The sequence below is a fragment of the Pelobates fuscus genome, chromosome 10, assembly GCF_036172605.1.
Source record: "Pelobates fuscus isolate aPelFus1 chromosome 10, aPelFus1.pri, whole genome shotgun sequence".
Lineage (NCBI taxonomy): Eukaryota > Metazoa > Chordata > Amphibia > Anura > Pelobatidae > Pelobates > Pelobates fuscus.
The window spans coordinates 114,726,844-114,798,932 of NC_086326.1; the positions used below are offsets into that span (position 1 = coordinate 114,726,844).

The 72,089-nt window shown below is 44.8% G+C and overlaps 1 protein-coding gene across 1 annotated transcript; it reads right to left on the reverse strand.

Annotated features, from left to right (window-relative positions):
* Positions 1 to 27,126: 27,126 nt before the first annotated feature.
* On the reverse strand, positions 27,127 to 52,627 carry LOC134575611 (oocyte zinc finger protein XlCOF15-like). The gene is made up of 2 exons (XM_063434936.1): positions 52,521 to 52,627; positions 27,127 to 27,856 (listed from the first exon to the last, which is right to left on the reverse strand). The coding sequence occupies exons 1-2, from the start codon at positions 52,624 to 52,626 to the stop codon at positions 27,132 to 27,134; spliced, it is 831 nt and encodes a 276-aa protein (XP_063291006.1). The 5' UTR covers position 52,627; the 3' UTR covers positions 27,127 to 27,131.
* Positions 52,628 to 72,089: the final 19,462 nt, after the last annotated feature.

Sequence of the window (72,089 nt, forward strand, 5' to 3'; positions counted from 1 at the left end):
TGTGTTATCCAAGAATGTTTTCAGTAAAAGAGGAATCATCACGGTTTTAAAGTATCATAGAAATATGCTGTAAAACCGTCTGGCCCATGTGCTTTCCCACTGCTAAGCTTAGCAATGGTTCGCTTGATTTCTTCAGGTTTAATGGGTTTGTTTAAATTTTCCAATTTATCAACCTTTAATTTAGGAAGATTAAGTTTATGAAGGAAAGCTTTTAATGCGTTCTGAGAGAAATCATTTTCTTTTAAATTATATAATGAAGTATAATATTTAGCAAAAGCCTTACCAATACCAAGGGGGGATAGACAAGTTTTATCTCCATCTATGATTTTTTTTTTTTATTGAATGCTTTATTCGATCTGGTTTTAATTTTTTGGACATAGGCTTCCCTACTCTGTTGTTAATAGTATACCAACTTTGATTCAAATATAATTTTTTTTTTTTATCTTCCAAGGTTCTTTTTATTTGATATTGAAGTGTTTTAATATGTGTTACAGTTAGGATATTTGGATTTACCTTATTACTAAGTTCAAGTTTGGAGAGTTGTATATATAGGTCTACTAGATTTGCTCCTCTAATTTTCCTAGTTTTTGCCCCCATTTGGATTAGGTTCCCCCTCATAACGCATTTAAAAGTTAGCCATAGAGTCTCACTAGATACTTGTCCATTATCATTTATCTTAAATTCTTTTGCCAAGTTTTCATGATATTTTCTATTTTTTTTCAGATGTTATAATTGATTCGTCTAAAAGTCACTGGGGTTTATGATTATATTCTTGATTGTATACAAAAACTACACTAATGGAGGCATGATTTAACCAAACAATAGGACCAATTTCGGAGCTTACAAACTTTCTCAGATTTACTATGTCCGTTATAAAAAAAAGCTATTCTAGAATAGCTTAGATGGACTTTAGATAGAAAAGTAAAGTCTTTTTCATTCATGTTTTGTACCCTCCAGATATCAAATAACCTATATTCTGCTAGAAAATCTTGGAACAATGTACACCGAGTCTTATAAGAGTTGCCTATTTTATTAAGATCTCTGGATCTTCTATCTATTTTTGCGTCCTGGATGGTGTTCCAATACCCCCCAATCAATAGTATTCATTTTTAACCCCTTAAGGACACAACATGTGTGTCATGTCATGATTCCTCTTTGTTCCAGAAGTTTGATCCTTAAGGGGTTAACTCTTTCAATCTTTCTAAAAAAATTCTTATAGAATTTTTGTGAGAATACATTGGGGGCGTATAAATTATCCAAAGTGTAAATAATATCATTCAGTTTACAAACAAGGATCAACAACCTTCCTAATGGATCTTTTTCTATGTGAATTTGTTCAAATTTGAGTTCAGATGAACAAATAATAGCAACTCCTCTTTTCTTTTTATCTATCATACTAGCGTTCATGATAAGAAGATTTTCCTCGTTCTCTTTCCAGTGTTTCTTGAACAAAACACAAGTTTATCTTATCCTCTATCAGCATACTATAAAGAAGTATTTCCAAAGATTTTCCTTGTGCTCTTTCCAGTGTTTCTTGAACAAAACACAATTCTATCTTATCCTCTATCAGCATCCTATAAGAAGACCTCTTTTAACCAGAGAGTTCAAACCCTGTGCATTTATAGGTGCAATTTTAATTGACATTATTACTTACAATAAGTAATATCTTTCTAGAACGTGATTTTAAAATTTCCAAATGGACACGTCCATACCCGTTCTCAATGGATAACCTTACACAGACTACACAACAACAATACAGCAAAAAAACAACTACATCACAATAGCAAGAGACACATAACTACAAGTGGTTACCCTGAAAGGTTTACACATGTAAAACCTTGATTTAAAAAAAAAAAAAAAAAATTCTCAGGGATAATCAGTTGCTGGTGGCCATAAGACGGGGTTTTCCAATCATTATTTCAATAAACCATTCAGGGAACAACTTTTCATTGTGATAAGGCCCTTTAGTTATACTTGTGACAAAGTCCCCCCCTTTAAGGGTGTTTGCCATGAGTTTTTGGAGGGACCTGCTTGCCAGCCTCCTGCCCTGAGACTATGGCCCCTGGGGTGTATTGCCATTTAAAAAGTCGATTTGGGCTCATTGGATTTTAAAACACTTTTTCTGCCCCTTTAAATCCATGGGAAAATGTCTTTTTCTATTTGAGAAGTTGAGAAGTCAAATTTTCTATTTGAGAAGTTGAAAGATTATGTTGTAGGACCTGTGTTTTTTGCATATTAATTTTATAATTGGAAAATCTACTATATTCTTCTATACATTGTAGTGTATGTAGGATAGAGGATTCGGAATTTGTTAGTGTCATAATTATGTCATCAGCAAACATTGTTATTTTTTGTTCATGGTCTCCTAAATTTATTCCAATTATATTATGTTTTTGTCTTATATATACTGCCAATGACTCAATAGTTAGTATATAAAGGAGGGGTGCCAAAGGGCATCCCTGGCGGGTTCCATTTCTAATAGTGAACTAAATCGGAATCTAGACTGTTACCATATATCCGAGAAGAGTATAGGGACCTTGTTAAATCTTTAAAAATTCCCTCAATCCCAAACACAAAGTATAGCGGAAAGAAATTTCCAATTTACTCTGTCAAAAGCCTTTTCGGCATCAACAGCTATAAAAACTGTAGGGACAGATTTTTTATGAACTTCAATCATCATATTTAGAATCTTGCGAATATTATCACTAGCTGATCTTCCTCTTAAGAAACCAGATTGATCTAGATGGATTAGATCTGAAATTATCTGGGAAAGTCTGTCCGCTAAAATTGTTGAAAATATTTTTATGTCTAAATTAATAAGAGAAATCGGACGGTAATTGGACATATAATGTAAATCTTTCCCTGGTTTGGGGATTGGAGAAATCATAGCTTTTAACATTTCAGAAGAAAAAAACTCTTAGAAGTTGTGTTATCCAAGAATGTTTTCAGTAAAAGAGGAATCATCACGGTTTTAAAGTATCATAGAAATATGCTGTAAAACCGTCTGGCCCATGTGCTTTCCCACTGCTAAGCTTAGCAATGGTTCGCTTGATTTCTTCAGGTTTAATGGGTTTGTTTAAATTTTCCAATTTATCAACCTTTAATTTAGGAAGATTAAGTTTATGAAGGAAAGCTTTTAATGCGTTCTGAGAGAAATCATTTTCTTTTAAATTATATAATGAAGTATAATATTTAGCAAAAGCCTTACCAATACCAAGGGGGGATAGACAAGTTTTATCTCCATCTATGATTTTTTTTTTTATTGAATGCTTTATTCGATCTGGTTTTAATTTTTTGGACATAGGCTTCCCTACTCTGTTGTTAATAGTATACCAACTTTGATTCAAATATAATTTTTTTTTTTTATCTTCCAAGGTTCTTTTTATTTGATATTGAAGTGTTTTAATATGTGTTACAGTTAGGATATTTGGATTTACCTTATTACTAAGTTCAAGTTTGGAGAGTTGTATATATAGGTCTACTAGATTTGCTCCTCTAATTTTCCTAGTTTTTGCCCCCATTTGGATTAGGTTCCCCCTCATAACGCATTTAAAAGTTAGCCATAGAGTCTCACTAGATACTTGTCCATTATCATTTATCTTAAATTCTTTTGCCAAGTTTTCATGATATTTTCTATTTTTTTTCAGATGTTATAATTGATTCGTCTAAAAGTCACTGGGGTTTATGATTATATTCTTGATTGTATACAAAAACTACACTAATGGAGGCATGATTTAACCAAACAATAGGACCAATTTCGGAGCTTACAAACTTTCTCAGATTTACTATGTCCGTTATAAAAAAAAGCTATTCTAGAATAGCTTAGATGGACTTTAGATAGAAAAGTAAACTCTTTTTCATTCATGTTTTGTACCCTCCAGATATCAAATAACCTATATTCTGCTAGAAAATCTTGGAACAATGTACACCGAGTCTTATAAGAGTTGCCTATTTTATTAAGATCTCTGGATCTTCTATCTATTTTTGCGTCCTGGATGGTGTTCCAATACCCCCCAATCAATAGTATTCATTTTTAACCCCTTAAGGACACAACATGTGTGTCATGTCATGATTCCTCTTTGTTCCAGAAGTTTGATCCTTAAGGGGTTAACTCTTTCAATCTTTCTAAAAAAATTCTTATAGAATTTTTGTGAGAATACATTGGGGGCGTATAAATTATCCAAAGTGTAAATAATATCATTCAGTTTACAAACAAGGATCAACAACCTTCCTAATGGATCTTTTTCTATGTGAATTTGTTCAAATTTGAGTTCAGATGAACAAATAATAGCAACTCCTCTTTTCTTTTTATCTATCATACTAGCGTTCATGATAAGAAGATTTTCCTCGTTCTCTTTCCAGTGTTTCTTGAACAAAACACAAGTTTATCTTATCCTCTATCAGCATACTATAAAGAAGTATTTCCAAAGATTTTCCTTGTGCTCTTTCCAGTGTTTCTTGAACAAAACACAATTCTATCTTATCCTCTATCAGCATCCTATAAGAAGACCTCTTTTAACCAGAGAGTTCAAACCCTGTGCATTTATAGGTGCAATTTTAATTGACATTATTACTTACAATAAGTAATATCTTTCTAGAACGTGATTTTAAAATTTCCAAATGGACACGTCCATACCCGTTCTCAATGGATAACCTTACACAGACTACACAACAACAATACAGCAAAAAAACAACTACATCACAATAGCAAGAGACACATAACTACAAGTGGTTACCCTGAAAGGTTTACACATGTAAAACCTTGATTTAAAAAAAAAAAAAAAAAATTCTCAGGGATAATCAGTTGCTGGTGGCCATAAGACGGGGTTTTCCAATCATTATTTCAATAAACCATTCAGGGAACAACTTTTCATTGTGATAAGGCCCTTTAGTTATACTTGTGACAAAGTCCCCCCCTTTAAGGGTGTTTGCCATGAGTTTTTGGAGGGACCTGCTTGCCAGCCTCCTGCCCTGAGACTATGGCCCCTGGGGTGTATTGCCATTTAAAAAGTCGATTTGGGCTCATTGGATTTTAAAACACTTTTTCTGCCCCTTTAAATCCATGGGAAAATGTACCTCTTCCCCTCCCCCTTTTTCCTGCCCTATTGTTTCTCCAGCAGGGCGTTGTCCCAGGGACACTGCCAGACCAGTTTAAACTGGCTGCTTTGTCTCTCCTCAATCTCCCATCAGCCCTTCCTATTTTCTGACCTCACCCTACTATAGTGCACTTTTCACATTGAAAATAGACCGGCCGCACAGCCAAAATCTGTGGAACTATTTTGGGCATTAAAGCCATACTTGCGGTCGGTCAAAAGAGACAACTTTAACCACATGGCGATCCAACTGTATTCGTGATATCTGAGCGCTGTTCGGACATATTGAGCGATCCAAGCTATCTGGGGATATGTTGGACATATAGTTAAACATTGTATTATATGAGTTATATATTTGTATGTGGTTTTTGTAACAGTTTTTGGACTTAGAGATATTTCCTGTACCTGGAGATAATTGGCGTACCACAGCCACTTAAGCCAATTTTCTCCAGGATAGAGGAGAAGATAGACTGGCCGCACAGCTTAAATATGTGGAACTATTTTGGGCATGAAAGCCATGCTTGCGGTTGGTAAAATATGATCTGGGTGATTTTTTTGATATGTTGTTCACCCAGATCAGGGCTATCCAGGGATGTATGATTTGTGGGGATATGTGGTTGTTTTGGGACTTTGGGTAAAACTGAATTTTCTGCCTGTGGTAAATGAGTTAGTCCATTGTGTTTGGTAATTGTATCACAGGCGGAGGGGAGGGTTTGTGTACATTGGGAGTGTAACTGCTTGGAGATAATTAGGTTAGATTAGTACAGTATAAACCAACAAAGGTATGTGAGTGCTCCAAATACAATATGACCACTAAAATTATATACTCCAAAAGCAGCAGCTGTTGAGTAAATGAAAATGTAAATATACACAAGTATTTATTGAACAAATATCAACAATGAAATAAATAAAATGTGGATACAATAATAAAAAATGTATCGCTACATAAATAAGTCCAAATCAGAGATCAATGATACACAGTGTGGGGCCCCCAACACTAATACAAAAGTGTGTATCAATCACTGTGTATCATTGATCTCTGACTTGGACATATTTATGTAGTGATAAATTTTTTATTATTGTATCCACATTTTATTTATTTCATTGTTGATATTTGTTCAATAAATACTTGAGTATATTTACATTTTCATTTACTCAACAGCTGCTGCTTTGGAGTATATATTTTTTAGTGGTCATATTGTATTTGGAGCGCTCACATACCTTTGTTGGTTTATATTTTATTTAGTTGATTAGTCGCTCCCCTGTATGTGACGCAGCACTTTTATTATTATTTTCTTTCTTGCACAGAGTTATTGTGTACTCCTATTCAGTTTTCTTTGATTTTTATCTTACTAGATTAGTACAGTTCCTGATTCAATTATCTCCCAAGCACAGAGGAGGGATTATTTTGTTTGTGTATGGGAGTGTCTCACTGTATGACTCTGTTTTATTGGTCGTTCACTTTGTGTCCCTGTGCCCAACAAGGTCCACCTGGGTGTCGCCCTTGTTGGGAAACTTGCATCAAAGGCCAGTGTGCCTCCATTAACTTCTATTCCAGCTTACACTCCAAAACTGTCGTCCGGTTATTGGAGGGAAAGAAGATTTACTCCTGTGTCTGCTGTTCCAGCTTGCAGGGAATTCAACAGGGAAAGTCCTTGTAAGGACTAGCGCTCCCAGGACTGAGTGTCGTCCAGTGCCTGGAGGATTCTAGAGCAAATTCCCCACTCAGCTCCAGGAAGGAGCGGTTCCAGGGCCCCAGTCAAGTCACGGCGAGTAAGGGCCAGAGTGCTGTGGTTTTTCCCCTGTTCCAGCTAGGAAGCGGTCCTTGGCGGAGGTAACCAGCCAGGGGTACAGGGAGCTCCGTTACAACATGGATGGACACTTTAACATTGAAAGGATATATGACACTTGTAGTCGGGGACATAAGCCGTAAGTGTACTGATTATACCAGAGTATGAAAGTCGGTTGAGGTGTGCCGTAACCGACGTATGAGGTAGGCCTGAAATAAAAGAGGGCCCACCCAGGAATGGTTTATAGAGGGTTGTGGTGGGAGGGATGAACCCGGCTATTCCAGTGCTGAACCAGAGGGGGCCTGAGCTTTTATAGCCGGGTAACCCCTCCCACAACTACAGGCTATGCCTTACTATTTGTAATCGGGGACATAAGCCGTAAGTGTACTGATTATACCAGAGTATGAAAGTCGGTTGAGGTGTGCCGTAACCGACGTATGAGGTAGGCCTGAAATAAAAGAGGGCAAAAAGGTTGGAGTAAACAATTCATTTTATTTATACACAGATTACATAGCAAGACCTTTGAAAGCTGATCTTAGTTCTATTTCTGGTTGTGGAATGTAAGTGGTGTAAACCGCTGATTTCCACCGACCTAATCTTTTAATTATGTGAGATGGTACGCCATGACTAGAGGCTGCTGAAGCGGCTCCGATTCTGAACGAGTGACCGGAAAATCCTGTGGGATTGAGGCCGAGTCGGGTGAACAGAGTTCTGACGTACTGAATGAACTTGGCCGTTGTTAAGGGTAGACCTTGGAGTGTGAGTAGTGGGGTGTTTTGATTGAGACCTGTGAGGGAGGCCAAAAAGGTGTCGAATACTGCGACCGGGCACCACTGATTGCCCGTGGGGTAGTAGCAGATCTTAGTCGGTGGGCCTACTTGGTTAGTTTTTGTGCGACCTAGGCTGAGAACGTAGTGATCTGTGTTTCTCTGGAGATTTGAAATGTAGAGAGGCTGACAAGAAACACTATTGGTAGTGAACTCGTTCGGACGTAGAAACCCATAGAAAGCTAGGTATGCCGCTGTCTTGATAACCAGGTTGGTATGGGATTCGAAAGGTTTGGAGTCCAAAATATTGGAGAGTGAGCGGAACTTGGGACCGTCTATCGGTAGTCTAGACGAGGTAGTGGGTATGTCTAATCTCAGTATACCTTTTAATATGTTTTTTACGGGATAGGAAGATATGAAGGGTTTAGTACTAGGGTAGGCACTGATGATATGATGTTGTATACCCGAGAGATATAGTTTAATGGTGTTCAATGCTAATTTTAGGTTAAGGTGGCAGAAAGAAATAAAGGCGATAATGGAGTCTAAAGAATGGGTGTTGGTTAACTGATGGTCTGTTGTGAATTTGGTGTATAAGCTAAATGCTCGATTATAAGCGCGGGATGTGTTTGTGGATAGGGCTGCTCCGGCTAGGTATCTGCTGTGAGATAGCAGTCTTTCTAGTCCAGGATGAGGTCTCGGAATGGAGGGGTGCTGACCGGTCTGGAGTTGGCTGTGGGATGTGTCTTGAAGAAAACCTGTAAGTTAAATCGAGACAATGCATCAGCGGCTATGTTGGTTTTCCCTGGGATGTGGATGCAAGTGATATGGAACTGTAGTGTCGCTGCTAACCAAGTCAGCCTTCGAATCAGTCTCATGATGGTGAGTGAGGAGGATCTACCCTTGTTTATTATGTCACAGGCTGGTTTGTTGTCGGAAAAGCATTTTACCGCTTTCCCCTGCCATAAGTGTCCCCACACTCTTGCGGCTGCCACTATTGGGTAGATCTCAAATAGAGCCGATGTACTCGGAAATGAGGGTAGACCTAGGGTTTCTACCGGCCATGAATCTCTGAACCAGTCATTGATATAGATTGCTGCGAACCCTGTGTGAGCTGCTGCATCGGTCCAGATGATGGGTGAGGAGTCTGATAAAGGTGTAATGAACATGGCTACCCCATTCCAATGAGTTAGGAACCGTAACCACATGAGTAGGTCTGCCCTTGCGTGAATATCTAGCGATATCCTGCTGGAGTCTGTATTGAGCAACGGGAGGAGGTTCAGCAATCTTGAGATAAACGCCCGGCCTTGGGGAATGATTTTCATGGCGAAGTTTAACGTGCCCAGTAGGGATTGTAGGTCTGACCTGGTACACGTGTCCTTCCCCAGAAAATACTTTACCATCTCAATGATCTGCTGCACCTTCTCACGAGGGAGACTAGCCTGTAACGTAACGGTGTCTAGGTCGATACCTAAGAACGTGAGTTTTGAAGTAGGGCCTATTGTCTTAGCTTGAGACAGTGGCACCCCCAATGCTGTAAATAAGGCCAACGTTTTCTGGAGACTAACTGGTGCGGACTGAGGTGGTTCTATCGTCAGGAAGTCATCCAGATAGTGCAGAACAGTGGGACAGTGAGTGACATTGAGGAGTAGCCAGCATAAAGTGTCGGCAAAAATGTCGAATAATTTCGGGCTACTTTTTGCTCCGAAGGTAAGGCGGGTGGCAAAGTAATATTTGTTTTCCCATTTGATGCCGTGCACGTGCCACAGGGACGGGTGAATGGGTAGGAGCTTGAAGGCGTTGGAAATATCGGTTTTTCCTAACCAGGCTCCCCCCCCTGCCCTCAGAATGGATTGAATGGCATCATCTACTGTGGTATACTGCAGGGAAAACTCTTCCGAAGGTATTAACGAATTGATGCTGGGAGTAGGTAAAGAATGAGGAGCGGACAAGTCGTAGATAAGTCTTTTTTTATTGTTGGACTTGCCAGTGGCAATACCTATAGGGTTGGTGCGCCAGCTGGCGAAAGGAGGGTGAACAAAGGGGCCTATGATAAAGCCGTTAGTCAGTTCGGTCTTGAGTAGTGACTGTGTAGTGATTGGGTCAAGGATAGCTGACTGTAAGTTGGGACATTCTAGAACACCAGTGGGGAGTGTGACTAGACCCGTGTGGAAACCTTCAGTGAAGCCCTGAATGAGGAAGTCGACTAAGTGAAGGGAAGGGTGTGCCTGGAGGTAGAATGCCAGGTTGTCGTTGCTAACTTCGGTTAGTCATTGTTTGGGGTACAGACGATTGGGGCACATAGTTTTTGCATGTGCCCGGAAGCAGATTGAGCAGACGTGCAGCAGTCTGCAAGAACTGAACCCACAACTTCCTGAATTGAAGTTGTTGCAGATCTGCGCTTTGCCAAGGTATATAATGGGTCTGCCCAACTTGTCCTTCAATCCTCTGTGTTCTGTAGTGGAGGAACCGAAGGTAGCCCGACTAGTGGTAGGAAGGTTAGGATCGACTGGGCACAGGTTGGTGGAGTGTGAGATAGAGGCGCATAGGGCACAGGATGGAGGCTTTTGGCCCGCGAAATGGCGGCAGAAGAGTTCAGTATCCATGTTACTCCAGTTGGTATGAGTGTTAAATTGAGTTATGGATGCTGCCGCCTTGGCCGAAAAAGATTTGTGGTAATCATAGAAGGAAAAACCCCCATACTTGTGTCCTAAGTCCACCAACTTGTGCATGTACAAGTCCAATTCCTCCCTACGGTGAGGGGAAGTGGAACAGATTACGTCACGGTAGAGGCCGAAGGCAAGGACGAATTCCGGTATGGTGAGCTTCCGGTTGAGCCTGGGATCTCTGGCTTTTAGCACAACCGAAAGATCGCCGTAGCAATAAGCCTTGTTCTCTACGACATCTTGTGATGCGATTAGCAGAGAAACCAGGTTTATGTCCTTGCCTTCCAGAATGTCTTTGCGTATTGTCGGGGGTACGAAATGTGCAGGCGTGATGATGTGGGAGGATGTGCTTGGTATTGGGTTTATGGTAGTGTCATTACCGTGGGGGAGGAGGACCGGAGTGAGGGTTGGTGTGGGCGAGGTGACTGTCGCCGTCTGGGGAGTTTCCAGTTTATCCAGCCTGGTGCTGATCGTGGTAATTGAGGCCAAGAGGGATGACATCAGACCCTTGATCTCATTATAGTTTTCTGAATGCAGAACTACTCCAGGTTGGGGAGTACAAGCATTAGAAATGTAAAGTTTGTACAGTTCTGCTTTGCGGGCTGTAGCTGGATACGGGACACCCATGCGACGTAGTTCAGCCGCGAGCTTGGGGATGGTCCATGACCGGAGAGCGTATGGGCTGGCTGGTTCTAGGTTCTCGGTGGGTGTGCTTGGGCCGGCCGGAGTGGCGGGTCTGGTAGGGGTTTCAGGTATGGCCAGCTCTTCTTCTTGGTCATGGGATTGAGACATACTAAAAATGAAAAATAGGGTAAGAGACGGGTTTTGATTCTGAGCGAAGTTGCCTGAGTCAACTGGTGCTAGCTATGCCGAGCCGGCGAAACATTATCTGTCTTATGAGGAAGGTGAGGCCCTACTAATGCCAAGTGGCGAGAGAGGCTCTATCTATGTGGAGGGCCGGTTGGACGAGGGACACCTAAATGACGTGGTGGTAACGTTGGCCTCTCTGTGACTGTAACAAGACAAAGTAGGTTGGCTGTGACTGGTGAGACCCTAGCTGACCACCAAGGGTGGTTGTTGTGAGGCTCTGTCTATGCGTTGGGCCGAGGGGCGAATACCTCCGACGAGGATGGGTGTATGCCTCCCAGGAACATTTTTAATTTACAATAACTTATCTACAGGCTGTACGCCAGTTGTCACCAGTTGACTGCCCTATATATGTGTATATATAAATATATATATATACTGGGTCGGGGTGGAGTGATCGTCGTGCGACCGTACCTATTTGTTTGTTGTACGAGTTTCCAACGTTGGGTTTTGGAGGGATTTATAGATTATTATTATTTCCTTTTCGTCTGTGAAATAAAACATATGGTTAGGGACGGCTAATTGGTTTGGGCTTGAAAATATATATATATATTTTTTTTTTTTTTTTTTTTTGTAAAAATGGTTTTACCTGTTAACGCTTTAAATAAAGATGTTGTTTTTGGTGATAGCTTGGACGTCAGGTGGGGTAACAATCTGGGGGTAGAGTTAGAAGTTATCCTTTGTATCCTCTTTGTTAAATATCTGTTAAGGATAAAGTGCGGTGAAACTTAAATATTTACCAGTGGTAGGCTAGGAATGGGAGTCCGATGATGGCTCCGAGTACCAGGGGAGTTGTTGAACCAGGATTCGAATTGGGCCAGGAGTGAATCCTGAGGAGATGGACGTATTTGGTTTAAGTCGTGACTTTTATGTGGAGGGCATGACAAAGGACGGGACAACCCCTGACATGGGGTAAGCTAATCCTTACCGAGTGCGTAAAGACAAAAGTTTAGCTTTAAATATTTTTTTTTTTTTTTTTTTTTTATAAAACACCTGTATAGGTGATAGGTAACCTCACCCAGTTTTTGGAAATGTGTGACAGGTTCAAGTAAACATTTGAACAAAACATATTACACATGAAAACATTATGATATAATAACCAGGAGTATAACTTAATAGTGAAATCTGGGGAAAAAGAAGGGGAAAAAAACCAACAAACATATATACTGCTTATTTTAACATTGTGTCATAATATGTGTGGCCACCAGGGGTCGTCTGTTTTTTTTTTTTTGAGAAAGTAAACGGATGTAAATATATTTTGTCCACCAGGGGGCGTTGTGAGCTGACATGCGTTTTGTCAGCATGAAATTTGCAAACACTAATTGCCGGGTGGCCGGTTACCGAACCGCGTTGGAGAGAAAGGGTTTGAGGTCTGCGTGACCAGAGAAACCGGATGGTAAGGAACTGCGGTACCGAGCGGTAGGGTAAGTATAAGGACGTAATTTGGAACAGGTGAGCAAAGTGTGCGTGGATGCCAGGCGTCTGGCTGAGGGTGGTGTGGATGAGACTCACGGTTTCTGGGCCCTGGATTAGGTAAGTAAGTGTCCGGATTCAGCAACCGCCGTGGGTCTGGCTGGGGAGGATGGGAGTAGATTGCCGGGCTGGAGCGCTTGACGCCGAGCACGGAGGGATAGTACCGAGCAGAGGGTAAGCACTTCGGACCGGAGTGGATCACGTGGGGACGAGCTCGAACCGGAAGTACAAAGGTTCCGAATGAACCCGGCTATTCCAGTGCTGAACCAGAGGGGGCCTGAGCTTTTATAGCCGGGTAACCCCTCCCACAACTACAGGCTATGCCTTACTATTTGTCAAGGATATATTTTAGTCTTTGGGATATATAAAAAAAAGTGTGTGTGTGTATATATATATATATATATATATATATATATAAAAAATATATGATAGTTTTGCTTTAAGAACCCCAATAGAAATAATTTCTTTGTACATAAAAAAACCAAAAAAAAACAAAAACTTGGAAAGTTGCTGGTATAAACCTAATAGGAGATTTATTCAAGGGGAGCAATTTAAAAGCGTTCCAAGGACTACAGGTGATAATTATTTATTTAAAGAAGGAATTATTTTTAAGCTAACTAAAAATAATAAATCTGCTCAAAAACTAAATAATTAGTATAAATGTTTTAGACGATATCCTCAAGACAGACGATAAAAATAGACTCATATCAGAAATCAATTACATCTTGTATGAATTTAAGCCTAAGGGGAAAACAAAGTATCATATAATGGGAACAAGAAATTATGCTACTTTTCCCTGAAGAAAATTGGTTCAAGGCATTTAAGGTGACAAAAAAACAAATATCCATAATATTCATATACAAGAGAATGTCATTAAGATACTACATAGAGAGAAATGGAATACTTACATTAAAAGATTTGACCAAAGATGGTAAAATCAAGCCTTATAAAACACTGGTAGAGGAGTTTAAGATCTCTGCAAAAGATGTTTATACCTATGTTAGAGTAAAACATTATTTGGAGAAGGTAGTGTTAGTTATAGAGGGTAAGATATATGATATATTAAAATCAATCTTATATCAGAATAAAATAAAGCAGCGGTCTTCTAGATGTGTTAGAATGTTGGAGCCACTCTATGGTTTTGTTCCTCCCATTGCTATTAAAAAATGGAATACTGATTAAAAATAAATATAGAACTAACGGAATGGCTATCTACCTTCCAAAAAATTAATAAATATGTTCACTCCTTTGCATTGATAGAAACACACTTTAAGATGGCTAATCAATGATATATGACGCCAACTAAAATATCACAATTTGATACAGCTATGGATATAAAGTGTTGGAAATGTAGAGAGGAAAAAGGGAATTACATCCATATGTGGTGGTCATGTAAAAAAAGTGATTGTGGTATGGCAGTGGCATTATTCATACATTGTGCGGTGTTAAAATATTTCTAAAACCTGAAATAATGCTATTACATTGCCAATGGCCAAAATTAAATAAAACAAAACTATTTCTAATTACTCATTGTTTAATAGCTTGTAAAATAGTAATAGCAAGAAATTGGAAGGGAGACACCCCCTTTAACATCAAGTTAATAACAATACAGTTGGTTTACCAACTTAAAATGGAGAAGGATCACTGCAAATTTATGAAGGACAACTGGAACCTATGGGATAGTTGGGAAAAAAATGACTACAAATGTAATATTAATACCATCTGCAGTGTGATAGAGGGGTCGGAAGTCTGGAGAACTCTCGTGGGGCGGTGTTTTTTTTTTTGTCTTTGTTTATGTATATGAATGTTTTAATTTTTTTTTGTATAAATGTAACTATGGTGAAAAACTTAATAAAAAAAGAAAGGGAAAAAAAAAAAAGATACTACATAGATGGTACTTATTACCTGATAGGATATCTAAATTTCAAATCAATATACAAAATATGTATTGGAGATGGTGGGACTTCAATAAGCTATCTTCTTGAAAAAAATTAACTGGTGAATGTTCGGGCACAAGTAAATTATCAGAAATGAATGAAAAGAGCAATTAATGTAAATTGTAACAACTTATATCTGTATAATAAGATATGTGTAGCGGTACTTACCCTCTCCAAGGGCCGGCCGGGGTCCTCTCTTCTCGCCGCGCGCGGTCCTGCGCGCGCGGCTCAGCCAACGATATGATCAGTCAGGCGGGCAGTGACCGCGAGAAGCGGTCACGTGTCCCGCCCGACACTAAGAGCGCGCCGCGCGTCTCGGGCGCGCTCTTAAAGGGACAGTGGGAGACTAAATTAGAATCAGTCTCCCATTGGCCCCTGTCAGGCCACATTCCCCATACACTCACGTTTTGGGGGCGTGGATATGACAGGGGCCAATCAAAGTGAACCTTAGGGTATTTATACTCACCTGTTTCCCTTGCTCCTTGCCCTATCGTGGTTTCTGTCCAGTTTCCCTTTAGTGCTTGTATCGTTCAGTTGGTTTTTTGGTGCTTGACCTTGGCTTTGTTCCTGACTCCGCTCTCTCTTTATCCTTGCTTGCTTATCCGCTGTTTTGTCCTCTGTGTACCAGTCCTCGGCTTGTTCTACGTTACGCTGTCTCTCTGTTCCCTTGACCTCGGCTTGTTCTAGACTCTGTCTTGCTTATTCTCGTCAAGTCCGGCCATTCTAAGGTCCGGTAAGACGACCCCTGGTTTCTTGTCTCCTGACTATCTGTACTATTCCTGCGTGTTGGGGTATATTACCGTGACATTACGATAGGGCCATGGACCCCGCAGGTTTAGGTCAACAGATGGCCACTCATGAGGCTAGATTCGCAGAACAGGATCACCGTATGGATCAAATGGCTCAAGCCATCCAGACACTGTTATCCAGATCAGCTCCGGTACCTGTACCTACGCCTCCTGTAAACCCTATACCGGACACAGCTAATATGCCTAATGCTTCTGCACATCTAACCCCGCCACCTAGGTATGGAGGGGACGCTAAGACATGTAGGGGATTCCTTAATCAAGTGGAATTCCACTTTGAAATGTACCCACGTTCATTTCCCACTGATAGATCTAAGGTGGGTTTTCTTATGCACCAGCTTACGGATAAGGCACTAGAATGGGCAAATCCTATTTGGGAGGCTAATGGGCCTATGGTACACGACTTCAATAGCTTCCTCACAGCGTTCCGTAGAACATTTGACACGACTAAAAGGTCAAAAAATGCCGCCAGGGCATTAATGAGAATAAAGCAAGGATCTAAATCTGTAGCCGATTATGCTATTCAGTTCCGTACCCTTGCCTCACAGGTAGATTGGACTAATAATGGGCTTACTACCGCGTTTATGGAAGGTCTGTCTGAAACTATGTTGGATGAGGTAGCAGCTAAGGACCTCCCTGTACCCCTGGAGGACCTGATTGACTAGCTTATCGATATAGATAACAGGATCCGTGACAGGTTATATACCAGATCCAGAAATAGACATTTTGTTCCCTTTAACTCCCCTAGAGCTGAGACTCCCGAGGGATCTAAGGGTTCTGAGGAGGAACCTATGCAGTTAGGGGTTGCTAAACTTACTGACGCTGAAAAGCTTTATAGGAGAAAGGAGGGACTTTGTCTCTTTATTGTGGTAGGAGGGGTCATATGAGACAAGACTGTCCCGTGCGTCCGGGAAACTATCGCACCTAAGACCGTTTAGAGGACTGGCCTTGGGTGTGACATCACAGTCCTCACATTTGCCTCTTAATAAATTACTTCTTCCTGTTTCCCTGCACCTTGATAGTAACTGCATAGCAGGGAATATACTAGCCCTGGTTGATTCCGGAGCGGCCGAAAACTTTATTGATTCCAGTTTTGTCAAGGAGAATAACATACCCACCAGAGAGAAGGAGACACCCTTGGCCGTTGAGGCCATAGATGGTAGACCATTATGCTCTCCAGTTATCACACATGAAACTGTTCCACTACATATGTCTACAGGGGTGTTACACTCTGAGACCATTCGGTTTCAGATCATTACTTCTCCTTCCTCTCACCTCGTGTTAGGGTATCCTTGGTTACGTACTCATAATCCCACCATTGATTGGGAGTCAGGACAAATAGTTTCTTGGAGTGATTCTTGCCAAGAGTCTTGTATTGTTAAAGTCACCCCTTTGAATTCTACTAATATTCCTCCCGTACCTACGGTCATACCCTCTCAGTACCTGTCTCTTAAATCTGTTTTTGATAAAAGGGAGGCTGAAAGATTGCCACCTCACAGGCCTTACGATCGTGCAATTAATTTATTACCTGGTACGATGCCTCCCAAAGGGAGAATATATCCTTTATCGCCTCAGGAGAATCTGGTTATGGAGGAATATATTAAGGAATCTCTAGAGAAGGGATTTATACGAAGATCCTCTTCCCCGGCAGGGGCGGGTTTCTTCTTTGTATCTAAGAAAGATGGCGAATTAAGGCCGTGTATTGACTATAGGGGCCTAAATAAAATCACCGTCAAAAATGCGTACCCCATACCTTTGATCACAGAACTATTTGATAGGCTTAAACAGGCCACAGTTTTTACTAAATTGGACCTTAGGGGTGCTTACAATCTCATACGTATCAAAAAGGATCACGAGTGGAAGACCGCTTTCAATACCAGGAGTGGCCACTACGAGTACACTGTGATGCCCTTTGGTCTTTGTAACGCCCCAGCAGTTTTTCAGGAATTTATTAATGATGTCCTACGTCAATTTATACATACATTCGTTATAGTATACTTGGACGACATATTGATTTATTCTACTGATTTACAGACTCATCACATGCATGTTAAATTAGTGTTGAGAACTCTTCTGGTTAACGGTCTCTATTGCAAACTCGAAAAATGTTCATTTGATCAATCTGAAGTCCAATTCTTGGGTTATATAATCTCGGCCAAGGGTTTTCGTATGGATCCCAAGAAACTGTCTGCCATTATGGAATGGCCTCTACCCCAGGGGTTGAAAGCCATTCAGCGTTTTCTGGGGTTCTCTAATTATTATAGGCGTTTTATTAAAGGGTTTTCTGCCATTGTTGCGCCTATAACCAGAATGACCAAGAAGGATGGTAATACTCATGTCTGGAAACCAGAAGCACTCGAGGCCTTTGAATTCTTGAAGGCTACATTTGCCTCTGCTCCTGTTTTACAGCATCCTGTCCCTTCACTGCCCTTTATTCTTGAAGTTGATGCTTCTGAGATAGGGGTAGGTGCTATCTTGTCTCAAAGAGATTCACCTGAAAAGCCGTTACACCCTTGTGGCTTCTTTTCCAGACAGATGTCCAAAGCAGAGAGGAATTATGATGTAGGCAATCGTGAACTCCTTGCTATCATTTTGGCGCTCAAGGAATGGAGACATCTGCTAGAGGGTACTAGGGATCCCATCCTCATTTTAACGGATCACAAAAACCTCTCTTACCTTAGTGAAGCTAAAAGATTGTCTTCTAGGCAGGCCAGGTGGTCTCTGTTTTTGTCTCGTTTTAATTACATAATCACATACAGACCGGGTGATCGTAATACTAAAGCTGACGCTCTGTCCAGACAATTCGAGACTACTGACAAACTCGAGGTCGATGTTACCCCTGTCATTCCGCCTGACAGAATAATAGCGACTACTGTTCTTTCCATTTCGTCTTCTCTCTTACAAGCTATTCAGGCTAAACAGTACTTGGCTCCTGGGGAGAGGCCTGCTGATAAGCTATTCGTTGATATACCGGAGAGACGAGACATCTTGTCATTATATCATGACACTAGAACTGCTGGACACCCTGGTATTTCTAAGACATTTTCAGCAGTTTCTAGATATTTCTGGTGGGCTTCCTTGCGCAAGGACGTCACCGATTACGTTAATGCCTGTAGCACTTGTGCCAGTATGAAGTCCTCCCACAGAGTTCCTTGTGGGTTGTTACATCCGTTGCCCATACCCGAGAGACCGTGGTCCAATATATCCATGGATTTCATTGTTGAATTACCTCCCTCTAATGGTAAAACTGTCATCCTAATGATTGTGGATCGTTTTTCTAAGATGGCTCATTTTGTGTCTCTTGTCAAATTGCCATCATCCAGGGAACTTGCCTCTATCTTTGCCAGGGAGGTGTTTCGGTTGCATGGTATTCCCACTTCGATCGTGTCCGATAGGGGTAGCCAGTTTATCTCCAGATTCTGGAGAACGTTTTGTACAGAGATGGGTATCTCCCTCTCGTTTTCCTCAGCCTACCACCCCCAGTCTAATGGAGCTGCTGAACGTGCCAACCAATCTCTAGAGCAGTATCTTCGTTGTTTCGTGTCCCACCATCAGAACAATTGGGCTGACCTTCTTCCTTGGGCTGAGTTTGCTCGTAATAATGCTGCTCATGAATCCTCCGCTAACAGCCCTTTTTACGTTGTTTATGGCCGGCATCCCGTGGTTCTTCCAGCTGCATTCTCCTTACAGGGCATGCCAGCTCTGGACAAACATTTGGCTAGTCTACGTAATACTTGGGAGCAGGTTCAGTGTTCTTTGGTGGCCTCTGCTGCTCGCCAGAAGGTTCAGGCAGACAAGCATCGCAGGGCGGCTCCATCCTATGCTGTGGGAGACCGGGTTTGGCTTTCTACTCGCAATATTCGTCTTCGTGTGCCTTCTATGAAGTTGGCCCCTCGTTTTATTGGTCCTTTTCGTATCTTGCATGTGGTTAATCCCGTCTCGTATGCATTGGATCTTCCAAAAAATTTACGCATTCCTAACGTGTTTCATACCTCCTTGTTAAAACCCCTCCTGTGCAACCGTTATACTCGGCATGTCCCTCCTCCTCCTCCGGTTTCTGTGGAGGGCCATGAGGAGTTTGAAGTGGCGGCTGTAATTGACTCTCGTTTGCTTCGGGGTCGCCTCCAATATCTGGTACATTGGAAGGGCTATGGGTCTGAGGAACGCAGTTGGATTTCCGCTGACGCTGTTCACGCTCCTCGCCTTGTGCGTTCTTTCCACGCTCGTTTTCCTGCCAGGCCTGCTCCTCCCCGCCCGGTGGGCGTGTCTTCAGGGGGGGGTACTGTAGCGGTACTTACCCTCTCCAAGGGCCGGCCGGGGTCCTCTCTTCTCGCCGCGCGCGGTCCTGCTCCTGCACGAGCCGCGCGCGGCTCAGCCAACGATATGATCAGTCAGGCGGGCAGTGACCGCGAGAAGCGGTCACGTGTCCCGCCCGACACTAAGAGCGCGCCGCGCGTCTCGGGCGCGCTCTTAAAGGGACAGTGGGAGACTAAATTAGAATCAGTCTCCCATTGGCCCCTGTCAGGCCACATTCCCCATACACTCACGTTTTGGGGGCGTGGATATGACAGGGGCCAATCAAAGTGAACCTTAGGGTATTTATACTCACCTGTTTCCCTTGCTCCTTGCCCTATCGTGGTTTCTGTCCAGTTTCCCTTTAGTGCTTGTATCGTTCAGTTGGTTTTTTGGTGCTTGACCTTGGCTTTGTTCCTGACTCCGCTCTCTCTTTATCCTTGCTTGCTTATCCGCTGTTTTGTCCTCTGTGTACCAGTCCTCGGCTTGTTCTACGTTACGCTGTCTCTCTGTTCCCTTGACCTCGGCTTGTTCTAGACTCTGTCTTGCTTATTCTCGTCAAGTCCGGCCATTCTAAGGTCCGGTAAGACGACCCCTGGTTTCTTGTCTCCTGACTATCTGTACTATTCCTGCGTGTTGGGGTATATTACCGTGACAATATGGAACCCTTGGGACACAAGAGACATTTTATCAGAGTCGTAGGCTACCTCCTCATTTTTATATTTCCTCGAATGCAACTTCTGTATGTTTGGGGTATTCATGTAGTTGTATGGAAGCCTACGTACATAACATAATAAGCATTGGATTCTTCACAATCTTTTAGTATGTAAGCTGGCGGGTTGTGGACTTGTATTTATCATAATTATCAATTTACACACAAAGTAATAACCTGAATTAATGAAGAGTGTACACCATATGGACATATTAGATAGCTTTATTTAGCTACAAAATTACAAGATAAAAAGATAGACAAATAGAAAGTAACAATAATGATATTGATATTCGTGCCCATAGCAGCATAAGTCTGCTTTCAAGCAACGTGGCACAAGATTAACACATTAAATACAAGATTTGTGCTGCTTGATTGCTGCTGAAAGAAAGACAAACAACCAAAAAGTCTATTGTTTTGAATGACTCCTTTAACTAAATATACTCCTTTAACTTATATATTCATGTAAATAAAGCCCTTTGCAGCCAGATGTGCAACTCCAACTCTGTGTCATTAGCGAGAGTTCTGGGCTGGCAAATATAAATTTTGTTCATATTCTGAGTCATTTCCCAGCACCCAAATGACTCATGCCAGAGCCAATGGCTCCATGCTTCACCAGCTGACCAATCGCAGAGCCAATGGCTCCATGCTTCACCCTACAATTCTACACTAAAAAAGGATTGGTCTGAGGTAGAAGGTGACCTTGGTTCAGAGACAGAAAGGTGATTTTTTTTTCTTTCGTTTTTTTAATTTAAGGAAGATACATACACGCAAGGATGCACAATTACTCTTTAATGTTTTAATCCAGTATGGGATTTCTGATGTTTAATAAAAGGTACTTTAGATGAATAACCTTTATGACACTCGGTACATGTAAATCTTTTAATTTTTATATGCATGTTTTTATGTGTTCTAAGTGCAGAACTACTAATATAAGCTTTTCCACACTCATAACACACAAATGGTTTCTCTCCTCAACAGATGGCCACTCATGAGGCTAGATTCGCAGAACAGGATCACCGTATGGATCAAATGGCTCAAGCCATCCAGACACTGTTATCCAGATCAGCTCCGGTACCTGTACCTACGCCTCCTGTAAACCCTATACCGGACACAGCTAATATGCCTAATGCTTCTGCACATCTAACCCCGCCACCTAGGTATGGAGGGGACGCTAAGACATGTAGGGGATTCCTTAATCAAGTGGAATTCCACTTTGAAATGTACCCACGTTCATTTCCCACTGATAGATCTAAGGTGGGTTTTCTTATGCACCAGCTTACGGATAAGGCACTAGAATGGGCAAATCCTATTTGGGAGGCTAATGGGCCTATGGTACACGACTTCAATAGCTTCCTCACAGCATTCCGTAGAACATTTGACACGACTAAAAGGTCAAAAAATGCCGCCAGGGCATTAATGAGAATAAAGCAAGGATCTAAATCTGTAGCCGATTATGCTATTCAGTTCCGTACCCTTGCCTCACAGGTAGATTGGACTAATAATGGGCTTACTACCGCGTTTATGGAAGGTCTGTCTGAAACTATGTTGGATGAGGTAGCAGCTAAGGACCTCCCTGTACCCCTGGAGGACCTGATTGACTATCTTATCGATATAGATAACAGGATCCGTGACAGGTTATATACCAGATCCAGAAATAGACATTTTGTTCCCTTTAACTTCCCTAGAGCTGAGACTCCCGAGGGATCTAAGGGTTCTGAGGAGGAACCTATGCAGTTAGGGGTTGCTAAACTTACTGACGCTGAAAAGCTTTATAGGAGAAAGGAGGGACTTTGTCTCTTTATTGTGGTAGGAGGGGTCATATGAGACAAGACTGTCCCGTGCGTCCGGGAAACTATCGCACCTAAGACCGTATAGAGGACTGGCCTTGGGTGTGACATCACAGTCCTCACATTTGCCTCTTAATAAATTACTTCTTCCTGTTTCCCTGCACCTTGATAGTAACTGCATAGCAGGGAATATACTAGCCCTGGTTGATTCCGGAGCGGCCGAAAACTTTATTGATTCCAGTTTTGTCAAGGAGAATAACATACCCACCAGAGAGAAGGAGACACCCTTGGCCGTTGAGGCCATAGATGGTAGACCATTATGCTCTCCAGTTATCACACATGAAACTGTTCCACTACATATGTCTACAGGGGTGTTACACTCTGAGACCATTCGGTTTCAGATCATTACTTCTCCTTCCTCTCACCTCGTGTTAGGGTATCCTTGGTTACGTACTCATAATCCCACCATTGATTGGGAGTCAGGACAAATAGTTTCTTGGAGTGATTCTTGCCAAGAGTCTTGTATTGTTAAAGTCACCCCTTTGAATTCTACTAATATTCCTCCCGTACCTACGGTCATACCCTCTCAGTACCTGTCTCTTAAATCTGTTTTTGATAAAAGGGAGGCTGAAAGATTGCCACCTCACAGGCCTTACGATCGTGCAATTAATTTATTACCTGGTACGATGCCTCCCAAAGGGAGAATATATCCTTTATCGCCTCAGGAGAATCTGGTTATGGAGGAATATATTAAGGAATCTCTAGAGAAGGGATTTATACGAAGATCCTCTTCCCCGGCAGGGGCGGGTTTCTTCTTTGTATCTAAGAAAGATGGCGAATTAAGGCCGTGTATTGACTATAGGGGCCTAAATAAAATCACCGTCAAAAATGCGTACCCCATACCTTTGATCACAGAACTATTTGATAGGCTTAAACAGGCCACAGTTTTTACTAAATTGGACCTTAGGGGTGCTTACAATCTCATACGTATCAAAAAGGATCACGAGTGGAAGACCGCTTTCAATACCAGGAGTGGCCACTACGAGTACACTGTGATGCCCTTTGGTCTTTGTAACGCCCCAGCAGTTTTTCAGGAATTTATTAATGATGTCCTACGTCAATTTATACATACATTCGTTATAGTATACTTGGACGACATATTGATTTATTCTACTGATTTACAGACTCATCACATGCATGTTAAATTAGTGTTGAGAACTCTTCTGGTTAACGGTCTCTATTGCAAACTCGAAAAATGTTCATTTGATCAATCTGAAGTCCAATTCTTGGGTTATATAATCTCGGCCAAGGGTTTTCGTATGGATCCCAAGAAACTGTCTGCCATTATGGAATGGCCTCTACCCCAGGGGTTGAAAGCCATTCAGCGTTTTCTGGGGTTCTCTAATTATTATAGGCGTTTTATTAAAGGGTTTTCTGCCATTGTTGCGCCTATAACCAGAATGACCAAGAAGGATGGTAATACTCATGTCTGGAAACCAGAAGCACTCGAGGCCTTTGAATTCTTGAAGGCTACATTTGCCTCTGCTCCTGTTTTACAGCATCCTGTCCCTTCACTGCCCTTTATTCTTGAAGTTGATGCTTCTGAGATAGGGGTAGGTGCTATCTTGTCTCAAAGAGATTCACCTGAAAAGCCGTTACACCCTTGTGGCTTCTTTTCCAGACAGATGTCCAAAGCAGAGAGGAATTATGATGTAGGCAATCGTGAACTCCTTGCTATCATTTTGGCGCTCAAGGAATGGAGACATCTGCTAGAGGGTACTAGGGATCCCATCCTCATTTTAACGGATCACAAAAACCTCTCTTACCTTAGTGAAGCTAAAAGATTGTCTTCTAGGCAGGCCAGGTGGTCTCTGTTTTTGTCTCGTTTTAATTACATAATCACATACAGACCGGGTGATCGTAATACTAAAGCTGACGCTCTGTCCAGACAATTCGAGACTACTGACAAACTCGAGGTCGATGTTACCCCTGTCATTCCGCCTGACAGAATAATAGCGACTACTGTTCTTTCCATTTCGTCTTCTCTCTTACAAGCTATTCAGGCTAAACAGTACTTGGCTCCTGGGGAGAGGCCTGCTGATAAGCTATTCGTTGATATACCGGAGAGACGAGACATCTTGTCATTATATCATGACACTAGAACTGCTGGACACCCTGGTATTTCTAAGACATTTTCAGCAGTTTCTAGATATTTCTGGTGGGCTTCCTTGCGCAAGGACGTCACCGATTACGTTAATGCCTGTAGCACTTGTGCCAGTATGAAGTCCTCCCACAGAGTTCCTTGTGGGTTGTTACATCCGTTGCCCATACCCGAGAGACCGTGGTCCAATATATCCATGGATTTCATTGTTGAATTACCTCCCTCTAATGGTAAAACTGTCATCCTAATGATTGTGGATCGTTTTTCTAAGATGGCTCATTTTGTGTCTCTTGTCAAATTGCCATCATCCAGGGAACTTGCCTCTATCTTTGCCAGGGAGGTGTTTCGGTTGCATGGTATTCCCACTTCGATCGTGTCCGATAGGGGTAGCCAGTTTATCTCCAGATTCTGGAGAACGTTTTGTACAGAGATGGGTATCTCCCTCTCGTTTTCCTCAGCCTACCACCCCCAGTCTAATGGAGCTGCTGAACGTGCCAACCAATCTCTAGAGCAGTATCTTCGTTGTTTCGTGTCCCACCATCAGAACAATTGGGCTGACCTTCTTCCTTGGGCTGAGTTTGCTCGTAATAATGCTGCTCATGAATCCTCCGCTAACAGCCCTTTTTACGTTGTTTATGGCCGGCATCCCGTGGTTCTTCCAGCTGCATTCTCCTTACAGGGCATGCCAGCTCTGGACAAACATTTGGCTAGTCTACGTAATACTTGGGAGCAGGTTCAGTGTTCTTTGGTGGCCTCTGCTGCTCGCCAGAAGGTTCAGGCAGACAAGCATCGCAGGGCGGCTCCATCCTATGCTGTGGGAGACCGGGTTTGGCTTTCTACTCGCAATATTCGTCTTCGTGTGCCTTCTATGAAGTTGGCCCCTCGTTTTATTGGTCCTTTTCGTATCTTGCATGTGGTTAATCCCGTCTCGTATGCATTGGATCTTCCAAAAAATTTACGCATTCCTAACGTGTTTCATACCTCCTTGTTAAAACCCCTCCTGTGCAACCGTTATACTCGGCATGTCCCTCCTCCTCCTCCGGTTTCTGTGGAGGGCCATGAGGAGTTTGAAGTGGCGGCTGTAATTGACTCTCGTTTGCTTCGGGGTCGCCTCCAATATCTGGTACATTGGAAGGGCTATGGGTCTGAGGAACGCAGTTGGATTTCCGCTGACGCTGTTCACGCTCCTCGCCTTGTGCGTTCTTTCCACGCTCGTTTTCCTGCCAGGCCTGCTCCTCCCCGCCCGGTGGGCGTGTCTTCAGGGGGGGGTACTGTAGCGGTACTTACCCTCTCCAAGGGCCGGCCGGGGTCCTCTCTTCTCGCCGCGCGCGGTCCTGCTCCTGCACGAGCCGCGCGCGGCTCAGCCAACGATATGATCAGTCAGGCGGGCAGTGACCGCGAGAAGCGGTCACGTGTCCCGCCCGACACTAAGAGCGCGCCGCGCGTCTCGGGCGCGCTCTTAAAGGGACAGTGGGAGACTAAATTAGAATCAGTCTCCCATTGGCCCCTGTCAGGCCACATTCCCCATACACTCACGTTTTGGGGGCGTGGATATGACAGGGGCCAATCAAAGTGAACCTTAGGGTATTTATACTCACCTGTTTCCCTTGCTCCTTGCCCTATCGTGGTTTCTGTCCAGTTTCCCTTTAGTGCTTGTATCGTTCAGTTGGTTTTTTGGTGCTTGACCTTGGCTTTGTTCCTGACTCCGCTCTCTCTTTATCCTTGCTTGCTTATCCGCTGTTTTGTCCTCTGTGTACCAGTCCTCGGCTTGTTCTACGTTACGCTGTCTCTCTGTTCCCTTGACCTCGGCTTGTTCTAGACTCTGTCTTGCTTATTCTCGTCAAGTCCGGCCATTCTAAGGTCCGGTAAGACGACCCCTGGTTTCTTGTCTCCTGACTATCTGTACTATTCCTGCGTGTTGGGGTATATTACCGTGACAATATGGAACCCTTGGGACACAAGAGACATTTTATCAGAGTCGTAGGCTACCTCCTCATTTTTATATTTCCTCGAATGCAACTTCTGTATGTTTGGGGTATTCATGTAGTTGTATGGAAGCCTACGTACATAACATAATAAGCATTGGATTCTTCACAATCTTTTAGTATGTAAGCTGGCGGGTTGTGGACTTGTATTTATCATAATTATCAATTTACACACAAAGTAATAACCTGAATTAATGAAGAGTGTACACCATATGGACATATTAGATAGCTTTATTTAGCTACAAAATTACAAGATAAAAAGATAGACAAATAGAAAGTAACAATAATGATATTGATATTCGTGCCCATAGCAGCATAAGTCTGCTTTCAAGCAACGTGGCACAAGATTAACACATTAAATACAAGATTTGTGCTGCTTGATTGCTGCTGAAAGAAAGACAAACAACCAAAAAGTCTATTGTTTTGAATGACTCCTTTAACTAAATATACTCCTTTAACTTATATATTCATGTAAATAAAGCCCTTTGCAGCCAGATGTGCAACTCCAACTCTGTGTCATTAGCGAGAGTTCTGGGCTGGCAAATATAAATTTTGTTCATATTCTGAGTCATTTCCCAGCACCCAAATGACTCATGCCAGAGCCAATGGCTCCATGCTTCACCAGCTGACCAATCGCAGAGCCAATGGCTCCATGCTTCACCCTACAATTCTACACTAAAAAAGGATTGGTCTGAGGTAGAAGGTGACCTTGGTTCAGAGACAGAAAGGTGATTTTTTTTTCTTTCGTTTTTTTAATTTAAGGAAGATACATACACGCAAGGATGCACAATTACTCTTTAATGTTTTAATCCAGTATGGGATTTCTGATGTTTAATAAAAGGTACTTTAGATGAATAACCTTTATGACACTCGGTACATGTAAATCTTTTAATTTTTATATGCATGTTTTTATGTGTTCTAAGTGCAGAACTACTAATATAAGCTTTTCCACACTCATAACACACAAATGGTTTCTCTCCTGTGTGGCGTCTGCAATGAGTATCCAGACTACCTTTCATACTAAAACTTTTCCCACATTCAGAACAATTAAATGGCTTAACACCAGTGTGAACCCTCTGGTGTCCAACCAAATGTGTGTTCCTTGCAAAACACCTTCCACATTCAGTGCAAACATATGGCTTCTCTCCTGTGTGATGTCTTTTATGCGAAGCAAGATGTCCACTCTGGGTAAAACATTTGTCACACTCAGAACATGCAAATGGTTTTACACCAGTATGAATTCTCTGGTGCTTTTCAAGAGCTGACTGATGTGAAAAACATTTCTCACATTCAGAACACACAAATGTTTTCTCCTTTGTGTGAAGCATCTTGTGCTTGACAAGTTTACTGACAGTGGCAAAAGATTTGCCACACCATTGACAAATATTTTGTGAATCACTCTGTGTTCTATTAACTTTGTTGGTTAGGTCAGAATCCACATCTGAAATTTCATGATTATTATAATTTTCATCTTGAGATTTTCTTGATACATCCCCAAGGGTATTAGCAGTCACAAGTTGATCTGTTAGAAAAAAAAATAGATTTTAAAAACATATTCAAAACATTTCAATAATCACAGGAAGAAAATAAAATAGAGCTTGATAAATTCATTAGAATTGAGGTCTGCTCTCTTTCTCCAACACACCCAGTTAACTACACTCACAATTATAGAGAGCTTTAGAAATGTGATGTGAAACACAGTTTAGTAGCCTCCATGCATATAGAATTTAAAATATATCAAACTGTCTGGTTATATGGAAATTTGTAGGGAAAGGGCCTGAGAAGTAGATTTCAACGCTATTTGGGTACAACATTAGAGTTGAGCGGACACCTGGATGTTCGGGTTCGCCAAGTTCGGCCGAACTTTGTCAAAAAGTTCGAGTTTGGGCTCGAACTTGGCCCCCGAACCCCATTGAAGTCAATGGGAACCCGAACTTTTGGGCACTAAAATGCCTCTAAAAAAGTCCTGGAAAGGTCTAGATGGCTGCAAAATGGGGGTAAGAGTAGGACAAGTGCGGGGGGCGGAGCCAACAGCGTTCAGGAGCAGACGCCATTTCACCCAGCTCCTCGATCATCGCCCGAGAAATCACCAATAATCGGCGTAACACCGAACAGTCAGAGCCGGAATAGCGATCCTTGCAGAGGGGTCCACACACCGGACCCGTGGATGCCTTTTTTATGCCCGTCGGGCGCGAAAACCCGGGCAAAGTGCCTCGGGCCTACCGAGCGGGACTCCCGCGGCAGCCACGTATCACCGACTCATCGCAGCCATTCTGCCAACCAAACACGCTAAACAGTTTGCCTATGACTGACTATACCGCATCGCAACACCCTTGCAAACTCCAAACTCCCAGCCTAGGGATGTTCTACTCTGCTGTCGATCCTTTGCAGATAAACAACGACTACTGCAGGCACTGCGGGGGAAAACCCCATTCCAATTCGAGACTCACTCACATTCTATCAGGATCTAAGTAAAGCCACACTCCTGTGGCAGAAAACAATGCACCCCATCACGCAGCCCCTGCAAAAGGCTGGCCTTCCTTATAGATGGACTAACTCAAGAACACTGCTGTGCACCAAAGAGGGAAAAACCTTCAAAGCTACCAACCCTTCTGAAGGCCTGTAACTCCTACAAGACCTAGGCCTGCCTGTGCCAGACCCGGCTACATGGGCGTATTAGCCCCGAGGCAAACAAGGCATTTGCCTTGGGCGGCATTTTCCAGGGGGCGGCAAAAAAAGCCGCCCCCACACGCCCAAGGCAAATGCCTTGTTAGCCTTGCGGCTAACTGACATGCCGTGCGGGCGGTCTGCTGGGCAGTGCTGGCGGGCGGGCGGCCGGCGAGGGAGCACTTCCTCTGAGCTGTCTGCTCAGCTCCCTCGCGCGCCGCAGAGTGAATCTGGGAGCCGGAATATGACGTCATATTCCGGCTCCGCCTCCCAGCCTCACTGTGCGGCGCGCGAGGGAGCTGAGCAGACAGCTCAGAGGAAGTGCTCCCTCGCCGGCCGCCCGCCAGCACTGCCCAGCAGCCACTGGACCACCAGGGAGAAATAGGACCCCCCCCCAGCATTCCCATAGGGGGGGCTAAATTAAAAAAAAAAAATGTGTTATATATGTGAGTGAGTGAGTATGTGTGTATGTCTGTTAGTGTGTGTGTGTGAATGTCTGTGTGTGTGTTAGTGTGTGTTAGTGTGTGTGTGAGTGTCTGTCAGTGTGTGTGTATGTCTGTCAGTGTGTGTGTGTATGTCTGTCAGTGTGTGTGTGTATGTCTGTCAGTGTGTGTGAATGTCTGTCAGTGTGTGTGAATGTCAGTGTGTGTGTGTGAATGTCAGTGTGTGTGTGTGAATGTCAGTGTGTGTGTGTGAATGTCTGTTAGTGTGTGTATGTCTGTTAGTGTGTGAATGTCTGTTAGTGTGTGAATGTCTGTTAGTGTGTGTATGTCTGTTAGTGTGTGTATGTCTGTTAGTGTGTGTATGTCTGTTAGTGTGTGTCTGTTAGTGTGTGTCTGTTAGTGTGTGTCTGTTAGTGTGAGTGTGTGTATCTGCTAGTGAGTGTGTGTCTGTTAGTGAGTGTGTCTGTAAGTGTGTGTGTGTTTCTGTTAGCTAGTGTATGCGTATCTGTAAGTGAATGTGTGTGTGTGTGTATTTAGAAGGAGGGGCGGGGGAAGGGTGGGGGTGGTGCGGGCGGGGGGGAAGGGTTGGATGGGGGTGGCGCGGGCAGGAGGGGGGCGCCTGAGTTTTGTCCTGCCTAGGGCAGCACAAAACCAGGATACAACACTAAGGCACACACAACATACCTGGGCCGGAACCCCACAAACTAGACTAGCAAGCCGACCACCATACCCCCAGAAGACACACGACTAAGGAACCACACTAAGGAACCACCCTCTAGCCCAATCCTCCATTCCCAGTAAACCTCTCCCCACTTCGAACCCTAGATCCTGATATGGGGATGAACTTTCTACCATGGCCCATCTGAGGCAATGGGTGTCCAGAACTGTTGATACCTCATGTTTTTTTTTTTTTGCTCTTTTTCTTAGTTACTTGTGTTTTTTCTTATGCCTTGTTGCCTTCGTGATACTCATGACCCAGTGGCACCACTCTCAGGCACACTGACAAAGCCAGTATGCCATCAATGTGTGCAGCTTGTAGCATATAGAGCTTGAACACCTACCTCCTATAAGACCATACTCCATGTTTAAATTCCTGAACGATTAGGACACATCCCAAGCTGCACTAGATATGTAGAAGTTTATGCCTATACACTATGTCAGTGTCTTCAAAAATTGACCAAGCTTTTTTATCATCTGCTAGTGCTACTAGTATTTATCCTGTATTTCCTCTGGTCTCAAGCGCAGACCTATGATCCAGCCTGTTTATTTAACCCATAAAAATGTGCAGGTCTTAACTTGCCATGACACTGTATCAACCTGTGATCTTGTATTGCGCTTGTCAATGCTGTTGTGGCGTCGCAAGCTTATATGTCATAACATGCACTAATAAAATAAAGAATTTAAAAATAAAAAAAAATGTGGATAGGGAAATCACTTAAAATACATAAAAATTTAAAATACAGCTGAGCCATAAAATAGCACTAGATGGAATCTTTGATTTTAGCTTTGGAAGACCATAAATCTAAATCTAAAGCATGGCTGTCAGGAGGATCACCAGAATTATCCATTTGAGAGAGGGTTGGAGTGCAGGGTATTCCCTTTCATTGTTCAAGCTGAGCTCAACTACTGATGCATGGAGAAAAGGCCTTCACAAGCCTCTGCTATTGTGTACATAGTTTATACTAAGTGACCCATAGGTTGAGGAGGCAGTGACCGTGGCGGTGTAGGTGGAAGCGGCGGTGGAGGAGGAGGTGGTAGCCAACACTTTTTTTTTTTTTTTTAATTGGGGTAGCCCCCAAAATATTGGAACATATAAAAAAAGAAACATTTGCGGCCTGCGGTGCATTTCTTGCAGTCCAATATTGCCATCAGGATTTTAAAACTGTCCGTCTCCACCAGACGGAATGACAGCATTTCAAAGGCCAGGAATTTTGAAATGCTGGCATTTAGGGCCAGGCATCATGGGTGGGTAGGGGGCTACTTCCTCTTTCTATCCAGTGTTTGGGAGATGACCAGCTGAATGCTTCCATGGGACAGTGTGGAGATGCTTGGAGACGGTGGCGGATGTAGTGGCGTTGCTGCCAAAGCCTCTGTTTGCAGGGAGGCAGGTGCCACTGTCACTCCAGAGGTGGAAGAAGAGGCAGAGACAGCAGCAGAAGAGGAAGCAGGAGGAGCCTGAGACCTTTCTTGGTTTTTGAGGTGCTTACTCCACTGCAACTCGTGCTTTGCATGTAGATGCCTGGTCATGCAGGTTGTGCTCAGGTGTAGAACGTTTATGCCTCACTTTAGGCTCTGATTGCACAGAGTGCAAACCACTAGTGTCTTGTCGTCAGCACATTGTCTGAAGAACTGCCACGCCAGGGAATTCGTTGGAGCTGGCTTTGGTGTGCTCGGTCCCTGGGTGCGGTGGGCAGTAGCAGGCATACTGTCTAGGGGACGGCCGGTCCGCTTTTGCACCCTGCTCTAGGAGGAGGATGTGGAGTAGGAGGTTGAGGTGACCGTGGTGGTGTAGGTGGAAGCGGCGGTGGAAAAAGTAGCCAACACTGTTTTTTTTTTGTTGTTTTTTTACTGGGACATATTAAAAAAAAGAAACATTTGCAGCCTGCGGTGCATTTCTTGCAGTCCAATAACGCCATCAGGTTTTTAAAACTGTCCGTCTCCACCAGACGGAATTACAGCATTTTAAAGGCCAGGAATTTTGAAATGCTGGCATTCAGGGCCAGGGATCGTGGGTGGGTTGGGGGGTACTTCCTCTTTCTCTCCAGTGTTTGGGAGATGGACAGCTGAACGCTTCCATGGGACAGTGTGGAGATTCTGGACAATTGTGTACCTGGCCTATGCTGGTGCAGGAACCCACCCTCCGAGCCACTTGTGAATGACAGCTTGATAACTGTGGAAATGACCCCTCTTCCTCCTGTGCCACATCCTCTTCCATCATCGCTCAAAGCGGTTTTTAAAGGAGACATAGAAGCAGGATAGCAAGGCTGGGAATGGCGTCATCGGCACTGGCCATGTTGGTGGAGTACTCGAAACAGCGCAACATGGCATACAGGTCTCGCATGGAGGCCCACTCATTGGTGAAGTGGTGCTGTTACGCAGAGCGACTGACCGGTGCGTGCTGCAGCTGAAACTCCACTATCACCTGCTGCTGCTCGCACAGTCTCTCCAGCATGTGCAAGGTGGAGTTCCACCTTGTGGGCACATCGCATCGCATCACATCGAAGTTACGCTGCAGCGCAGACAGGCAAGCAGCAGCAGGGTGAGAACCCCAAAAGCGCGCACAGACGGCCCGCACTTTCTGCAGCAGCTCTGATCTATCTGGTTTTTCAGGAATTTCTGCACCACCAAATTCAGCACATGCGCCAGGCAAGGGATGTGCGTCAAACCGGCGAGGCCCAGAGCTGCTACGAGATTTCGCCCATTATCGCACACCACCAGGCCAGGCTTGAGGCTCAGGGGCAACAACCACTCATCGGTCTGTTGTTCCATGCCTGTCCACAGCTCCTGCGCGGTGTGGGTTTTTTCCCCCAAACATATGTCGTTTCCCCCTGGCTGTGCTGAAGTTGGTGGTGAAGGTGTTACGCTGACCGGATGAGGAGGAGGAAACGGGGTAGAAGGAGGAGGCAAAGCTGTGTACCCAAATAAAGATTGTCAAATGTTGTATCCCATCCGGTTACTGGGGAAATGGGTCTGCCCTATTCTAATCAAAGGGGATAACCATCGGTTACCCAGTTCCTGCTTCAATTGGTGGCAAACGGCGGGATCCCATGTTCCTGCCAACAGACCCATGGACTACAGTGCTCTAAAGCGACCTACACTGCAGGACTTGTGTGGAGCCAGAGGAATAACTCCTGGTGGGTGTAACAAGGTCAAACTGCTGCGCTCATGGAGGACGACCAGGCAGGCAGTGAGGCAACGAACCCCAACCAGGGGGTGGAGATGAGGAGGAAGTGCGCAAGGAGGTGGACCGGCACCTGGCATATTACCGAGAGCAACCCTCAGAGGATATCGTCAGCAGGACCTTTTTGGAGGTGCAAGCCTATGTCCTTGCCAATAGACAGAGGGCGACTTCCATGAACCCAGATGAAGGAAGAAGGGAGCAGAGGGGGCGCCAGGAAGCACAACCACCCTGGCCCACAAGCTACAATGCCTTCAAGGAAGCAGAAGAAGGCATCAATGACTTTTTACAAGAATTTGAGCGCCAGTGCCAACTCCAAGACGTGGACCCCAGCGACTGGGTCACCATCCTGGCCAGCAAACTAGTGGGGAAGGCAGCGGATATTTACCGGGCTGTACCAGAAGATCAGATCAGAGACTATCCCTTTATTACACAAATCCTCCTGGCCCGGTATGCGGTCACCCCCGAGCAACACTGCCGAAAGTTTAGGGAGACCCGGAAAGGGGAGAAGGACTCTCATGCGGAGTGGGCATGCCGCATCACAAGGGCCACCCAGAACTGGCTCAACTCCCATTAAGCCAAGTTCCCAGAGGAGATCACCCATCTAATCATGCTAGAGCACTTTTTCAATGGGCTCCCCAACGACACAGGGTATTGGTATGAGCTGCTGAAGCTAGCTCACGATATCCCTTTGGCAGGGCATTTGGGCAGGAGCCGGACAGCGTCTCGGCTCACCCAAAGCTTCTTCTGGCCAGGCATCTCTCAGGATCTGAGGCAGTACTGCCAGATGTCTGCCAGAGAGTGGGGAAGAGAAGGGACCGGCACAGGGCCCCCTCCATCCCCTACCTATTAATGAGAATCCATTTGCAGAGTAGCTGTCGACATTATAGGTCCCCTAGCCAAGCCTTGTCCCTCTGGGAAGAAGTACATATTGACCATCATGGACTACGCGACTCGGTACCCTGAGCAAAATTCAGGCAGAGACTGTGGATGAAGCCTTGATGCGAGTGTTCTCCCGGATGGGTTTTCCCCAGGAGATTCTCTCTGACCAGTGCACCTAGTTTACAGCCGAAATGACCCATCAACTGTAGAGATTGTGCACATTAAACCAATCCTGAGCTCCCCTTACCACCCCCAGACCCCAGGCCTGTGTGAGCATTTCAACGGCACATTGAAGAAAATGCTCTGTACCTTTGCGGCGACTCACAAGGATTGAGAGAGATTCCTGTCCCATCTCCTGTTTGCCTATCGGGAGGCGCCACAGGAATCAACTGGGTTCTCCTCGTTCGAATTGCCATGCCAGGGAACTCCTTGGAGCTGGCTTTGGTGTGCTCGGTCCCTGGGTGCGGTGGGCAGTAGCAGGCGTACTTTCAAGGGGACGGCTGCTCTGCTTTTGCACCCTGCTCTAGGAGGAGGAGGTGGATGTGGAGTAGGAGGAGGTGGATGTGGAGTAGGAGGTTGAGGAGGCGGTGACCGTGGCGGCAGCGACGCATTCGGATGTCTGCCCTATCAACTTTCGATGTTACTTTCTGTGCCTACCATGCTGACCACGGGTAACAGGGAATCAGGGTTCGATTCCGGAGAGGGAGCCTAAGAAATAGCTATCACATCCAAGGAAGGCAGCAGGCGTGCAAATTATTCACTCCCGACGCGGGGAGGTAGTGATGATAAATAACAATACAGGACTCTTTCCAGGCCCTGTAATTGGAATGAGTCCACTTTAAATCCTTTAACGAGGATCTATGGGAGGGTAAGTCTGATGCAGAGTGACTGACCTGTGCGTGCTGCATATGAAACTCCACTATCGCCTGCTGCTGCTCGTACAGTCTCTCCAGCATGTGCAAGGTGGAGTTCCACCTTGTGGGCACGTTGCATATGAGGTGGCAAGCAGCAGCAGAGTGAGGACGCCAAAAGCACGCACAGCCACTACAGTGAAACTGCGAATGGCTCATTAAATCAGTTATGGTTCCTTTGATCACTCCATCTGTTACTTGGATAACTGTGGTAATTCTAGAGCTAATACATGCCAATGAGCGCTAGGGGACGGCTGCTCTGCTTTTGCACCCTGCTCCCTCTTATGGTGTGCTGGTGCCTCGGAGCGACCTCTTCCTCCAAACTGCACAGGTCACTCGCATGACCTTCATTCCATGTGGGGTCTAGGACATGATCATCCTCCACATCATCTTCCACCCACTCCTCAACCCTGCCCTCCTTGCCGGTCTGCACATTGCAGAAAGCCACAGCAGTTGGCACCTGTGTTTTTCCAGCATGTAAAGTCTGCAAAGGACATATGAAAATTGTTTTAGAATTGTATCCAGGCAACAGTTTTCCCTATAAACTGCCCTCTCAGTTTGACTTGTGAGGGTATTGCCCCAGAATTACAATATTGTTTAAGTACCTCTTAGCTATTGATTACTGGTTTAAATATAGCAGCTTGTTATCTGGTAGTTTCTAGTGTATAATATATCAATCTGTTTAACAAGTGCTGTAGGTGTGAAACAATATTACAAGTTACCGATGTAGTAAATTCGAATCAAGGTTCCATTTGCAAAAAAAAAATTCTCGCCCATCTTCTGTGGGTTATTGCATTTTTAAGATGTAGACTTATTGTATCACACTGCACAGGTAGATTGTCTGGCACGTTGTTTTGGTGTTTGGTTTTTAACTTTGTAGTTGTGTCTTTACACAATATAGAAATGTATATTAATGCTTCTGTATATGAAGCGATCACAATAACACTTATTTTTCACTTTTTTTAAAAAGTCTTTAGACTTTTTTGAGAAGCGGTAACTAGCCAGTGTTGCACACATACACCAGATATGAAGTGCACACCCCAAATGTACTATTTAGCACCTAAATAATTTGAATGTTTAAAAATGCGCTGTAACCACAGTATTTGACGGTTCTATTTGACTCTCAGATATGAAGTGAAGGCCCCAAATTTACTTTCTAGCACCTAAAGAATTTGAATGTTTCAAACTGCTATGTCACAGCAGTATTTGACAGTTCTATTTGACTCTTAGATATGAAGTGCAGGCCCCAAATTTACTTTTTAGCACCTAAAAAATTTGAATGTTTAAAAAATGCGCTATAACCACAGTATTTGACTTTCAGATATGAAGTGCACCACAGGCCGCAAATGTACTATTTAGCACCAAAAAGTTTGATTTTTTTTTTTAAACCAACAATGTAACAGTAGTATTTAAGGGTTTTATTGGACTGCAAGAAATGCAGCACCGCTAATGTACTATTTAGCACCAAAAAAATTGCAGTGTTTAAAAATGCCTAGATGTTGCCCACTGAGCTAACAGAACATAATTAAAGTAATGTGCCTGGCACATATGCAGTTGCAAGTGCACTGCACTCTCTGTGGCACTGGGCTCAGGGCAGGGTACAAAAATTTAGTATAGCACTCACAAAAATAATCACTGTAGTTTGCCAATTCAAATTCTTTCCTAATCTGTCCCTCACAGCTGCAGCATCCTATCCCTAGACTAGTAAGAGCTCGTGTGACGTGCGGTGCTACGTGTGACTCCTGCTTATATATAGAGGCTGGGTCACATGCGGCACTGGCCAATCACAGCCATGCCATTAGTAGGCATGGCTGTGATGGCTTCTAAGGGCACACGAGTCAAACGCTTGTTGAAAAACACGCCATTAAATCGCCACAAAAAACGAACTCTAACCCGAACATACACTGATATGTCCGGGTCCGGGGTCCAAAAAATTTAATGTTTGGTACGAACCCGAACTTTACAGACCGGGTTCGCTCAACTCTATACAACATCTATTCTTCTCACAACACGGGGTTTCAGTTGTTGTTCAGCTGTACATCTCATAGAATTATTTGCTGTGCTTCTTGACTAGTGTTATGGTGTTATTGGAAAGACACAGCTTAGAACAGGGGGACAACAAGAGTGGATTTAAAGAGCTGTGACATCACATACCTCTTTTCAAGAATATTTTTATCCCTTTTGCAAAAACTATATCATATTGAACACAGATAAAATACAGGTAATTGTTTAGCCCTAAATCTATTACATGCACAAAAGGTGTCTTGATGCATAGAGTGTCCATTGAAAATCATTTTTCTTGTCATTTCCATGGCAGCATCACTAATGGGTTAAAGTCCCACTCAGTAGTCAAGAGAGGAAGTATCAAATAACAAATGGTAATACATTTCCTTGCCATTGTAAAAGCCTCATTCTTTTTTTTCTTTTTTTCCTGTGTTCCAGCAGTTAGGAAGTAGCCTACTTTAGTAGGACTAGACTTTATTTTATGCTCAATAAGCAAATATCTTTTAAGCCTCTGCCAGGGTTCAGCCTTTTGTCCCAAAAAACACACCCATACAAAGGTCACTCCCTGGTTGTCCCCCTTTTAATGGCTGGGTTCTGAGCTGAACTCTCTCCTTAGTCATCAATGTATATTCACGTATAAATCCGAGAGTATTCTGTCCACTAATACTTGCTAAGGGATGATAGCGTGTATGGAGTAGATAACATGTCTCTGTGCTATTCTCCTAAGTACTGTTCTATAATAACGGCATAAGTTTAATATCAAAGATAAATTAGAAACCCCATTAAGAAAAGGTGAGACACATATGAAGGAATATTAGCTAAGTAAAGCGAAATACCAAGGAGGAGTAGGTATCATTGTAGCAGCAAGATAAGCAACCAAAGTATAGATAGCTAGCGATCACGAAAAAATAAGTTAACCCCTAAGTAACTGCTGGGGAACCAGATGTTAACCTCACTGATAGAGGCTACTAATACAAGGTACAGATGCAGAATGCTCCTAAGTGCCTAACCAAAGCTATAGGGCAGTGATGGCGAACCAATGGCACGCGTACCACGCCAGGCCCTCTCTGTGGGCAAGCAGCCATAGGTCGCCAGGAGAGGGGGCCGCTGGCTGTCTGCAGAGTAGGCACCTGCCTGCCCGAAAAGGCAGGCACCTACTCTGCTTCCATGTCGGGAGGACAGGGGGAGGACAGGGGGAGGACAGGGGGAGGACAGGGGGAGGTGTGTGTGTGTGTGAATGTCTGTTAGTGTGTGTATGTCTGTTAGTGTGTGAATGTCTGTTAGTGTGTGAATGTCTGTTAGTGTGTGAATGTCTGTTAGTGTGTGTATGTCTGTTAGTGTGTGTATGTCTGTTAGTGTGTGTATGTCTGTTAGTGTGTGTCTGTTAGTGTGTGTCTGTTAGTGTGTGTCTGTTAGTGTGTGTCTGTTAGTGTGAGTCTGTTAGTGTGAGTGTGTGTATCTGCTAGTGAGTGTGTGTCTGTTAGTGAGTGTGTCTGTAAGTGTGTGTGTGTTTCTGTTAGCTAGTGTATGCGTATCTGTAAGTGAATGTGTGTGTGTGTGTGTGTATTTAGAAGGAGGGGCGGGGGAAGGGTGGGGGTGGTGCGGGCGGGGGGGAAGGGTTGGATGGGGGTGGCGCGGGCAGGAGGGGGGCGCCTGAGTTTTGTCCTGCCTAGGGCAGCACAAAACCAGGATACAACACTAAGGCACACACAACATACCTGGGCCGGAACCCCACAAACTAGACTAGCAAGCCGACCACCATACCCCCAGAAGACACACGACTAAGGAACCACACTAAGGAACCACCCTCTAGCCCAATCCTCCATTCCCAGTAAACCTCTCCCCACTTCGAACCCTAGATCCTGATATGGGGATGAACTTTCTACCATGGCCCATCTGAGGCAATGGGTGTCCAGAACTGTTGATACCTCATGTTTTTTTTTTTTGCTCTTTTTCTTAGTTACTCGTGTTTTTTCTTATGCCTTGTTGCCTTCGTGATACTCATGACCCAGTGGCACCACTCTCAGGCACACTGCCAAAGCCAGTATGCCATCAATGTGTGCAGCTTGTAGCATATAGAGCTTGAACACCTACCTCCTATAAGACCATACTCCATGTTTAAATTCCTGAACGATTAGGACACATCCCAAGCTGCACTAGATATGTAGAAGTTTATGCCTATACACTATGTCAGTGTCTTCAAAAATTGACCAAGCTTTTTTATCATCTGCTAGTGCTACTAGTATTTATCCTGTATTTCCTCTGGTCTCAAGCGCAGACCTATGATCCAGCCTGTTTATTTAACCCATAAAAATGTGCAGGTCTTAACTTGCCATGACACTGTATCAACCTGTGATCTTGTATTGCGCTTGTCAATGCTGTTGTGGCGTCGCAAGCTTATATGTCATAACATGCACTAATAAAATAAAGAATTTTAAAAAAAAAAACAAATGTGGATAGGGAAATCACTTAAAATACATAAAAATTTAAAATACAGCTGAGCCATAAAATAGCACTAGATGGAATCTTTGATTTTAGCTTTGGAAGATCATAAATCTAAATCTAAAGCATGGCTGTCAGGAGGATCACCAGAATTATCCATTTGAGAGAGGGTTGGAGTGCAGGGTATTCCCTTTCATTGTTCAAGCTGAGCTCAACTACTGATGCATGGAGAAAAGGCCTTCACAAGCCTCTGCTATTGTGTACATAGTTTATACTAAGTGACCCATAGGTTGAGGAGGCAGTGACCGTGGCGGTGTAGGTGGAAGCGGCGGTGGAGGAGGAGGTGGTAGCCAACACTTTTTTTTTTTTTTTTAATTGGGGTAGCCCCCAAAATATTGGAACATATAAAAAAAGAAACATTTGCGGCCTGCGGTGCATTTCTTGCAGTCCAATATTGCCATCAGGATTTTAAAACTGTCCGTCTCCACCAGACGGAATGACAGCATTTCAAAGGCCAGGAATTTTGAAATGCTGGCATTTAGGGCCAGGCATCATGGGTGGGTAGGGGGCTACTTCCTCTTTCTATCCAGTGTTTGGGAGATGACCAGCTGAATGCTTCCATGGGACAGTGTGGAGATGCTTGGAGACGGTGGCGGATGTAGTGGCGTTGCTGCCAAAGCCTCTGTTTGCAGGGAGGCAGGTGCCACTGTCACTCCAGAGGTGGAAGAAGAGGCAGAGACAGCAGCAGAAGAGGAAGCAGGAGGAGCCTGAGACCTTTCTTGGTTTTTGATGTGCTTACTCCACTGCAACTCGTGCTTTGCATGTAGATGCCTGGTCATGCAGGTTGTGCTCAGGTGTAGAACGTTTATGCCTCACTTTAGGCTCTGATTGCACAGAGTGCAAACCACTAGTGTCTTGTCGTCAGCACATTGTCTGAAGAACTGCCACGCCAGGGAATTCGTTGGAGCTGGCTTTGGTGTGCTCGGTCCCTGGGTGCGGTGGGCAGTAGCAGGCATACTGTCTAGGGGACGGCCGGTCCGCTTTTGCACCCTGCTCTAGGAGGAGGATGTGGAGTAGGAGGTTGAGGTGACCGTGGTGGTGTAGGTGGAAGCGGCGGTGTAAAAAGTAGCCAACACTGTTTTTTTTTGTTGTTTTTTTACTGGGACATATTAAAAAAAAGAAACATTTGCAGCCTGCGGTGCATTTCTTGCAGTCCAATAACGCCATCAGGTTTTTAAAACTGTCCGTCTCCACCAGACGGAATTACAGCATTTTAAAGGCCAGGAATTTTGAAATGCTGGCATTCAGGGCCAGGGATCGTGGGTGGGTTGGGGGGTACTTCCTCTTTCTCTCCAGTGTTTGGGAGATGGACAGCTGAACGCTTCCATGGGACAGTGTGGAGATTCTGGACAATTGTGTACCTGGCCTATGCTGGTGCAGGAACCCACCCTCCGAGCCACTTGTGAATGACAGCTTGATAACTGTGGAAATGACCCCTCTTCCTCCTGTGCCACATCCTCTTCCATCATCGCTCAAAGCGGTTTTTAAAGGAGACATAGAAGCAGGATAGCAAGGCTGGGAATGGCGTCATCGGCACTGGCCATGTTGGTGGAGTACTCGAAACAGCGCAACATGGCACACAGGTCTCGCATGGAGGCCCACTCATTGGTGAAGTGGTGCTGTTACGCAGAGCGACTGACCGGTGTGTGCTGCAGCTGAAACTCCACTATCACCTGCTGCTGCTCGCACAGTCTCTCCAGCATGTGCAAGGTGGAGTTCCACCTTGTGGGCACATCGCATCGCATCACATCGAAGTTACGCTGCAGCGCAGACAGGCAAGCAGCAGCAGGGTGAGAACCCCAAAAGCGCGCACAGACGGCCCGCACTTTCTGCAGCAGCTCTGATCTATCTGGTTTTTCAGGAATTTCTGCACCACCAAATTCAGCACATGCGCCAGGCAAGGGATGTGCGTCAAACCGGCGAGGCCCAGAGCTGCTACGAGATTTCGCCCATTATCGCACACCACCAGGCCAGGCTTGAGGCTCAGGGGCAACAACCACTCATCGGTCTGTTGTTCCATGCCTGTCCACAGCTCCTGCGCGGTGTGGGTTTTTTCCCCCAAACATATGTCGTTTCCCCCTGGCTGTGCTGAAGTTGGTGGTGAAGGTGTTACGCTGACCGGATGAGGAGGAGGAGGAAACGGGGTAGAAGGAGGAGGCAAAGCTGTGTACCCAAATAAAGATTGTCAAATGTTGTATCCCATCCGGTTACTGGGGAAATGGGTCTGCCCTATTCTAATCAAAGGGGATAACCATCGGTTACCCAGTTCCTGCTTCAATTGGTGGCAAACGGCGGGATCCCATGTTCCTGCCAACAGACCCATGGACTACAGTGCTCTAAAGCGACCTACACTGCAGGACTTGTGTGGAGCCAGAGGAATAACTCCTGGTGGGTGTAACAAGGTCAAACTGCTGCGCTCATGGAGGACGACCAGGCAGGCAGTGAGGCAACGAACCCCAACCAGGGGGTGGAGATGAGGAGGAAGTGCGCAAGGAGGTGGACCGGCACCTGGCATATTACCGAGAGCAACCCTCAGAGGATATCGTCAGCAGGACCTTTTTGGAGGTGCAAGCCTATGTCCTTGCCAATAGACAGAGGGCGACTTCCATGAACCCAGATGAAGGAAGAAGGGAGCAGAGGGGGCGCCAGGAAGCACAACCACCCTGGCCCACAAGCTACAATGCCTTCAAGGAAGCAGAAGAAGGCATCAATGACTTTTTACAAGAATTTGAGCGCCAGTGCCAACTCCAAGACGTGGACCCCAGCGACTGGGTCACCATCCTGGCCAGCAAACTAGTGGGGAAGGCAGCGGATATTTACCGGGCTGTACCAGAAGATCAGATCAGAGACTATCCCTTTATTACACAAATCCTCCTGGCCCGGTATGCGGTCACCCCCGAGCAACACTGCCGAAAGTTTAGGGAGACCCGGAAAGGGGAGAAGGACTCTCATGCGGAGTGGGCATGCCGCATCACAAGGGCCACCCAGAACTGGCTCAACTCCCATTAAGCCAAGCTCCCAGAGGAGATCACCCATCTAATCATGCTAGAGCACTTTTTCAATGGGCTCCCCAACGACACAGGGTATTGGTATGAGCTGCTGAAGCTAGCTCACGATATCCCTTTGGCAGGGCATTTGGGCAGGAGCCGGACAGCGTCTCGGCTCACCCAAAGCTTCTTCTGGCCAGGCATCTCTCAGGATCTGAGGCAGTACTGCCAGATGTCTGCCAGAGAGTGGGGAAGAGAAGGGACCGGCACAGGGCCCCCTCCATCCCCTACCTATTAATGAGAATCCATTTGCAGAGTAGCTGTCGACATTATAGGTCCCCTAGCCAAGCCTTGTCCCTCTGGGAAGAAGTACATATTGACCATCATGGACTACGCGACTCGGTACCCTGAGCAAAATTCAGGCAGAGACTGTGGATGAAGCCTTGATGCGAGTGTTCTCCCGGATGGGTTTTCCCCAGGAGATTCTCTCTGACCAGGGCACCTAGTTTACAGCCGAAATGACCCATCAACTGTAGAGATTGTGCACATTAAACCAATCCTGAGCTCCCCTTACCACCCCCAGACCCCAGGCCTGTGTGAGCATTTCAACGGCACATTGAAGAAAATGCTCTGTACCTTTGCGGCGACTCACAAGGATTGAGAGAGATTCCTGTCCCATCTCCTGTTTGCCTATCGGGAGGCGCCACAGGAATCAACTGGGTTCTCCTCGTTCGAATTGCCATGCCAGGGAACTCCTTGGAGCTGGCTTTGGTGTGCTCGGTCCCTGGGTGCGGTGGGCAGTAGCAGGCGTACTTTCAAGGGGACGGCTGCTCTGCTTTTGCACCCTGCTCTAGGAGGAGGAGGTGGATGTGGAGTAGGAGGAGGTGGATGTGGAGTAGGAGGTTGAGGAGGCGGTGACCGTGGCGGCAGCGACGCATTCGGATGTCTGCCCTATCAACTTTCGATGTTACTTTCTGTGCCTACCATGCTGACCACGGGTAACAGGGAATCAGGGTTCGATTCCGGAGAGGGAGCCTAAGAAATAGCTATCACATCCAAGGAAGGCAGCAGGCGTGCAAATTATTCACTCCCGACGCGGGGAGGTAGTGATGATAAATAACAATACAGGACTCTTTCCAGGCCCTGTAATTGGAATGAGTCCACTTTAAATCCTTTAACGAGGATCTATGGGAGGGTAAGTCTGATGCAGAGTGACTGACCTGTGCGTGCTGCATATGAAACTCCACTATCGCCTGCTGCTGCTCGTACAGTCTCTCCAGCATGTGCAAGGTGGAGTTCCACCTTGTGGGCACGTTGCATATGAGGTGGCAAGCAGCAGCAGAGTGAGGACGCCAAAAGCACGCACAGCCACTACAGTGAAACTGCGAATGGCTCATTAAATCAGTTATGGTTCCTTTGATCACTCCATCTGTTACTTGGATAACTGTGGTAATTCTAGAGCTAATACATGCCAATGAGCGCTAGGGGACGGCTGCTCTGCTTTTGCACCCTGCTCCCTCTTATGGTGTGCTGGTGCCTCGGAGCGACCTCTTCCTCCAAACTGCACAGGTCACTCGCATGACCTTCATTCCATGTGGGGTCTAGGACATGATCATCCTCCACATCATCTTCCACCCACTCCTCAACCCTGCCCTCCTTGCCGGTCTGCACATTGCAGAAAGCCACAGCAGTTGGCACCTGTGTTTTTCCAGCATGTAAAGTCTGCAAAGGACATATGAAAATTGTTTTAGAATTGTATCCAGGCAACAGTTTTCCCTATAAACTGCCCTCTCAGTTTGACTTGTGAGGGTATTGCCCCAGAATTACAATATTGTTTAAGTACCTCTTAGCTATTGATTACTGGTTTAAATATAGCAGCTTGTTATCTGGTAGTTTCTAGTGTATAATATATCAATCTGTTTAACAAGTGCTGTAGGTGTGAAACAATATTACAAGTTACCGATGTAGTAAATTCGAATCAAAGTTCCATTTGCAAAAAAAAAATTCTCGCCCATCTTCTGTGGGTTATTGCATTTTTAAGATGTAGACTTATTGTATCACACTGCACAGGTAGATTGTCTGGCACGTTGTTTTGGTGTTTGGTTTTTAACTTTGTAGTTGTGTCTTTACACAATATAGAAATGTATATTAATGCTTCTGTATATGAAGCGATCACAATAACACTTATTTTTCACTTTTTTTAAAAAGTCTTTAGACTTTTTTGAGAAGCGGTAACTAGCCAGTGTTGCACACATACACCAGATATGAAGTGCACACCCCAAATGTACTATTTAGCACCTAAATAATTTGAATGTTTAAAAATGCGCTGTAACCACAGTATTTGACGGTTCTATTTGACTCTCAGATATGAAGTGAAGGCCCCAAATTTACTTTCTAGCACCTAAAGAATTTGAATGTTTCAAACTGCTATGTCACAGCAGTATTTGACAGTTCTATTTGACTCTTAGATATGAAGTGCAGGCCCCAAATTTACTTTTTAGCACCTAAAAAATTTGAATGTTTAAAAAATGCGCTATAACCACAGTATTTGACTTTCAGATATGAAGTGCACCACAGGCCGCAAATGTACTATTTAGCACCAAAAAGTTTGATTTTTTTTTTTAAACCAACAATGTAACAGTAGTATTTAAGGGTTTTATTGGACTGCAAGAAATGCAGCACCGCTAATGTACTATTTAGCACCAAAAAAATTGCAGTGTTTAAAAATGCCTAGATGTTGCCCACTGAGCTAACAGAACATGATTAAAGTAATGTGCCTGGCACATATGCAGTTGCAAGTGCACTGCACTCTCTGTGGCACTGGGCTCAGGGCAGGGTACAAAAATTTAGTATAGCACTCACAAAAATAATCACTGTAGTTTGCCAATTCAAATTCTTTCCTAATCTGTCCCTCACAGCTGCAGCATCCTATCCCTAGACTAGTAAGAGCTCGTGTGACGTGCGGTGCTACGTGTGACTCCTGCTTATATATAGAGGCTGGGTCACATGCGGCACTGGCCAATCACAGCCATGCCATTAGTAGGCATGGCTGTGATGGCTTCTAAGGGCACACGAGTCAAACGCTTGTTGAAAAACACGCCATTAAATCGCCACAAAAAACGAACTCTAACCCGAACATACACTGATATGTCCGGGTCCGGGGTCCAAAAAATTTAATGTTTGGTACGAACCCGAACTTTACAGACCGGGTTCGCTCAACTCTATACAACATCTATTCTTCTCACAACACGGGGTTTCAGTTGTTGTTCAGCTGTACATCTCATAGAATTATTTGCTGTGCTTCTTGACTAGTGTTATGGTGTTATTGGAAAGACACAGCTTAGAACAGGGGGACAACAAGAGTGGATTTAAAGAGCTGTGACATCACATACCTCTTTTCAAGAATATTTTTATCCCTTTTGCAAAAACTATATCATATTGAACACAGATAAAATACAGGTAATTGTTTAGCCCTAAATCTATTACATGCACAAAAGGTGTCTTGATGCATAGAGTGTCCATTGAAAATCATTTTTCTTGTCATTTCCATGGCAGCATCACTAATGGGTTAAAGTCCCACTCAGTAGTCAAGAGAGGAAGTATCAAATAACAAATGGTAATACATTTCCTTGCCATTGTAAAAGCCTCATTCTTTTTTTTCTTTTTTTCCTGTGTTCCAGCAGTTAGGAAGTAGCCTACTTTAGTAGGACTAGACTTTATTTTATGCTCAATAAGCAAATATCTTTTAAGCCTCTGCCAGGGTTCAGCCTTTTGTCCCAAAAAACACACCCATACAAAGGTCACTCCCTGGTTGTCCCCCTTTTAATGGCTGGGTTCTGAGCTGAACTCTCTCCTTAGTCATCAATGTATATTCACGTATAAATCCGAGAGTATTCTGTCCACTAATACTTGCTAAGGGATGATAGCGTGTATGGAGTAGATAACATGTCTCTGTGCTATTCTCCTAAGTACTGTTCTATAATAACGGCATAAGTTTAATATCAAAGATAAATTAGAAACCCCATTAAGAAAAGGTGAGACACATATGAAGGAATATTAGCTAAGTAAAGCGAAATACCAAGGAGGAGTAGGTATCATTGTAGCAGCAAGATAAGCAACCAAAGTATAGATAGCTAGCGATCACGAAAAAATAAGTTAACCCCTAAGTAACTGCTGGGGAACCAGATGTTAACCTCACTGATAGAGGCTACTAATACAAGGTACAGATGCAGAATGCTCCTAAGTGCCTAACCAAAGCTATAGGGCAGTGATGGCGAACCAATGGCACGCGTACCACGCCAGGCCCTCTCTGTGGGCAAGCAGCCATAGGTCGCCAGGAGAGGGGGCCGCTGGCTGTCTGCAGAGTAGGCACCTGCCTGCCCGAAAAGGCAGGCACCTACTCTGCTTCCATGTCGGGAGGACAGGGGGAGGACAGGGGGAGGACAGGGGGAGGACAGGGGGAGGACAGGGGGAGGGCTCTCGGAAGCAGCTCTCCTGTCCTCCCGCGCAATGCTGTGTGGAGCGTTGCCGCGCGTTACCATGGCAATGCTCCACACAGCAGCTTTACACACACACACACACACACCACCCCTCCCCCCACACACACACACACACCACCCCTCCCCCCCCCCCACACACACACACACACCACCCCTCCCCCCCACACACACACACCCTCCCCCACACACACACCACCCCTCCCCCACACACACACACACACCACCCCTCCCCCACACACACACCACCCCTCCCCCCACACACACACCACCCCTCCCCCCACACACACCACCACTCCCCCCACACACACACCACCCCTCCCCCCCACACACACCACCCCTCCCCCCACACACACCACCCCTCCCCCCACACACACCACCCCTCCCCCCCCACACACACCACCCCTCCCCCCACACACACACCACCCCTCCCCCCCACACACACACACCACCCCTCCCCTCCCCCCACACACCACCCCTCCCCCCCCCACACACACACCACCCCTCCCCCCCCACACACACACCACCCCTCCCCTCCCCCCACACACACCACCCCTCCCCTCCCCCCACACACACCACCCCTCCCCCCACACACAACCCCTCCCCTCCCCTCCCCCCACACACAACCCCTCCCCTCCCCCCACACACAACCCCTCCCCTCCCCCCCCACACACAACCCCTCCCCCCCCCCACAAACACACACACACACACACACCACCCCTCCCCCACACACCACCCCTCCCCTCCCCCCCACACAACCCCTCCCCTCCCCTCCCCCCACAAACACACACACACCACCCCTCCCCTCCCCCCCACACAACCCCTCCCCTCCCCTCCCCCCACAAACACACACACACCACCCCTCCCCTCCCCCCACACACACACACACCACCCCTCCCCTCCCCCCCCACACACACACACACCACCCCCCCACACACACACCACTCACACCACTCCTCCCCCCACACACCACCCCTCCCCCACACCACACACACACACACACACACACACCACCCCTCCCCCCACCACACACACACACACACACACACCACCCCTCCCCCCACCACACACACACACCACCCCTCCCCCCACCACACACACACACCACCCCTCCCCCCACCACACACACCACCCCTCCCCCCACCACACACACCACCCCTCCCCCCACCACACACACCACCCCTCCCCCCACCACACACACCACCCCTCCCCCCACCACACACACACACACACACCACCCCTCCCCCCCACCCTCGGGCTCAAAAAGGTTCACCATCACTGTTATAGGGGCTACATAATAATACAAAGAAAGGGGATATGGAAAAGGAGAGGTGGGTGAGAAATCCCTGAGCTAATAGTACTAACAACGGTGGCTCAAGTCTGAAGCTAATACTTCCCTGGTGCCTTCGAGGGCACCTAACTCTATTCCCCAACTAGAATGCCTTACACTGCATACATCCTTAAAAAAAAAAGTGTTAAAAAAATAAGCGCCGTTGATGTAATTAATGCTGCATGTCAGTTAGCTATCTGGCATGGTAAGAGAGACCGAGACCCTGACATGCGCTTTTCGCTCCTAAGAGCCTTAATCGTGTATGATTAAGGCTCTTAGGAGCCGAAACGTCACACTTATTTTGGTGAGGTGGTAAACCCACAAATAAATTCACCTTCTATATCCTGGAGTGCTGCCTGTGTTTTTCTTCTTTGATACTACATTGGTGGATTCAGCGGTGTCCATCCTACACACAGAGCGCCCCCTTGGTGGAAGGCCGGAGCATATGTGCAGGACCTGAGAGCAGGGTATTCTGTTTTTGTTGGCAGACACTTTATTTGATAAAACTCACAAGATAAAAGACCTGAGTTTCCAGCACAGATGTACCTCAGTACTGGGTCAGGCTCCTCTTCTGCATACGTCAGCAGATGGGAAGAACTAAGTGCACCAAGTGCATCACATGCATTAGGCCCACCCACTGTTGTACATACCGCGGTCGCAGGGGTCGCAGCTGCGACCGGGCCCAGCCGCCCGCCGACCGGGTATGTACGCCAGTTTGCCAGACTCTTCTCTTGGGGGCCCAGGAGCTGGCCACATCGGGGCCCCCCGAGGCTGGCAGTGGTGTCAGTTGGCTGGCGGGCACGCGAGGGAGCATTCTGCCCTGAGCGCTCCCTCGCGCGCGCCCTACTGATGCCGGAGCCGGAATATGACGTCATTCCGGCTCCATCATCAGTAAGTGGTGCGCAAGGGAGCTGAACAGGAGGATCAGCACTCCCTCGCCGCCTGCAGGAACAGCTGCCGGGCAGCACCACTGGACCCCAGGGAATCCCCTCAGCACTCCCAAAGGTAGGGAGGCTGGGGGATTACATTTTAAAAAAAAATTAGTATGTGTGTTAGTGTGTTCATTTTTGTGTCAGTGTGTGTCTGTTACTGAGTGTTAGTTGTGTGTCTGTTATTGAGTGTGTGTGTGCTAGTGTGTCAGTGAGTGTGTTAGTTTTTGTGTGTTACTGTGTGTGTCTGTTATTGAGTGTGTGTCTTCTAGTGTGTCAGTTTTTGTGTGTTTCTGTTACTGTGTGTTAGTTTGTATGTGTCTGTTATTGAGTGTGTGTCTGCTAGTGAGGGTCAGTGTGTGTGTGTGTGTGTGTGTGTTACTGAGCGTGTTAGTTTGTGTGTGTCTGTTTGGTGTCTGTTAGTGAGTGTGTGTTTGTCAGTGAGAGTGTGTTTTGTAAGTGAGTGTGTATGTATGTCTCACTGAGTGTGTGTGTCAGCAAATGTGTGTGTCTGTAAGCTAGCGTTTATGCGTCTGTTCGTGAGAGTGTGTGTGTGTGGTTAAAACTCCTTCAGCACTTACCTTTCTCCAGCGCCGTGCTCCCTTGGTGCTGGGGATCTCTCTGCCCCGATCCGCCTCTCAGCTCCGAATGCGCATGCGCGGCAAGAGCCGCGCGCGCATTCAAACCGCCCATAGGAAAGCATTACTCGATGCTTTCCTATGGACGTCCAGCTTCTTCTCACTGTGATTTTCGCACTGGGGCCCCATGGATCGTGTGTACGCCACTGGCCCACCCTATAGAAAATATCTGACTCAATGCTTTCCTATAGGATTTTGAAGATACGGGACATCCTTATGCAAAGGTGGGGATGTCTAGCATGATTTCAAACTTTGTAAAACCATGGGAAGCGCCTCTAATGGCTGGTTGACAGTCACTAGAGGCAGTCTTGGCACTACAATGTAAACATTGCCGTTTCTCTGAAGTAGCAATGTTTTACATTGCAGGGCTCAGGGGGACATCGTCACTAAGACAAAGTGATCTGGCTGCCTATTGTGTCCCTTTAAATATAGAAACGGATCTAACGACGCCCCAGTGACACTGCTGGAGTTTAACTCCTTATTTGCAGCATTTTGGTGCTTTGTCTCCAGGCACCATGACAACTTCAAATCAATGAAATGGTCCTAAGGCTTGGAGTGGCCCTTTCTAATGCAGCTTAGAAGTATGTACAAAGTTAAAGAACTTTGCTGCTGGAGGTGTAATTACACCTCTGGCAGGGTCATTAGACACTCTGGGTTGCCTAATGTTAATTCTTTGAGCATTGTGTGTCTGTTGTCAGCACACATTGCATGCTGGCGACAGATGAACAATGGTGACACAATAACCTCCTCCATCTTGCGCAGGTCGTCCCCTTAGCCCAGTGATGGCGAACCTTTTGGAGCCCGAGTGCCCAAACCACAATACATGCCAACTTTTTTTTCCCTCAAAGTGCCAACATGGCAATTAAACCTGAATACTGAGGTTTAAGTTTAGAAAAAACAACTCGTACAGTTGTCCGAACTAATTAACAACTTTTGTTTTAAAAGAACACAACAGAGAGTTCAATGATACAAATTTTAAATAATGATATAGATAGATAAAATTGAGCTTATATTTATTAGTATCTCCAACAAATGCAATACATTCACACAGACTGCTGAACACATTCACAAACCGACTGCTTAATACATACACACACACACCGACCACTAAATAAACACACAGTCCGCTAAATACACATACACACCGACTGCTGAGTACATACACTGCTGAGTACAAACACAGACAGCTGAGTACACACACACACACACACACTGCTGAATACACACACACAGTCCGCTGAATACATACACTCCTGAATACACACACTGCTGAATACACACACTGCTGAATACATACACTGCTGAATACACACACAGTCCATTGAGTACACACACACTTCTGAATACACACACACACACACACACACACACACACATACTGCATTGAGGGGTGCAGTGTATGTGCTTGTGTGTAAGGATGTGGAGTGCTGGGTGCAGTGTGTGTGAGGCGGGCAGGGGTGCAGTGTGTGTGAGGCGGGCAGGGGTGCAGTGTGTGTGAGGCGGGCAGGGGTGCAGTGTGTGTGAGGCGGGCAGGGGTGCAGTGTGTGGGCGGGCAGGGGTGCTGTGCTGTGGGGATAGGGGTGCTATGGGGGTAGGGGTGCTGTACTGTGGGGGGTGGGGGTGCTGTGCTGTGGGGGGTGGGGGTAAGGGTGCTGTGCGGGGAGAGGTGATGTGTGTGGGTGGAGAGGTGCTGTGTGTGGGTGGTAGGTGGTAGGGTGGTAAATGTAAAGATACATTTATAAAAAAAATATATATATATATATTTATATTAATTCTGTATCCCCCCTCCCTTCCTCTTACCTTTGGTGAATGGGGGGGGGGGGGTGATACAGCCATCCCTGGTGGTCCGGTGGTGGCAAGTATGTTTCTGTGTAGCAGCTCTCCTGTCCTCCCACACGATGCTGTGTGGAGCGTTGCCATGGTAACGCGCGGCAACGCTCCACACAGCATTGCGCTGGAGGACAGGAGAGCTGCTTCCTAGAGCCTCCCCCCCGTCCTCCCAACATGGAAGCAGAGTAGATGCCTGCCATTTCGGGCAAGCAGGTGCCTACTCTGCAGACAGCCAGCGGCCCCCTCTCCCAGCGTGCCCACAGAGAGGGCCTGGCATGCCATAGGTTCGCCATCACTGCCTTAGCCCATTCTCTAGAACAGGGGTTCCCAGCCCAGTCCTCAAGTACCCCATACCAGTCCAGGATTTAGATCTTACCTTCTTGTGTCTAAAGAGTTTTGTTTTTTCTAAAAACACCTTAGACACAACTGGTTAATCCCTGAATCCTGGACTGTTGGGGAATACTTGAGGACTGGGTTGGGAACCACTGCTCTAGACGACCCTCACCTTCTGGTGAGGGGGAGTGACATTACCAGAGGAGGATTGGGCTACAGTGAGACTTTGGAATTGGTGTGGGATCTAAAGAGAGTTTACTCTTCATTTCCTAAAAGAAAAAAAGCTATGAAAACAAACTTGCATGTGTTGACAACTATTGATTGCTCATTACTCACCACTGCTGCTAGATGATGGTGACCGATCTTCCTCAGTATCATAAGTCATATATTGCAGTTGTTTGAACTTAACGGATAGTACTGTTTTATGATTCATAGGAGTCATTCTATCTACATGAAAGACACACACACACACTAAATACAGCACAAAATTAAGGGTCACATGGGCATCAACATTATCATAGTTTCATCTACATATTAAGTGGAAAAGACATATATAAACCTATCTCCATGTACATTTATAAGAAAGCTGCATAGGCTTATAGCCTATTGAAGAAAAATATAAGTGAAATGCACTGATGTTTATGGTATGCCAGGCTGTCCTGGTAAACCAGAGAATATAATGAAAATTATACACCATTGGTGGTATGTAAGCAGACACATGCTCATTCAGCATGTTAGAAGAAATACTTGAGTGTGCAGAAGCACACTGGGCATTAATTTTGCATATGGCTAAATCATTTGCAGTTACCAGTTCAATATGTATTCTATTTTGAAATACCTCTCACGTTTCAAGAAGTGCTTTTCTATTCCACAGACGGCAAGGCTTCAGGCGATACTTAAAAATGATGAAATATTGGGGAATATTATTCCAGTTCGTCCAAAGGTGATCTATTGAAAAACAAAAAATATTAGAAATAGATTGGCTTGCAGCCTCTTACCTAATAGAAAATCCAAAAAGCTCCCACAAATGTGGCAAATTCTCAAAAAAAAAGTCCCTTAATAGGCCAGTGGTGAGTTCAAAGATCTCCCTGACCGGCCAAGCAAACTTTAATTTCGGGTAGGGGAGAGGGGTGCTTCAAGGCTTCCATGTCAGAGTGTTGCCATTATAATCTGTGGCAAAGCTTTGACAGTATCTCCAAAAGAGAAAAAGGTGCAGGACAGGCTTAGAACTCCCAGCTCCACTTCCTGCACCCGGTTGATAGATAGCCTGTTGTACCACCAGGGATCTGCAAGGTGAGAACAGGTAGGAGGGAAATAGTCACTGGTGTACATGCCGCGGTCGCAGGGGTCGCAGCTGCGACCGGGCCCGGCCCACCAGGGGACCCGGCCACCCTGCGACCGGGTATGTATGCCAGTTTGCTATCCTCTTCTCCTGAGGGGCCCAGGAGCTGGCAACCTCAGGGCACCCCAAGGCTGACAGTGGTGTCACCGGGCGGGCGAGGGAGCATTCTCCCCTAAGCGCTCTCTGCCCAGCTCCCTCGCATGCACCGCAGTGATGCCGGAGCCGGAATATGACATTATTCTGGCTTCGGCATCAGTAAGTGGTGCGCGAGGGAGCTGGTCACAGAGCGCTCAGGGGAGAATGCTCCTTCGCCGCCTGCAGGACCGGCCGCCGGACAGCCCCACTGGACCCCAGGGAATCCCCTTAGCACGCCCAAAGGTAGGGAGCCTGGGGGATTAAATTTTAAAAAATATATGTGTGTGTCTGTTAGTGTGTCAGTTGTTGTGTGTGTCTGTTGTGTCTGTTATTGAGTGTGTGTTAGTGTATGTGGGTTACTGTGTGTCTGTTAGTGAGTGTGTGTTTGTAAGTGAGAGTATGTCTGTCAGTAAACGTGTGTTAGCTAGTGTGTATGCGTCTGTTCGTGAAAGTGTTTGTATGTGTGTGGTTAAAACCCCTTCAGCACTTGCCTTTCTCCAGCGCCAGGCTCCCTTTGTGCTGGGAATCTCTCCACCCCGATCCGCCTCTCAGCTCCGAATGCGTGTGCATTCAAACCGCCCATAGGAAAGCATTACTCAATGCTTTTCTATGGACGTCCAGCATCTTCTAGCGACTGTCACTGAGACAGCTACTAGAGGCTAGATTAACCCTCAGTGAAACATAGCAGTTTGTCTGAAACTGCTATGTTTTTTTTTTGACATTCTTTATTTATAGAATTTTTCAAGACAGGGAGGGAGACAGAAAAAAGAGAAGGGGGGGGGAGGGTATCAAGCTTCATGTTACAAAGTACAGTACATGCATTAACAGTTTGTCTGACTCATTGGGAGGTCAGAAGCGATTGCAGTGATACCATTGCGACTTATAAACCGTCAGCTTGCAGTTGGTCCGCATAGGCGGAGCTACGCTGGAGGACTGGGTTGTGGTGAGCGTGGGTGACACATAAAGTAGGCTGGTCTGAGGTGGACAAGGGGGTGTGATCTTGTGTCAAGGTTGGTCAGGGGGAGGTCACCCTTTGCGGAGAGAGGGTTCTCGGCTTGTAGTGTTGTCAGGGCTCAAGCCTCGGTCGGTCGTGGCTTGTTTCGGGCATAAAGGAGGGAAAAGAAGGGGGGGGAATCTGGGACCAAGGGCTTCCCAGTGGGATAGGGACGGTAGGATAAGTCACCCGGGGGCTGTCGGGGGACAGGCAGGCGGGTCAAGCCTGTCCCCGGGCGATATAGGACGTCCAGGGGTACCATAGGAGGGCGCACTTGTCCGAGCGTTCCTGCAGGGACGCGGTCAGCATTTCCATATTGTGTATTTCCTCTACCTTGTCCACCCATTGTTTGTAGGTGGGCACTGCCTGGCTTTTCCAGTTCAGTGGGATGAGGCTTTTCGCGGCAGAGAGCAGGTGTATCATGAGCGATTTCTTATACCGTTGGGTAGGTATGGGCGTGTGGTGTAGGAGCATTGGCAGTGGTTGCAGTGGGAGATCCGGGTCTACAATTTCCTTAATCTTAGAATGTATCAGTTGCCAATACGGACAAGGGGGATAAAAGCAACTATTGAACCTAGACCGGTTGGTGACGTTCAGGAGACTGAATAAAACAGGGAAGTCTTGTCGAACCCCGGTCCTATATACAGGGGGAGGTCAGTTCCGTGAGGTGCAAGGAAGTCCGCACACAGATTTGGTCCCGCTGGAATGTGGGTTGTTAGCACCCGTGTACCCCACTGCGGTACAGGTATGAGGGAGCATGCGAGTTGGAGGAGTCCCCCCTTGTGGCGGTAGTTGTGGTCCAGGGTGGCTGATCTGGGAGCCCGAGCGTTGGTTTGATACTGGGTTGTTGCTGCCTGTGAGCAGGATAGTAGTGGCCTGCTGCCCGTGCTGGGGAAGGTGGCCCTGTTCGTAACCTTGAAGCTTGGCTCCTTTTCCGGGCACAGTTCCCCTGGTAGTGACCGAATTCCTTACACAGATGGCACTGTATTCCACTGCGTGCTGGGTATCGAGTTGATGTGGGGGTCGGCGATGATTCCTGGTCGTTGTGGTGCTGGTGGCCCTGGGTTAGTGCTCAGCGGTCTGGACATTGGCCTGAAGCTAGACTGACCACCTGCGGGCATCCTGGTATTCATCAGCTTGGCGGGCAGCTTCGGTCAGGGTAGTGGGCTTCCAGTCTCTTACCCACTCCTGTACCTCTGGGCTCAGTCCATTGTAAAACTGTTTCAGCAGGATTAGCCGGTTTTGGCTTGGAATGCGTGGAACCATGCTAGGGCTTCCCGCTGCATCCGACATGCCCATTCGGTGTGTGAGTCTATCTTACTTCTTTATCTTCCGAAATAGTCTCCTGTAGGCTTCGGGTGTAATGGCATATCTTGCCAAGATTACTTCCTTGACCTGAAGGAATCCCAGTTAAATACTATGGCTGGATTCCTCACAAATAAAATAGATCCCACACAATGGTGATCAGATGCAGATACTATCTTTTCTACGAACTCTCCACCTCAAACTCTCCCCCCAGTTGACATACAAAGTGGTTTCAATAAATTAACAAAAGGTTTTTAAATAGCAAATTAAAACAAGCTGGGAGATCTCAACCTTGGAGACATATATTGCTAAAAAGATTATCCCTAGGGGACTGAGAGTTTTAGTTCCACCCTCTAGGAATATTGAAATAGAGGGCTTTACCCAAGAATGGGAGGATGCAGCAGCTAAACGTTCAACTACTTTCATGTCGATCATATGCAAATATGAGACGTTACATCTAGCAAACATCCAAAAAAGCCTAGATAATGAGATTGAGAATATTCAAAGGTTTAAAGATGAACCCCAGTTTCCAACTTTGTAAGTAAAGCTTAAATCTAACCTAGACAAGTTCTCTTATCAAATAAAGATTAAAAAACATCATAAATTTGTAAGAGACACCACAGATTTTGAGACAGGTAAAGTTTAATGTCAGACAAAAAGGAGAGTCAGAATTGACTCAGACCACTTCAGTACGTCAGAATATGAGTCAACTGACAATGAAGGGGAAAGTGTAACCAGCAACTCTGCACCAGTAGCACCAAAAAGTATATTAAGAAAAGGCGTTGATTTTTTAGGACTGAGACAGGCGGACGAAGTTCAACGTCCCAGAACAAGACAGTCACAGAGAGGCAGGGGTCAGAGAAAATATCGACGTGAGTGGTTGGGGACTTAAGGGTTATCAATTTATCCTCACTCACCCTTAACTGACATACAAATCCAAACACTCTCTAAAGGGTTATCTTTTGTAACTACACCCCTCTTTAACAAATTTACGTGGACTAAGGACTTGCATTGCTTTGCATAAGTATCATACACAAAAAAGAAGTGAAAGCATTGAGTCTAGGACTTACAGACATGGATTGCCTAGACACCCTGATTGAACTTCTTGCCTCTAATGATCCTTGTGACTATATTCCAACCACCCATCTTGCACCTAAGAGCCGGTTTACCCCCCAATTGAAAGACTATAAAAATATTGAAATCTTTCTGGAAATGGTATGCAGAGATATCGAAAAGGCAGATATGAGAGATCTGAATATTAAATCCTGTGGTAATCTCACTAAAATGGAAAAACTAGCTCTGAAACAACTAAGTGAGAATGATGAATTGGTGATTAAACCATCCGACAAGGGAGGGAATATAGTGCTCATGGATCGTTCAAACTATATCCAAATGGTACAGCGCTTACTGGACGATAGGGAAACCTATCAGATCCTTAGTCATGATCCCACTCCACAATATTTTGTTGAAATAAAGACCTTGCTGAACCAAGCCTTAACAGATAAACTCATTACAAAAAATGAGTTTGACTTTATGCTGGTTAAACTACCAGTACTTTCAACATTTTATAGTCTACCTAAAGTTCACAAATCCTTAGTTAACTTGTCAGGTAGACCAATTGTATCGGGCTGTGGCAATCTTACTCAAAATTTAAGTATATATCTAGACAAAATCGTGTCCCCTATTGTATCAAAATGACCATCACACATTAGGGACACTAAACAAATGTTGAATTTTCTGAGGGACTTATCCATACCAGAGCAAGCACTGCTATGCAGCCTGGATGTGGAATCATTATATAGCTCTATACCACACACAAAGGGCGTTGATAACATCAAGGCCATTTTGGAACAAGAGCTTCAGTCCCCTAACTCATATATTGATTTTGTCTCTAATATACTTAATATGGTACTGACTAAAAATATCTTTTTGTTTAATGGTACCATTTACCAACAAATAAGAGGGACAGCCATGGGTACTTCCTGTGCCCCCTCCTACGCTAATCTTTACCTAGGAACTTGGGAGAACATATCCAAAATTCGCCATGTTTACGGAAGTACTCGGAACTAATATCATGTTGGAAAAGGTACATTGATGATGTACTAATTGTCTGGACAGGGTCCACTAAGGATTTTGAGGATTTTGTTAAAATACTCAATACAAATTATCTCAACTTGAGATTTACCAGTGAGCAAGGCGGTAAGCAAATTAACTTCTCGGACATTACTATTACAATTAAAGAGGAAGGATCAGTACAAACTACCTTGTCTAAGAAACAAACCGCCACCAATAATCTCTTGAATTGGACCAGTTACCACCCACAACCACTAAAGGCTGGTATTCCAATTGGCCAATACCTACGATTGAGACGTAATTGTTCATCTACAGAGGACTTTAAGATCAAAGCCTGGGATCTAAGGAAATCCTTTAAAGATAAGGGATACCCGAATAGGGTCCTACGTAGAGCATACGCTAGAGCCATCAAGACTGACCGAGACACACTCCTTACTGATGAGAATGTACAATCAGAAGATAAAAAACTGATTAGATGTATTGCCACATATGATGCGGGGTGGGACTATATGATGGGTACACTCAAGCGCTATTGGCCGATACTCAAGTCTGACCCACATTTGAAACATGTAATCACTTCCTTCCACTCCGTGACTGCAAGGAGAGGAAGCAATTTTCGAGATACCCTGGTACAGAGTCACTTGGCACCCAGGAAAAGGGGCCTTAATAACTACTTACCGAAAGGCTCGTACAAATGTGGGCACTGCAGCGCATGTGAATTCATGGAAAGAAATTCCAAAGAATTCACTGACAGCAATGATACTGACACCTTCCCGGTCCGATCATTTTTTAATTGCAGAACAGAGGGTGTGATCTATTTACTCATCTGTTCATGCGGTATAAAATCACTGTTACAGTTTGTGTAATATGTCATAAACAAGGGAGCAAGCCTATGGGCTTTTTCTAGATCGAGCATCAATTTCGCCGTATGGTGCGTAGGAGGTTTCAAAGGAACGGCAGTCTCGTCATCAAGTGACGTAACCATGCCACCCCCCTCCCTCGCGGCAAAATTCTCCATCGGGGTACTATTCCGTTAGAGGATGATGCGGGCTTGATGGAGTACCGGGCGGAATGTGGGAGGTCTAAAAGGAAAGATGGTTTTCGTCACAGGGTGACGCGATTTCCGCCAATCCCCTACAATACGGCCGGCTCCCCACGTGGCTACAACCCCATTAGCCGTCACGCCCTTTGGTCACATGGTCCGCACAGGACACCAATGAAAATATGGTTGGCGTGACCAATCAACTGGTGAATAAGACGGCGGAGTAAGTACATGAAATTGATACACAACTGATAATTGTAACAAGTTGATTACCACAACGCATATATAAACGAACACAAAGCTACATCACAGTTCACTACTCCTGACGACGGCGTGTTAGAACGCCGAAACGCGCGTCGAGTTTTGATTTAATTAATTTTTTCTTTTATTTTGTTCACTTAGGTAGCACTTTATGGATTACTTTATTTAAATTCATTTTTAGCTACTTAGTCAGGAAGGGAGCAGGGTAATAGGTAGGCACTTGGTTGCTTCATCTAAGTGTTGCTTCTAAGTGTGTGTGTGGTTGGAGATATTCTGGAGAGTTTTACAGAAGCTTCAACTGTCTAAGAGTTGTGCTAAGAGTTTTCTTTTTTACTGTTACAGGTAAGATTCATCTGTAGGAAAAGGTTACTGATTGCACAAGGTTTGATTTCCTGTTGGTAATTATAAGGCATTTGATTAGGTAGCTACTTGCTATTGATTGCTGTGTAAATTAGCTATTGTTTGCTAATAAGCAGAGGCCTGCCCAGGTGTTAAACATTCCTAGTGGGAGGTGATTTGAGGAGTATATAAGGGCTGTTGTCATTAGCTTGGCTAATAGAGCTTGGTTGCTTCATCTAAGTGTTGCTTCTAAGTGTGTGTGTGGTTGGAGATATTCTGGAGAGTGTTGCTTCTAAGTGTGTGTGTGTGGTTGGAGATATTCTGGAGATAACCTGGAGGTAATCTGAGGTATTCAGGAGGATAAATAAAAAAAAAAGGTAAAATTTGTTTAATTTAAATTATTCGCCTCATTGGAATGGCAGACTTAGTTCAGTGTAATAGTTGCTTTGCATTTGTTTCACGTTCCACTTTTTGGAGGTTTGGTTGTTGTCTAATCTGTAGACAGTTCTCTATCTTGCGGCAGGAGATTGTATTTTTGAAGTCTGAGATTTTTAAATTATCTGGTAAACAAATTCAGGCTGGAACTGCTGCAAAGCCATTGCCGCAGAGACATACTAGGAATGGCAGATGGATTACGGTAGGATCTGGTAGACTTGGAGTTGTGGATAAAAGGCATATTGCACAGTCTGTTGTTCTACATAATTCATTTTCTGCACTTTCAGAGTGTAGTGGTGTCCTGGAGATAGGCACTGAGGCTAGTGGTGTTGTGCAGAGAGGCACTGAGGCTAGTGGTGTTGTGCAGAGAGGCACTGAGGCTAGTGGTGTTGTGCAGAGAGGCACTGAGGCTAGTGGTGTTGTGCAGAGAGGCACTGAGGCTAGTGGTGTTGTGCAGAGAGGCACTGAGGCTAGTGGTGTTGTGCAGAGAGGCACTGAGGCTAGTGGTGTTGTGCAGAGAGGCACTGAGGCTAGTGGTGTTGTGCACAGAGGCACTGAGGCTAGTGGTGTTGTGCACAGAGGCACTGAGGCTAGTGGTGTTGTGCACAGAGGCACTGAGGCTAGTGGTGTTGTGCACAGAGGCACTGAGGCTAGTGGTGGTGTGCACAGAGGCACTGAGGCTAGTGGTGTTGTGCACAGAGGCACTGAGGCTAGTGGTGTTGTGCACAGAGGCACTGAGGCTAGTGGTGTTGTGCACAGAGGCACTGAGGCTAGTGGTGTTGTGCACAGAGGCACTGAGGCTAGTGGTGTTGTGCACAGAGGCACTGAGGCTAGTGGTGTTGTGCACAGAGGCACTGAGGCTAATGGTGTTGTGCACAGAGGCACTGTGGCTAGTGGTGTTGTGCACAGAGGCACTGAGGCTAGTGGTGTTGTGCAGAGAAGCTTGAAGACTATGGTGAGGCCTAATAGAAAGCAGTTGTTGTTGGGGGATTCCATCATAAGAGGTGTGGAGATGGACAATGGTGGTCTTGTGAGGTGTCTTCCCGGAGCTACTGCTCACAGAGACAGGAGACGTATCTGTAATATTGTTAAGCAAGCAAAGCAGGAAGGGGAATTGGATGTACTTGTCCATTTAGGGACAAATGACTTGGCTTGCAATGAGGTTTCAGAGGTTAAGGAAGTTTTTAGTGTTTTTGCCAATGATATACGGCAGGTTGCTTCCACACTGTCATTCTCTGAAGTTCTGCCTGTGCATAACACTCAGAACGACAGGCGGATGCGTATTAGGGACTTTAACTTGTGGCTTGGTGAATGGTGTCGGGAGCAAGGATTTGGCTTTATTGCTCATGGTAGCTCTGTTTGGAATGGAAATAAACTGTACAAAAAAGATGGTTTGCATCTTTCTCAAAAGGGAACAAATGTTCTCAGTGAGCAGTTCAGAGGTTTTGCTAGGATGTTTTTAAACTAGGAGGGGGGGGGCAAAAGGGTGATAAAACATCAATCCAATTGTCCCCCAAAACAAGGACAGAAGGTGCCTGTAGCAAGTGTGTTAAAAAATGATAAGCTTAGAGTCATGTCTACAAATGCTCGCAGTTTAGGCAATAAGATCCATGAACTTGTGGCAATAATGGCAACTGATAATGTAGATTTAGTCGCTGTTACTGAGACATGGTATAATGAGAAAAATGACTGGGACATAGCAATACCAGGGTACTCTTTATATAGAAAAGACAGGGAAGGCAAGAAAGGGGGAGGGGTGGCCCTGTATGTAAAGGATAGCATAAAATCTAGCCTAATAAAGGTTAGTGAGGCGAACATAGAGTCCGTTTGGGTTACGTTAGAATTTGGTAATCACACAGTAACTCGTGTAGGTGTGATTTATAGGCCCCCAGGACAAATTGAAGAGTTAGATAATCTACTAGTTGAAGAAATAGCTAAAATGACAATGAAGGGGGAAGTTATCATCATGGGTGACTTTAATCTTCCTGATGTGAATTGGAAAACAAAAATAGCTACTTGTGCCAGGAGCACACATATTCTAAACTCCCTACTGGGATTGTCTCTAAAACAAGTCGTTGAGGAGCCAACTCGTAAAGAGGCCATACTAGATTTAGTGTTAACAAATGGAGATTTGGTATCAGATATTACTGTAGGTGAAAGTTTAGGATCCAGTGATCATCAGTCAGTGTGGTTTAATATAAGAACAGTGACTGAGTCACACCACACAAAAACAAAAGTTTTAGACTTTAGAAAAACAGACTTTTCTAAAATTAGAATATGTGTAAAGGAGTCATTAGCAGACTGGAGCAATTTATATGGAGTCCAAAAGAAATGGGATTATTTAAAAGTTGCACTACTGAAGGCAACAGAAAATTGCATTAGGCTTGTCAGTAAAAGCAAAAAATTCAAGAAACCACTGTGGTACTCCGCAGATGTGGCCAAAATAGTAAAAAACAAAAGGTTAGCATTTAGTAATTATAAAAAAACCCAGAGTGAGGAAGACCTATAAGATTAGGCAGAAAGAGGCTAAGCAAGTTATAAGAGCTTCCAAATCCCACACAGAAGAGAAAATAGCACAGTCAGTAAAAAAGGGGGACAAAACTTTTTTTAGATACATAAATGAGAAAAGAAAAGTAAAACAAGGATTAGTTAGATTAAAAACAAAAGAAGGAAGGTATGTAGATGAGGATAAAGGTCTAGCTGACTGCCTCAATTAATATTTTTGTTCGGTATTTACAGATGAAAATGAAGGAAAGGGACCTCAGTTAAGAAAAAGGATAAATGAGTCATTTATTACACGTGAGTTTACAGAGGAAGAGGTTCTATTTCAACTGTCAAAAGTAAAGACAAATAAGTCAATGGGACCTGATGGAATACACCCAAAGCTATTAAAAGAGCTTAGTGGTGTACTAGCAAAACCATTAACAGATTTATTTAACCAATCATTGATAACAGGAGTAGTCCCAGAAGATTGGAAGTTAGCGAATGTTGTGCCCATTCACAAGAAAGGTAATAGGGAGGAGTCGGGCAACTATAGGCCAGTAAGCCTTACTTCAGTATTGGGGAAAGTGATGGAAACCATGTTAAAGGATAGGATTGTTGAACATCTAAAAACACATGGATTTCAAGACCAGAGACAACATGGGTTTACTTCAGGGAGATCATGCCAAACTAATCTTATTGATTTTTTTGATTGGGTAACTAAAATTATAGATCAGGGTGGTGCAGTAGACATTGCTTACCTAGATTTCAGTAAGGCTTTTGACACTGTTGCACATAGAAGGCTTATCAACAAACTACAATCTTTGAGTTTGGATTCCAATATTGTTGAATGGGTAAGGCAGTGGCTGAGTGACAGGCAACAGAGGGTTGTAGTCAATGGAGTATATTCGAAGCTTGGGCTTGTCACCAGTGGGGTACCACAGGGATCTGTACTTGGACCCATTCTCTTTAATATTTTTATTAGTGATATTGCAGAAGGTCTTGATGGTAAGGTGTGTCTTTTTGCGGATGATACTAAGATATGTAACAGGGTTGATGTTCCAGGAGGGATAAGCCAAATGGAAAATGATTTAGGTAAACTAGAAAAATGGTCAGAGTTGTGGCAACTGACATTTAATGTGGATAAGTGCAAGATAATGCATATTGGACGTAAAAACCCAAGGGTAGAGTACAAAATATTTGATAGAGTCCTAACCTCAACATCTGAGGAAAGGGATTTAGGGGTGATTATTTCTGATGACTTAAAAGGTAGGCAGACAATGTAATAGAGCAGCAGGAAATGCTAGCAGAATGCTTGGTTGTATAGGGAGAGGTATTAGCAGTAGAAAGAGGGAAGTGCTCATGCCTTTGTACAGAACACTGGTGAGACCTCACTTGGAGTACTGTACACAGTACTGGAGACCGTATATTCAGAAGGATATTGATACCTTAGAGAGAGTTCAAAGAAGGGCTACTAAACTGGTTCATGGATTGCAGGATAAAACTTATCAGGAAAGGTTAAAAGGATCTTAACATGTATAGCTTGGAGGAAAGACGAGACAGGGGGGATATGATAGAAACATTTAAATACATAAAGGGAATCAACACAGTAAAGGAGGAGACTATATTTAAAAGAAGAAAAACTACCACAACAAGAGGACATAGTCTTAAATTAGAGGGACAAAGGTTTAAAAATAATATCAGGAAGTATTACTTTACTGAGAGGGTAGTGGATGCATGGAATAGCCTTCCAGCTGAAGTGGTAGAGGTTAACACAGTAAAGGAGTTTAAGCATGCGTGGGATAGGCATAAGGCTATCCTAACTATAAGATAAGGCCAGGGACTAATGAAAGTATTTAGAAAACTGGGCAGACTAGATGGGCCGAATGGTTCTTATCTGCCGTCACATTCTATGTTTCTATGTTTCACAGTGTCGAGGTAATCAGTTATAGGATCCTCTCCTAGTGAGTGTACTTATCTTGGGATTGGGATTGGTTTCTTCTTCCTTTTTTGGGGGGAGTTTCTATCCCCTTGTTTAGGAGGTTTTCCTTCCCTCCCCCCCCCCCCCATTTATTCCTCCATTTACCTATTCTTGGAAATACTACAGCTTTTGATATAATTTGACCTAGGCATTAGGCTTGGGCATAACTCTCTGCTAAGTAGTTACCTGGGTCTGTATGTGCTTAGTCACATCCATCCTCTCTCACCCTTGCCTCCCTATTCTCTCCTGTCTAATTTTTACTGCTTATACCCTTAGGATTATTAAAGGTAGGGACTTCCTCTTTTTTTCATAACTCTTCCATTAGGGACCTTTGGTTCCATACTTGTCTTTTGTTTATAATTTGTGGGTTATTCCCCGGTTGGGAAGAGTTATTAGGGCTTTTTTTTTTTAAAAAAACACTGATCCATGGGTTAAATCTATTACCCCATGGTCAGTGTTTTCTTTATTTCTCTTGACCTGAATATAGTCTGTAATATCTTCCTCTGGTATGACTCTGTATGCCTAGGCCGCTCTGCCAGAAATGTTACCAGCCAAGATGCGCACCCAATCTGCTGGAGATACTTGATACAAGTGGCACTGACGCTCAGAGTCTTGTAGGAACTCATTTATATCCTCCTCTGTTTCTATAAGCTTTTTAAAAAGCATGTGGAATATTTTTAACTCTGCAGTGGTTGTGGTAGCTGGCAGTCTCTCAAAAGCGCACTGCTCAGCCAGCCAGACTTGGTTCTCCCGGGCTTCAGTTGCAGTGATGAAGGCATCCACTTGAGCTAACGTTGCCTGTACCAGCTCTATTGAGGGGTTTTCACCATAAAATGCTAGCCTGCATTTTACTTCCCTGTCAAACTCCGTCTCCATGATTTCTGTTGTAATACCGCGGGCCCGGTCTCACTTGGTCAGCTCTGTAATCAGGGTGGCTTTCATTTTATTGATGGCTATCTGCCCTCTCGCTTCCAGCAATTCCTTTAAAGTTGTTCACTTTAATCCAGCATAGTTAGTCTCCATTCACAAAGTCTTTCGTATAACTGAATTTGTACAAACCGCTGCTTCCTTTTGCTGCCAGGCTTGTATCCTGCCAATTGCCACCAAGTAGCGGAGCTCCAATACCTAGCATAGGTATAATCCTTGTAGCTGAAGAAGCAGTTAATATCGAAGACAAAATCCCTCAGTATCTAGACGACACTTAGTTCTGGGAGTTCAACTGGAATGAACTCTTTAATGGGAAATGGTACAGCCAAGTTAAGGGCAGGCCGCCAGCAGGGGGTCTCCATACAATTACACACAACAGTTCACAGGAAAAGAACTACAAATATACAAAGTGATTCCTTACATTAGTTACCACCTCCCCCTGTGCCAACACACCATGACAGCAAAAGGTTATCTTGGTTGGACCCCCTGTCCCTTCAGAGCAATCTCTGGTTACATCAACACAGCCCTTTGCTGTAGTAGATAGACTTGCTGACTCCCACAGTGTGAATAACACACAGAATACATTTCACACCTAATTATACTTTACAGTCTATAGAGCAGCTGTGGGTCAACAAAGGGGGGCTTTGTTGACCCACAGCTGCATGTACAGACATACAACACAGCGACATCTAGAGACATGGAAAACAGTCACAAAAATGGCGCCGTGTCCCGCGCCAAACATATCAGGCCATCCAACACATATCCCCCCCCCATAGAAATAGGCAGATCTGTGGCCAGACCCATGACGGGCCTGTAACAAGTCTGTTGGACCCCCCTGAGTCCACAGTCCAAGTCCTTGGGGGTCCAATGTGACTGGGCAAGTGAGTGGACACGGTACTCAGTGACGGCGTTCCGTCACAGTACCTTTCCATTGTAATGTGCTCTATTGAAAAGAGAAAAAAAAAAAAAGTTTTATTTACCTTGAACCTAGCACATGGCATAGCTCCTGGCACTGATCTTACTTGTCCACTCCATGTGCAGTCCAATAACAGGCTTCTCATAGAGGAGCCCATGATTGGAATTATTGACGATTTAGAGGTTATGCCCGCACTCCAGATCAGTGAGGGGAGGAAGTGGGAAAGGTTTTCAAATTTTTTTTAAAAATAGCTGCGCCCTGGGCTGCCTAAATCATGTGTGCTAGATGTGCAACAAGCTCCCATCAAACAAGTGCAAATATCTCAGTATGTGCAGTGTATCAAAATGAAACACCACATACAGGGCTCGAGTCCTGCAGGAATGCATGGGAACGGCGTTCCTGCACTTTTTCCAAAGCAGGAACGCCGTTCCCATTACCAGTCCTGCAGGACCTGCCCTGCTACCTGCACACAGGGGCCATCACACGCTGTGTTCCCTCTCCGGCTCCAACTCTCGCGAGACCTGCTCCCCACAGGCAAGTCTCGCGAGAGTTAGAGCTGGAGAGGGAACACAGCGTGTGATGGTCCCTGTGTGCAGCGGCTGGCTTCCTCCACCGGACCACCAGGCGATCTCCCTCCTCCCTGACAAGGTAAGAAGCAGGGAGGGGGGAATAAAAAAAAAATAAACACAAAGTTTAAAACAAAAAAATGCTTCTCCCACCCATCATCCAGCACACACACACACACACCATCCAGCACACACACACACACACACACCATCCAGCACACACACACACACACCATCCAGCACACACACACACACCATCCAGCACACACACACACCATCCAGCACACACACACACCATCCAGCACACACACACACACACACACACACACCATCCAGCACACACACACACACACACACCATCCAGCACACACACACACACACCCACCATCCAGCACACACACACACACACCATCCAGCACACACACCATCCAGCGCACACACCATCCAGCGCACACACACCATCCAGCGCACACACACACACACACACACACACACACCATCCAGCGCACACACACACACACACCATCCAGCGCGCACACACACACCATCCAGCGCACACACACACACACACACACACACCATCCAGCACACACACACACACACCATCCAGCACACACACACACACACACACCATCCAGCACACACACACACACCATCCAGCACACACACACCATCCAACACACACACACCATCCAACACACACACACACCATCCAGCACACACACACACCATCCAGCACACACACACACACCATCCAGCACACACACACACACACACTGCAAGCATTATACACAATCTGCACTTACTATAAACACACTACATTCATTATACACACTCTGCACTCATTATACATACTTTGCACTCACTACAAACACATTACATTCACTACACACACTGCATTCATTATACACACACTGCACTCACTACAAACAGACTACATTCATTATACACACTCTTCACTTACTACAAACACACTACATTCATTATACGCACACTGCACTCACTACATTCATTATACACACTCTGCCCTCACTACAAACACACTACATTCATTATACACACTGCACTCACTACAAACACACTACATTCATTATACACACTCTGCACTCACTACATTCATTATACACACTCTGCACTCACTACAAACACACTACATTCATTATACACACTCTGCACTCACTACAAACACACTACATTCATTATACACACTCTGCACTCACTACAAACACACTACATTCATTATACACACTCTGCACTCACTACAAACACACTACATTCATTATACACACTCTGCACTCACTACAAACACACTACATTCATTATACACACTCTGCACTCACTACAAACACACTACATTCATTATACACACTCTGCACTCACTACAAACACACTACATTCATTATACACACTCTTCACTTACTACAAACACACTACAGTCATTATACACACCCTGCACTGCACTATATGCATAGGAGTGTAATTTTTTTAAGGGTGGGGGTGGGAATCATGGGTGAGTTCCCACACTTTTTTCTCCAGGACTTGACCCCTGAGCACATACATACTCTTACCACAATGGCCACTGCAAATCACTGGAGTGATCATGGTGATAGTATTAACCCTTCAAGGTATGTGCAAGGGATTTTTATATGAATGCGAGATGAAGAAGTTGGTAAGTGTTTTTACTTATCTCTACTGCTTTACTCACCCAAGTAAATTGCTTTTATTGTGATGAGGGAATGAGGAAAATAGCTCATGGATACAGTGCTGCTTTAAAATCACTAAGTATACAGTGCTATGGTATATTGTTAGTTCTATAAATAATAATTGTAGCAACAGTTTGATTTGTTGTGGGAAACGCATTTAAAACTAGAGATAACCGTGGATGATTCAGAAAATTATTTTTAAAACAAATCTAAACGGTATAGTCAATTAACGCTTACTTATTTAAGTAAACAAACATGATATTTAAACATAAAACCAACATTTCTCTATTCCTTAGCTCAATGACACTGCTTTTATAGGAGACCCATATAATTCCATGCCGTGAACACACTGCAGCTGGAATAGTAGAACTTGGCATTCTTATAACATAGAGCATGCTAACTAATAATAAATGTAGTTATAGATAACACTCAGCCCATAGCATCATTTACCTCTCCCTTTACAGATGAGTTGCTCCGTTCTTGCGTTTCAGTTCTTGCGTTGGGGTAAAGATTACTTTACACCAAATAGTAGGCAAATCTTTTGAAAAAAAAAAAAGCTCAGAAATCCAATTTCGATCGCTCGTAATTCACCTATTGGCTGATGCACATCACGTGGTACTCAGCAGGTATCCCTTGACTGTTGTATTACGTCCTACAGCGTAAGATTCGGTTCGCTGCTTATTTTTGCTGAAATGCCAGTGAATGTCCAGCAAGCAATGGTGGGGAAGCCAGAGGCGGCAAGGATGAAACTTGCAAACTAAGAGTAGTTTGACAAGTGGAGTTAAAAAAAGCCCCGGGCTATTTGCATACCAAAATTACTGGGCGGAGAGCCTGGACGTCTCAATTCAAAGTGCACTTTGTTCCTTGGATTATTTGTATGCAAGTTCAGAGTTGTTAGCCAAAGTGTGAATTGGATGCATGTTTATTAAGAACTGAATTTAAAAAGGCCATAGGAATGTTGACTTTTTTTTTTTTTTGCTGAATTTTTTTGTAAAGGGTTTTGTTTGTTAAACTCCGATATGCATCTAATTGAAATTGTAAATGCAATCTTTGGAAATCTGCACTTTTTGTAGGGACATCCAAAACAGAGTATTGAGATGATGAGATGATTGGCTACAATGCTTAGCACTATCACTAAGTGTCCGTATACTTTGTACTTGTATACAGGATAATGACTGTTGTAACACAAATCATGTTCTTTTCTGCTGTGCCTAATACTAAGTTGCAAATGTTTAACTATTCACATGCGCTATATATATATATATATATATATATATATATATATATATATATATATATATATATACACACACACACACTTGTATATAATGATATAATAGTATATAATAGAAAAATGAATCAATTCATTTGTAGGACTAGATTACTGATTTAAGCCTTAAGGACGCTAGATGGAAATTTTCCATCGTGGCAGTCCTATCCTTAAAGGGACACTCCAGGCACCCAGACCATTTCTGCCCATTGGAGTGGTCTGGGTGCCAACTCCCACTACTCCTAACCCTGGAAATGTAATTATTGCAGTTTTTCCTAAACTGCAATAATTACAATGCAGGGCTAACTCCACCTCTAGTGGCTGTCTACTAGACAGCCACACACTGCACACACTATACACACACTGCATACACACTACACACACTATGCACACACTGCACTAACTACACACACACTGCACTAACTATACACACACTACACACAATATACACACACACTACACACTGCACTAACTATACACACTGCACACACCCTATACACACACTGCATACACCCTATACACACACTGCATACACCCTATACACACACTGCATACACACTATATACACACACTGTACACACTATACACACTGCATACACTATACACACACTGCACACACTACATGCACTACACACTACATGCAATATACACACACTGCACTCACTATGCACACACTGCATACACACTGCATACACCCTATACACACACTGCATACACCCTATACACACACTGCATACACCCTATACACACACTGTACACACTATGCACACACTGTACACACACTGCATACACTATGCACACACTATACACACACTATACACACACACTACACACACTATACACTGCATACACTCTACACACACTGCATACACTATACACACTTCACTAACTATACACACACTCTACACACACTGCATACACTCTACACACACTGCATACACTCTACACACACTGCATACACTCTACACACTGCACACACTATATACACTGCACACACTATATACACACTATGCGCATACTGTACACACTATGCGCATACTGTACACACTATGCGCATACTGTACACACTATGCGCATACTGTACACACTATGCGCATACTGTACACACTGTGCGCATACTGTACACACTGTGCGCATACTGTACACACTGTGCGCATACTGTACACACTGTGCGCATACTGTACACACTGTGCGCATACTGTACACACTGTGCACACTATGCACACACTGTGCACACTATGCACACACTCTGCACACTATGCACACACTCTGCACACTATGCACACACTCTACACACTATGCACACACAATATACACACTATACATACACTGCGTAAACATACATTTAAAAAAAATTGCAGTTGTTTTTTACATTTCAAAGTTGGGGAGGGGGGTGCCAAATAAAGGATCCGCCCCGGGTGCCAAATGCTCCAGGTACGCCCCTGTATAGAGGGGAGCCATGTTACTCTGTATATAGAGAGGAGCCATGTTACTCTGTATATAGAGAGGAGCCATGTTTACACTGTATATAGAGGGAGCCATGTTATTCTGTATATAGAGGGAGCCATGTTATTCTGTGTATATAGAGGGAAGCCATGTTACTCTGTATATAGACAGGAGCCATGTTTACACTGTATATAGAGGGAGCCATGTTTACACTGTATATAGAGGGAGCCATGTTTACACTGTATATAGAGGGAGCCATGTTTACACTGTATATAGAGGGAGCCATGTTCACACGGTATATAGAGGGAAGCCATGTTCACACGGTATATAGAGGGAAGCCATGTTTACACTGTATATAGAGGGAAGACATGTTATTCTGTATATAGAGGGAGCCATGTTTACACGGTATATAGAGGGAGCCATGTTACTCTGTATATAGAGGGAGCCATGTTACTCTGTATATAGAGGGAGCCATGTTTACACTGTATATAGAGGGAGCCATGTTTACACTGTATATAGAGGGAGCCATGTTTACACTGTATATAGAGGGAGCCATGTTTACACTGTATATAGAGGGAGCCATGTTTACACTGTATATAGAGAGGAGCCATGTTTACACTGTATATAGAGGGAGCCATGTTTACACTGTATATAGAGGGAGCCATGTTTACTCTGTATATAGAGGGAGC

Bases quoted from the DNA above. Each gene is read 5' to 3' on its own strand.
- LOC134575611 (XM_063434936.1), bottom strand. From the start codon at position 52,626: ATGACTCCTATGAATCATAAAACAGTACTATCCGTTAAGTTCAAACAA. The intron at 27,857-52,520 runs GTGAGTAATGAG...TTTTTCTAACAG, and splicing joins ACCATCATCTAGCAGCAGTG to ATCAACTTGTGACTGCTAAT.